This window comes from Ptychodera flava, unplaced genomic scaffold (assembly GCF_041260155.1).
Source record: "Ptychodera flava strain L36383 unplaced genomic scaffold, AS_Pfla_20210202 Scaffold_110__1_contigs__length_247015_pilon, whole genome shotgun sequence".
In the NCBI taxonomy this organism is placed as follows: Eukaryota; Metazoa; Hemichordata; class Enteropneusta; family Ptychoderidae; genus Ptychodera; species Ptychodera flava.
Window position 1 is genome coordinate 143 of NW_027248292.1, and position 72089 is coordinate 72231.

Genomic DNA, 72089 nt, shown 5'->3' on the forward strand with positions numbered 1-72089 from the left:
CCGCAGAATACACCTCGTTTAAATATCCAGAGTACAAAAAACTTCCACTGTCTCACTTGGGGTTCTCTTATAACAATTGTTAAAACAGAGAACATAGCAAAATTTAACCAAGTATGGCGCATTTTGACGCCCAATGTTTGGCGAAATTACATTTATTAAGTTGCTAATTTTGTAATCAGGTTTGATATACGATGATGCTATGGCCTTAATTCCCATTGACTTCTTATGCCTCACATTCATTTCTGAAAGTTCTTACTTTTGTAATAAGATTTGATTTACGATGGCGATATTGAATTCTCATGTGGTACTTAGGACACAATCATGATCAGGTAAAGTCCTTTACATGTTTACGGGTCACGGTTGGCAAATACATAATCAAGATGTGAATTATTTTGTTAATAGGCGAAAAAGACATTCAAATCACACAATATGAAACGAGTACAGAAGCCCCTCAAGAAACTAAGGGTAAGTAATTGAAAAGTACTGGAATGAGTACGGTGCGGGCTTACTGGATGACTTGATAGCCCCTAGCTAAAGCTAGATAGCCAATAGCTACGATAGCAATAATAATAGCATATATTTAGCTGTTTGTAGCTATTTAAGCAATGAATAATTCAAAAAGGACCCATAGCTGGTAATAAATGTAGTGGGTAGCTATAAAGCTACATATATATGAATCTTGTACAACTGTTATTTCTGACTGGAATATTACGTCTGCAAAGGGAATTTTCTCGCCTTCAAAATCTTTACGTGTAATACATCTTGCTGAATATGGCTAATAGCTGCGAATATAGGCTATAAGCTTGAATAGTGAATAGCTGACGAGTTACAAGTGTTTAATTTCGTCAGTTGCTGAATAGACGTTTAAAATTTCAAAATTAGCCATATAGTTATTGCGGCCATCCAGCAATTCTGCACCGTTATGACAGGAAGAATACGTCTGCAAAGGGAATGTTGTTTCGCCTTACAAATCTGCAAGAATATGCAGCAGATTATGTAAGTTTCCGCACGTGTTCGGATAATAATTTATTTTAATTCGTATCGATTATCAACAGGCATACAAACAAGCAATAACTTCTCTTGTGATTAGTGCTTGTACGTAGATCACGGATATTTGCTGATTATATCTTAATCGATCATGTGTTCTTTGCCGCTATGTTGGTTTGAGAAAATATCGAATCTATCAAAAAATCCCTTCCAACGTAATAATGAAACCATTTTAGATGACGTTTTTGCTAATGGCAGATATACGTCGATACCTGCAAGATTGTGAGAGTCATTTCAATCACCTTGATCATTTGAGCTGGCGTCGTTTTGCCTATTATTGATAAAGTTACCACTTTCAAGTTTGCAAAAGCCATTAAATCGGTCAAAGGTTTTATTGCCATATTTTAATTTACAGAAAAACTACGACAAACCGAATATAATATAAAAATATTGTCTTTATCACAACCGATAGACTCTTTAAGCTCAGATGGACAAGTATGGGACATAAAATAATTGGTCTACGTTTACAAGAGACCTAAGCTTTAATCCTTTCATAAATCTTAGCCACACTAAGAACATATTATTGTGGTAATTGACCTGTATGGCACCAATATTTTTCTCCGAATTTACGATGGCCTTAAATGACTTAAGATACACTTTCTTTATCTCAAGAACTTCACACGCTAGGCGTTTGGTGTCGTAGTATATAATCTTAAATTCCTTTCAATTGGGATGACACTTAAGATCATTTATGACCTACTTTTACATATTTCAGCTAGTGGTTAGACAAGAGCTTTGATTATTGGATAATGATTAATATGGGGCAATTTTGCTGCAAAATGTGTTATGGCCACAGATGACTCTATTCTTAAGTTCAAGTATTTCGACAACAATGAGGGCTGGTGTTCGTTTTGATGGATGAATAACAGCACAACACAATAATGTTTGGAAATCTAAATGAATACATTGGCCGACCTTTCACTCTCTTTCAAGTATTTCAGCAAGTCTACAGACGAAAGTATTGATATTTTGTATATTTTATGAATTTTGGAATTAGTCGTATAACTCCAATATAACTGCACCAGGTGTGATGCAATCTGCTGCAGATACAGATCTAAGTGATATCTGGTGTGAAGCATGTAGTAGTGTGAAGTTAATTAAGGGTTTATTTGCATATTTAATAACTTTGTAATTAAGTATATAACTCTGAAATTACGGCACCCAAGTCAGTGAAATCAGGTATAGATATTGATCTGATAAATATCTAATTGTACTGAGAAGCATTTGGCCGTGTCAAGTTAACAAATAGCTCATTTGCATATTTTATGAAGTTTTGTAATTAGTCATATAACTCCAAAATAACTGCACCAAATGTGATGAAATCTGCTGCAGATACTGATACGACAAATATCTAATTGTGGTGTAAAGCATTTAGTTGTGTGGAGTAAATTAAGGGTTCATTTGCATATTTAATTAACTTTATAATTAGTGATATTACTCCAAAATTACAGCATTAAATTTAATGAAACTTGCTAAAGATGTTGATCTGATAAATATCCAATTGTACTGAGAAGCATTGAGTAGTGTCAAGTTAATAAATAGCTCATTTGCATATTTCATTAAGTTTTATAATTAGTCATATAACTCCGAAATAACTGCATCAAATGTGATGAAAACTGCTGCATATACTGATCCGACAGATATCTAACTGTTGTGTTAAGCATTTAGTTGCGTGAAGTTAATTAATTCTCTTTGCATATTTAATGAACTTTGTAATTAGTGATATTACTCCAAAATTACAGCATTAAATTTGATGAAACTTGCTACAGATGTTGATCTGATAAATATCCAATTGTACTGAGAAGCATTGAGCAGTGCCAAGTTAATAAACAGCTCACTTGTATATTTCATGAAGTTTTATAATTAGTCATATATTTCTGAAGTAACTGCATCAAATGTGTTGAAAACTATTGCATATACTGAGCCGACAGATATCTAACATTGTTGTAAAGCATTTAGTAGTATGAAGTTAATAACTCTGAAATTACGGCACCAAATTTTGTGAAACGTGCTACAAATATTGATCTGATAAAATTTAATTGTGCCTTGAAACATTGAACAGTGTCAAGTTAATTTAGGGCTCAAATGCATATTTAATGAATTTGATGAGATACGCTACAAATGTTTATCACATCCAGATATATCAGCTGTGAAAGATATTAAGGGATGATATAAAACATAATGGATAATTTGCATATTTAATGAACTTTCCTTATTAGGGATATATATCTGATTTGACTTGATCAAAATTGACAAAACTTGGTATGTATATTGAAGATACTGTGATTTAACATTATTGAAAGTCATTAAGCATTTTTACTTCATCAAACTCTTAATTTGCATATTTAATGAACTTTTGAAATTAGGAATATTTATTTGAATTGACTTGACCAAAATTGATGAAACTTGCTATGTACATTAAAGATACTATGATATAACATTTTTGAAAGTCATTGAGCATTTTTATTTCAGCCAAATACTTATTTGCATATTTAATAAACTTTCATAATTAGATATATATATCTGAATTGACTTGACCAAAGTTGATGAAACTTGCTGTGTACATTGAAGATACTATGATATAACATTATTGAAAATCATTAAGCAATTTCACTTCAGCCAATTCCTTATTTACATACTAAATGAACTTCACTAATTAGGGATATATATCTGAATTGACTCGACTGAAGTTGATGAATCTTGCAACATATATTGAAGATACTATAAAACAACATTATTGAAAGTCATTAAACTTTTTTGCTTCAGCCAATTCCTAATTTGCATATTTATTGAACTTTCCTAATTAGGGATATTTATCCGTCTTGACTCGACCAAAGTTGACGAATTGCTTTTTACATTAAAAATACTATGATACGACATTATTGAAAGTCATTTAACATTTTTACTTCAGCCATTTCACTCAATTCCTAATTTGCATATTTTAATAAACCTTCCTGATTGAGCATATATACTTGGATTTAGAATTATTCTGTGCTGAATATTATTCATTATGTTGATCGTAACACTTTCAATGAAGTTGCAAACATGTGGCAAAGGTTCAAATTTACACATAACTGCAATATAATGAAACACGTGAGCATTTTCAGTTCATATCTGGTTACTTAATGTTGGCATTTTCATTTTGTAACTTTTTCACATATTCATCGACTGGACGCAAGCTGCTAATTACTAAGAATTGCATTTTTGATGCGCGATTTGAATCCAACATCTCGAATTTCGTGAGTTTTATTATTCCAACTTGAGTTTTTACCGTCATAGAAACTAACGTGGTTCGGATGATAACAATTCAACTAATTCAAATTTTTCGATGTTTTTCCACAAAGGTTGGATCAGCCCAATGTTTTTAGACACCTTATAAATACAAGACAAGCAGTTAGACTTCTACACAATTTGTTTGAGAGCCATAGCAAGCTGCTGACTGCTTTGAATTCCTCTGTTCTGCGCAAAATTTTTACAACAATGTACTGACTTCATGTCGTTGGCTCCGTTTTTCTGCGCAGTGGTGGCACCCATGGTTGCTTGGTCGTCCAGATGAGTGTCTTGGAAATCTCTATGAAGCAATCATTTTTCGAGTGGTTTCTTGTGTCTTTTTAAATGCGCATTTCAGGGAGAAAATATTGACAATGCTAGTAAAAAGGTGTATAAAAAAAGCGAAGTTCGGATTTCACACTGCACCATCGCTCTCAGTTCAAGTAGCTTTTAGTGACATGCTGTTCAGCTCGTGGCTTGTATAGTGGTGTAATTTTCTAGGCAAACGAAAGTCCGGTTCTTAATACTTAAAAATGATGTCAAGCTTATTTATAAAATGATAAAATGTTGACAGCTAAAATGTATTGGAGTTACCTATCTTACGTAAGAACAGAACTTTGACTTTTCTGGTGTCATTGCAGGGGGCAGTTCACATGTCCGTCCCAATGGTTTTGACGGGGTACGGGTGTCTTTGTCTCTGCACGTCTTGTTGATATTGTTTTATTTTATGACGTTTGACTATGATATGTATTGCCGATAAAGATTTATACTACCAACCTTTTGGTCTTATGTTAGCATTGTTTGCACTTGTTTTGCAAAGATTTCTTTTTCTCGTTCGCTGTGTCATATATTTTTCTTTTGACAATGCTATGCAGAGTTATATCACTGTTTAGCCTCTATTATCTGATGCGTTTTTTACCGAATGCGCTAAAGCAAGCAAGTGTAAGTTACTAATGTATCGATGCTGTCACCAGATTATCACAGGATAAACTTTGACAACTTCAACAACGAACGCACAAGCAAGGGCATACCAGTGGTTATACCCTTGGCTGTGCGTTCGTTTGACAAACATGAGAAATGCCCCTATGGTGTCATTAGTGTGATAGCAGAGAAATAAAGTAAACTTATGAATATCAATAGACATGGTCAATTGTGACTCTGGGCTCTGATAACATCTGGCGATCTGTGTGAAGAAAAACTGTCATATCAAACCTCGCATATTTCTTGATATTTTCGTCCAACATTATTGTTTTCCCCTAGGATTTTGGAACGACTATGACCGAAACCTTGACGTTATTGAATCTGAAGCCGACCCAAATATTCAGCATACATCACCTTACATTACTGTAATCTTTGGGTCTGTTTTATCAATAATACTTTGTATGATGCTCATCGTTCTTTTACTGGTATATAAAAAGGGCATCCCAAATAGGAAGGTACATGGCAAGTAAGTACTTAATAGTCAGTTATGATATCGAGAGTTTATATTTTCGCATATAATCACAAATCTCTAATATCTCAAAACGAAATTAGCCTTATGTTTGAATGTCAGTAATATGAATTGATAAGTACGAAAATTAAGGGTATAGCTAATCTATTGATGATTGTTTGCACTTCCAGTCTGTGAATAAGTCATGACATATGTGTCAGTCTCAAGACGCCTCAGAAATATGGTTGCAATATATGAAAAATTAGTCACACGTATAGATGTCTTGTCTTCATGTTACTGAAGTATGATGATAATTCCAAATAATCTTGCCGAAGTTGACATCTATTTGGAAAGAAATGTTAATAAAAGAACAGATATTACTTAATTTTGATTCTAAACGTTTGTTTACGTATAGTTCTTACATGCACTTCGATGTTTGTTTTGTTTCTCTCCTCAATCAAAGGACTACTGCCCTACATGATTCAGAATCTGTCGATGAGATGGTAATCAGCAGCCGAGGAACTATACAGCGAGAGCTGACAGCAAGTACTGACAATAGCTACGAAGACAGAGTTCAAACTGGTTCTGAAACGGGTGTTGGCGCTCATACCAAAAATAATAATGTACAAAATAATTGTAGAAATAGTTCTTTAACTGTCATAACTAATCCAGAACATACTACCCTTGCACAAAGCATTCAAGAAAAGGATGAGATGTCATCAACATCTTTAACTTCAAAAGACAGCCTCATCAACGAACAGCAACATCGCATTGTACAAGATGGTATTAAAGCTATCAATGTCAATATTTGTGGCGATAAGACAACGGCAAATGGTGCACGCGCTTTCCTTGATACAGGAACGTTTGAAAAAAAGCCTGATGATAATTTTGATTTTAAAATGGCTGCAGAGATTGATTCCAATGCATGTAACATATCCCATGCTAAAACAGGTGTATCACTTCTTGTCCAAGAAGATGCAGTAGAAGTTGGGACTAAGCAACTTATTGAAATTCAAGTATCCCGAAAGTATTCCCCTTTTAATCTTCAATTTGATGATCCAAATAGCGGCTTTCCCCTAACTCCAGTAGTTAACTGCCTTGCTCCTGGCAGGAAAAAGTTCGCAAATCCTGTTATATTGAAAATTCCTCACAGGGGAGTTCTGGACAGAGACTCCGAATGGAAGGTTTTGTATAGTCACTCCCCTGTTGGATGCAAAATGTCGTGGAAATGCTTGGAAAAGCCTAAGGACAAAGAACACAACAACGTCGTCAGTGATTTCTATTTTACACTGGATGAGGGATACGTCTACATTGTCACCAGTCATTTTACCACCTACACCTGCATCCAATGCAACAAGAAGATATCTCTAAATCTACAGTTAATAATCTACGGGCGATACGAACAGCGACCAGAAGACAAACAGGAAGTCTACTTCTCAACCTACTTCTGTGATACCATCAAAGATAACAAAAGAGCTATCGACGAAAGTGAAGGAAGATATGCAAGTCACTCACAGTTCTACTCTTTGAGACCAAAATCATCGACAAAGTCATGGATTGTAAGGATCGTAGAACGTCCGGGGTGGAACTGGGAGCTGGATAAAATGTTTACTTATGAACAGGTAAATAACAATAGAAATGCATATTTTCCCTGGCTAAATTGCAATTCACAAAATATACCACACATTATTTTACATCTACCATCGAGAATAATAGAATTTCGCGCGCCTTACGAAAGCCATAGGGAACGCCCGTTCCTTAACACGTACGGCTTCGAGACGTCCAATCCCCTGCGCGTGCGTTCTGTGCGTACGCGTTTAGTGCACACACACACCACACACACACACACACACACAACACACACACACACACACATACACACACTATTCACGTACACTTGCAGAAGCGCGTCCGAGATAGCATTCCACATTTGCGCTATAAATCGGAAGAAAAATTGTAGACAGCACGAAAACGATCACTACTCTGACAATTTCACGGATGTAAGATGTATAATAATAAGGTTATCACGAAAATACCGGAAAGGATAAACTCGGACATTGGCGCTGCGCATCGCCCGACATGTCCTCATGCATCCTTTGCAGTTTGTTTTAATAACCTCATACAGGTCTTTCAGGTTTTAACATAACATTTTTCAAGTGATATGGGTTGGCAAAATTTACAGTAATGTATTGAAGGTGGAATCATACAGGTCTATCAGATTGACCGTTTATACTTGTATGTTCATCACACACATTTTCTTCTAAAGTACGCACAAAATGTGTTGATAAGCCAGACATTAAAGTTGCCGACTCATTAATCACTAGTTAGGCCGCATTCAAAAAAAGTGGTGAGGGGGGGGGGGGCTGGAGGAATTCAGGGGGGGATTCGAAATTTTTTGGGGTAGTCGAGGGGGGGGACTTGAAAGTTTTGCTCTGCCTATAGGGGGGGGGGACCTGAAAATATTTTGACTCCCAACATTTTGATGTCGTCCAATGGTTCTAATGTTAGTAATAATTAAACAAAATCTAGAACCGTTTTGTCATATTTTATGTCTTTAAATCTCAAAAAAGTCTAAAAATGTATGAATGCCATTAAATTTTCGTAGAACAAGTTGGCCTTGTAATGGGGCAGGAGCTACAACTGTTGATAATTTTTCAATATTTCTATGCAATGTATCAAACACAGTTTCTTGGTGTCTCTCTACAGCATGCTGCTGAAAAACACAATATTCAGTTTGTCAACAAAGCCCGTTTGTCTAAATATTGGTGATAATTGAATGATGCAAATGCTCGGTACACGTAGGCTGTGTTGGCAAGCTGAATACTGGATAGCTCAACATTCTGTAGGGAGTAGAACAAGAACGCAATTGTATAAACTGAACAAAATATTGTCAAAATAAAAAGTTAGTACAACTACTGCCCTGCTACTACATACTGGCAGTGACAGTGATACATGTAGCTCTGACTCTGATGTAGTTTAAGAAGAGTTTCGGTCATAGGACACTCAATTGACAGTGAAACATACATCTACTTGTACACAAGATCCAGCCAGAGAGCACCGCATAGAAGACTAGGGGACTAACAGTTACCATGGATATTTGAATTCTGGCATATGAGAAGAATCAAATATTAGAGAGAAAAGATGGGGTCACCGTACTTGATCTTATACAAATGTACGATGAAAAGTCAGTTTTTCTAAAATCACTTAAAATCAATATATAAAACCATTCATTTCAAGTTCATGCAGTGAATGAAATTTTCACATCTCATTGTACCAATAACACAAAAGTAAAACTTTGAACAGTAAAGACTCTAATTTAAATGGAAAAATGTGTGACTAAATGGAATCTTTTATTTTTTATCAAATTTGCCATTATTACAACCCAAAATTTCTGAGATTAAAACATTAATTTCATGGAATATTTTAACCTTCCAGTATTGTCAATTTTGTAAAACATTTTATAAGTGGCATCTAAGTTGTACATATGTCTTGTACTTTTGAAAAAAAAATTCTCGGTAGGTCACTGTGCTCATTTTTTCACAATTTGGTTAAACGTAGCTAGGAATACACAAATTTCATACTCTCTCATGATTGTCATTTTGTGTGCTTTTCAGCTGGTGCCATTGAACTGGCCACAGTTGGATAAACTCAAGTCGGCTTAGACTGAGAAATCCAAAAAGTTCACTGATGCATTTAAAAATGAATCAATTTAAGAACTTGCCCTAGGTATATGGCTCTACAACCTGCTGATAAGAGGTAGTGTTGAACATTTGCGTGCAGAACGACACATTACATGTTTTTTTTTACTCTGCGTGCATTCCTAATTAATATGCGGCTATATGGTAATTTGGGGGGGGACTTGAAAATTTTTGAGGGTATCGAGGGGGGGACTTGAAAAATTTTGAGGGTATTGAGGGGGGGGATCTGAAAAAAAATAAGATTTCAATCGCGATTCCTCCAGCCCCCCTCACCATTTTTTTTGAACGCGGCCTTAGAAAACATGAAAGTGTCTTGGGTCTACAAAAGAGGTATCTTTAAGTTGCAAAACATACCAGGGTTATATGGACTTGGCAGAGACGGAACACATATTGCCAGAACACAGGGTGCCAGTTTATGACCTCTTTCACGTAACCAGAAATGCCATTGACTGCGCTCGCGCGCGCGCGCACACACACACACACACACCACACACACCACACACACACACACACACACAACACCACACAAACTCACAAACACTAAATAAAGGAGTCGGCAACGTTAATGTCGGGCTTATCAACAAATTCTGTGTATACTTTAGAGGAATCATGTGATGAACATGCATGTCAGAAAGGTCAACCTGAAAGACCTGTATGATTCCACTGTCGATACGTTACTGTAAATTTTGTAAACCCCTTTCAGTAGACAGATTGTTATGTTATGATAAATATTGCTCTATCAAGAACAGTATGCATTACTTTGCAAGGTGTTACACAAAAAAAAATGGTTGTACGCGACACAGAAAAGTAAAAATGTTGCAAAAATAATTTGCATATATGCACATGCACGCGTATGCATATATGCACTGACAAATTTAGAACAATGTATCAGGTTCATTAAATTGCATCTTTTTAATTCTAGGACGTGACAGTTGTTGAAAAATGCTTTAAATTTGTCATGCCAGCTTTTGCACACAAATTTTTACGTGGTGGCTATCCGGGTCAGGTGCCGAGAACTTGATAACCACCACGTCTATGAATATTCAGCGTGGACAAGGGCGATAAAACTTCAAAGAATGTGTCGGCAAAGAAAAGAAAGAAGATTTTTAAAGATTAAATTTGGATTTTCGCAAAATCCAATATGGTGGAAAAACCACGTGACCGATCCAAATGCCTTTTGCAAACTTTAAAGTGCTAACTCTAAGAATGACAAGGGTAAAATTTCAGTCCAATTGGTTCGTCTGGAGAAGAATTTCAAATATTAAATAATAATTTTTAGCAAAATTCAATATGGCAGCCAAATCACGTAACCGATCCAAATTCCTTTGCAAACTTGAAAGAAATCACACTAAGAATGACATGAGTAAAATTTCAGCTCAATCGGTGTGTAAGTTCTGGAGAAGACGGTCGAACGCAAACTTCTCAAACTTGCAGTGCTAATAGCTGTTGATTAATACTCGTGTACCTGACCCTTCAAATTTTGATCTGCCACGTGACCGGGCGGCCATAATGGATTTTCCAAAATCCTAAAAATGGCTTTTCCTGATGACCAAGGGTCTAAGTCAATTTGGCCTAAGGTCTTACGAATTTGCAAATAAAATCGCATGCGGTTACGTGACTTTAGCCGACATTTTGGATTTCGAAAAATAGCATTTTTATCTTTAAAAATCTTCTCCTCAATAACCAATGCACCGATTTGACTGAAATTTTACATGTTTTATCTTAAGTGTGATCTCTTTCAAGTTTGCAAAAGGCATTTGGATCGGTCATGTGATTTTGCCGCCATATTGAATTTTGCAAAAATCCTAATTTTATTTTTTTAAAAAATCCTTCTCCAGAACGAACACACCGATTGAGCTGAAATTTTACTCATGTCATAGTTAGAGTGATTTCTTTCAAGTTTGCAAAGAAATTTGGATCGGTTACGTGATTTGGCTGCCATATTGAATTTTGCTAAAAATTATTATTTAATATTTGAAATTCTTCTCCAGACGAACCAATTGGACTGAAATTTTACCCTTGTCATTCTTAGAGTTAGCACTTTAAAGTTTGCAAAAGGCATTTGGATCGGTTACGTGGTTTGTCCGCCATATTTGATTTTGCGAAACTTCCAAATTTAATCTTTAAAAGTTTTCTTCTCCAGAACCAAGACACTGATTGAACTGACATTTTACTCATGTCATTATTAAAGTGACCCCTTTCCAGTTTGCGAAAAGCCGTTGGATAGGTCACGTGGTTTGGCGGCCATATAGGTTTTGCAAAAAAACTACGATTATCGGCGAAACCTACAATACCATGAAAAGATGTTCATATTTGTTTTTTACAAGAACCGAAAGGTCATTTGAAACTCAAATTTTGCTTATACATCCATCATTGCAAGCACCTGAAACCAGGGCAACTGCTTGGGCACCGCCAACGCTGCTTGCAGCTTTAATTTTCATTGTCTTCCGTCAAACACCGCTATATTAGTAGATTTAAAAACATAAACTATTCACGTCGAACGTCGATGGGCGCGTTTGAATACGTACATTTTGGTATGAAGTGTTTCACCGTACGTTGTGAAAAAAAAATTCACAGGCTGCAACAGTGTGTCGCTTGGCGCCGGATGCGTACCACGAGGCAGACAGTGTGCGCGACCATCAAAATTACCACTACAGGTCAATATACTGGTATGCAAAAAAAAACACAATCTGCATCGCTCCAATGTCTCAAATTCTTAGAAGTATATGTTTTTATTAAATTTCGAAACATCGATTTCGAAATAAGATGAAACGAATATGTTATATAAGCTTGAGCCACAGTCACCTGTGGTCTATGCCGCTTTGCATCTATTCGCCCCATAGGCATGTGTACATATGCCTGAGAAGAACTACTTCTTAGGCATATGTACACACATCTATAGGATGCATGGACGCAAAGCGGAATAGACCACAGGTGACTTTGCTTGAACTGTGATCCCGACGTACTCACCAGCCAACGTTACCTTTACGAGTATTTGAGAGCGACCGAAGAAAAATGTACAGTTCTCTTCTGCGTCAGTATTGGCTAGCAACATAACTTAGACACTGACATCTTAATAAGAAAGCACCATGAATATAAGCAGTAATACAAGCGACATCACCAATAACAGATTCTCTAAAAGAACAAAGCAGTACAACATCTATCACACACGCCAAACTGTTCTTGCAGGAAATCATGATGGACACAGTTTATCGTCACTGTAAGGACGATTCACATACTCCACCGTTTGCGAAGTTTAAGGTTGTCCCTAAGTCACAAAAAATGTCAGAATACATTGAAGCCTTCTTTGAAATTGTCCAAATGAAGAGTTCCGGTAAAGTGTATGAGAAGACGAAGATGACCGCATCTTTGGATTTTCGCTTTGACAAGGTAAACGTTTTCAAATAGATTTCTTCATCTTCAGAATCTTTCATTCTACTCAAACTTTTGTGTCGGTAATTTTGTTAATTCCTTAATTAGTCTAAAGACAATATTAAGTCTGTATCTAGAAAGAAAGAGTACTTTTTTTGCACGCTGTAAAAGAATATAAAGACCAAAAGTCACATCTAGTTGAACTTGAGAGGCGTTTTCATTTGTAAGTCATGCATTTACACCACAGGATTGGCAACGGTAATGCGTAGATGAACAACTAGGTCAAATAAATCATGTCATAATGAAAAAAGCCAGAAGCAGAATTTCAATCATAGTAAATAGAAAAGAATAAATATATTTTTTACGATGTTATTTACATTGCATACTTTTGATTGCGCACTATGAACCTACTACGATTGTAAGTGTCTGATAACGTAGCTTCAAGGCGGTTATAATTGACAATTAAATTCGGTTTCGCTTTTTCTCATCAGGGGAATCATGTCGAGTCAAACGAGAAAAATGTAGACGAGGATACATTTGATGACCCAAATGGTAAATATGAGTAAAGCGTCTGTTTTGTATGCGTAATATATATATATATATATATATATATATATATATATATATATATATATATATTATATATATATATATATATATATATATTAATTTAGCGTCTGTTGCCAGAACTGGCACAGGGCACCAGAACACCTCTTTTTTAGTCCCATGGACGTAGTCTGGGGAAACTAGTAGTTTTGGTCTTGTCCGTCCGCCTGCCGTATGTCCGTGCGTGTGTCCAAGCATTTCTCAGACATGTGAGATTGATTTCTTTCTAAGTTGGTAAGAGAACATTGACCCATGTCATACATATGCACATCGATTTGTTTCACGATACATTCAATATGGTCGCATGGTGGCCATGTTGTAATGATATTTCATATTTTGAGCCATAAGTGAGACATGTGAACTTGTCCAAACAAACACGTTTGTATCGAAACATTCAAATGAGGTAAAAAATGCCAACTCTGTCAAAATGCTACAACTCAGACTCCAAGCAAGATTGCATTGATATAGGGTACACAGGTACCTTGCACAAACTATATGCAAATTTATCGTCCCACAAATGCATGGCTACTTTTTGTTTACCTCTGCTGTAAGCGATGCAGAGCTTAAATGTAGCAATGTTTTCTGTATATATTAACAGCAAGTTATTGAATGCTCCTTGTACTCTGGTCGTAATTTTAAAAACAACTTTCATACATGATTGTATGTGGCACGTTGAACTATCTAATTCCACTGAGGTTTTTAATTTGTATTGCTGTCACCACCATCGCTATTGCTATTGGCCATCAATACGCTATTCTGATATCACTTGTTCAATTCAAAAGTTGAACCATGACTGTACTACATACTCATTTTTGGCCGTTCAGTATCGCCATTCTGTGTCGCAATTTATTAACAGGGCTCTCTCCTCTTCGAGGCATTGTAGTCAAAGTAACAATTATCAAGTTGGTACTGTGTCATCGATGATGACTTCTAAGCTAAGCTTAAAATTTAATATTAAGCCCTTCACATTTTTAGCTAAACTTTGACATATTTAGCATCTGTTGCCCGAACTGGTTCAACATATTAATTTACAGAATATATTTTACTGTTCAATATTTATTTGATGAATAGATGCAAGATACCAAGGAGGCATGGGAGACTTGCAAGGCCACGGGAGACGTCGTGCCACGCAGCCCTGTCAAAAAGATTAGACACGTCACTTGCACTTGCACTTGCACACCACTTCTTGGTCTTCTGGCCAGAGGTCCATATGTCTTTCTTTCATGAATATGACTTTGTTTGTGTACCGTCTATTTACTGTCTGTCTTGTGCTGTTTTGTGTCTATGTTTAAAACTATTGTCTTACGAATTCTGACAATTTATTTGGAGTATGGATTGGTATGATTGCGATTATTTTGCAAGCTTGTCTGGGTGTAGGGCTTTGCCAAGAAGCACACAGGATGGGAGCTACGAGGCCTTTTGGTCGTGCTGCAGCTTCTCTTGTTAAAGAGCATACCGTGCACTGTTAGTAGGTGACAAAAGGCCCAGCCAAGATCCTTGGGACAAATGATGGGACTTCCTGCAAGAAGGCCCTCAGAAAAAAAAACAATTGCTATATCTACTGGCTGCCAGCTAGTGATGGAACCAAGATGTGCTTTGAGCTTGGCTAGAGCAAGGCATTCCTCAGCAAAGAAGGAAAAGATATCCCCTAAAAACCCTCTGTGTCCTAGAAACCCCTAGAACTGTGAGACCGTGCACATGGCTGAGAAGTGTTTCAAGCCGGGCCAAGCTAAACCTCCTAGCTATAATTCTAGTCGAGAAAGGGTACTATTCCTTTTTACCAATAGAAGGACACGCAAATATCGTTACTAAAACCACAAATAGTTAGGACAACCCAAAATTCGACAACCTTGCATAGGGACATTACGTTGTGACACAGAAACCACTCGCATATAACCTCCTATGACCATTTAGACCCTGGAGCGCGATTCTTCTCTCGCATCCCAGTCCTAAGGTCTCATTAATCTTGTGGTCATACTTGAGGCACCTGCTTGGTTTCTTTTAAATTAATAAGACGTACGGCATTAGGCATTGTCACCAACATCAGCAGTATCGTCATCAACAGAAAGATCAGCACCGTCATCATCAGTAGCTTTCGATGTGACTTGTCTTGATCGTATGTGATGTCAGAGAGAGAGAGAGAGAGAGAGAGAGAGAGAGAGAGAGAGAGAGAGAGAGAGAGAGAGAGAGAGAGAGAGAGAGAGAGAATCATCCCTAGCTGCTGTATTAGTGGCTCGTCTTGATCGTATTTGTTGTCAGAGAGAGAAAAAATCAATGGTGTCTCTATGTCGGTGCCTATGTGTGGAGGCAGAAAACCTTAAATTTGTTAGCTCAACCGTGATGTTTTCCTTTTCAGAGACTTGTCACATGGCCATATGCTATATAACAGTTGCTTGAACCGGGAGGGTGGGGGCACTGAGTTGCAATAGTTTATGAGCAGGGTCCAGCATAGACTGTGAAACCTTATAGACATTTGAAGGTGCTGGCATGAAACCTTATAGACATTTGTAGGGTGCTTGCATGAACATAAGAAAAATAAACGTCATACGTTTTTTTCCCTCAGGTAACTCACAACCCTCAAAACAAAACGGCTTGTGAACCTCTACTGAGATGCCTTCAGGGAAAAGGATATCCTGGTATATTATACCTTTGGCAGGCTTCTAATGCATCACTGGCCTAAAGCCATACCAAAAATGTTGTCTTGATAAACCAGGTTTAAGGCCTTCCCATGGTTCTTTTTTATAGTTTGCTCTCTCAACGCCCTTGACATCTTTGATGTCTGAGAGAGCCATATTGTGTGGATCCACAGAAGGTGTCTTCAGTGTCTATCTATATGTAGACATAAAATATGTGATTTCTTCATCCCACAAAAATTGTGGGGACGTATTTGATGTCCAGTAAGACGATTCACTTGAAACTAAGTGTGCTGATATCGACCCCTGTTGTGCCCCATTTCAGGCCTTTAAACTGAACTTGCCCAGTCTCACTACAAAATAGCTCAACAAGAAAATCCTCATTCACAAATCTAATGGCAACACTAACCTGGAGTTTATTCATTGCTTTGAGCAAAGCGTACACCAGTAATTGATCAAACTCGGTTTCGGTGTCAGCTTGATGCAATCAATAAGAAGTGTCCCAATAGTGATGAACGACAATTTGTCAGTCATTTCTTTCTTAGCAATCAGCAGGTCGAGGTTGTTGAACCTGCTGGTTTCAGATCCCTCTGCATCATAGAACAGATTGGCTTTGCCATTAGCACTGTAACTAGAACACCAGTCGCCGCTGTTGAGAATGGGCCTTAGCTCAATGTTCGGATTCATAATTGTATTGTCTTCAACCAGTTTCAGGTGAAGGTGTATTTAGGTGAGAAGGAGGCAAACATCTGGTCTAGATTTTTGTAGGTATGTTTGAAGTTCCTGCTTATCACAGCTTAAATATATCGAGATGTTAGGGATAATTTGCGGTTGTGTTGGCGCCTCACATCATCCACGGGGGTACCAAGAATGTCCAGCAGAGTGGTTGTGACATTTTAAAGCACAAACTTTTGACGTATGCTGTCGAAGCTGAAGGCAAAAGAGGTTGAGTCTCCAGTCATCTGCCTAGTTCTGACTGAGTCAGCGACATCTGACAGGTCTGTCAAAGCGGTGTGATGTCTTTGCTGCTGGACAGCGACAAGAGTGAGGACGAATGTCTAGCTGGAATGCCTGTATTGCAAGACGAAACCTCCATTGTTGTTTTTTCTGCGTTCTCAGTGGCCTTCCCATGCTGACATCTCTTATGTCCTCAAGCTCGATGATCAAGGGCGACACCACTGGCTAGCGAAAGACTGGTTAGCAGCTTGGCATTGGTGACAGCAATGACATTGGACCTTGTATGCATGAAGGTTTACACCCGGAAAAATGGAGGGTAATGCAACATGCTGACCATTATTGATGTGCTCAGCAGGATTGTATAGGCTGTGCCTATCAATACAAAGACAGGCAAGGTCACTCTTTTGGCATAATAAGGCAGAGCGGCCAGGAGCCCAGAAAGCTGCAGACAGAAAAAGGGTGTGAATTCACAAGCAGAAAGATGCCAGACAGGCTGGCAGCAGAAGATATCCACTGGTTTCACTTGCACAACGATGAGAAAGCAAATGTTGTCGTTGGCTTCAACAAGACCTTGAAAGGCCTAATATGGAATTCCTTCATCCACAAAAACATGCACACCTGAAAGTGACAGCCTTGAACAACTACATAGCCTTCCAAGCCCAGTATGGGTAAGAGTTCACTGCTAGATCGGCAATCAAAGCTCATCTTCCCTTGGGGAAAGTGCGTCTTTCGAAGTATGGGGGGAATATTCGCCAAAATGTACCTGGACAGAAGAGATATTCACCGTCTACAGAGTCCTTCTTGCCTTGAGCCCTCCCCTCTGTACAAAATCGCCGACCTGCAGGGTAAAGATTGCTTGGCATATTTTATGTGGATGAGCTGCAAAAGTGACAGTTGGCAACGACAACGTTTTTATGATCAAAAGGTGCTCAAGACAAAGAAAGTGAAGGGCAAACAGGTCTTTTTCATCAAGTGGAAGGGCTATCAGAACAGCTTTAACTCATTGGAGCAAAAACAAAATGGTCATTTCACTGGATTGAAAAACCAGCATGCAGCACTCACAAGAACGGGTCCTCAGCCCTGTGTGATCTTGTAAGGGTACCTAAGTCTGAAGACTGGCTGCTGTGTTCCTGCTCATATAGCTTGTCAAGCTGCCACTTCATTTCTTTCTTGTCCAGCTCCATCCTGTTTTTATGATGCTCTCATTTTCTTTTTGCTCTGAGTGAAGAAAGCACGAGCATTCCAATATTTTCTCTAAACTGGTTGCTGATGCTGGTGTATTGGGTCAGGACCAACACACTGAGGCAGTTGTGCCGGGCACTGAATCTCAACTTGACTAGCTCGTAATTCTGCTTCTTTACATCTTTTTATACAGCAAAGTCATCTCATGGAGCATAGCCAACAATCTCACTCAATCACACCTTTGCAGGGGATAGGGAGGATGATGACATCATCATCTGTGAAGAGGAACCTCTTGTCGCAGGTTTTGTTGTTCAGGTAAGTAGGGCACAAGAAAATGATGTACCCAAACTTCTAACCTCAGGGCCCATCAACAGGCTCATCCAGCACTCTGTCTTGCCACAGCAGGTAGACTCTGTACATGTTGAACGGTATCTCTACCCACAAACTGTCGTCCATCTCTCTTCCGTCCTCTGCAAGCTGTGGGCACCTATATTTAAAAGAGGAGACCGCTAACACAATTTTGTTCCAATGAAACCTTCATGTCGGCTTGCACATAGAATTGCTCCAGCAGCCTGTTGTCGCGATCTGCTGTGGCAGTGTTTTTTTCGCAGTATTTCAAGCTGTAGCCTGTCATTTGTGTCCCTCATTCTCAGGTCTTTGATATGGAACATTCATGCTTGAAGCTACTCAAGTGTTTCTCTAAGAAATTGATCTCACGAAGAAGAGGTCCTGTTGTTTGACGCCCATCTGCGAAGTATCAGAGGGCCTCTGCTCTTTGTGCTGGGGGTTATTTCCTAGGCATAGACTTTGTTCAAAATCCCGTGGATGGCCACACTAACACTTTCAAGGCATGGATTCCTGACACTAGTACAGAAATTTGTGAGAAATTTGCGAGAAATGGACATTTTCTCGCTTTTTGCGAGAAGTTAGCGAGAATACATACTTTCTCGCAATAACTTAGCTTGAATTTAATTTTCTCGTAATCAGCTGGCTAGAACTGTTTTTTCTCGCTCAGTATCTGCGAGAAACTTAATTCTCGCAATCAATCAGCGAGAAATTTGTTTTCTTGCTCTGCATCTGTGAGAAATTGTATTCTTCTGTGTAAGTATTTCACAAAAAAATTCACAATTTCTCGCAGATGCAAAGCCAGAAAATATGGTTCTCGCTGATTGATTGCAAGAATTCGCAGATGCATGCGAGAAAGCACATTTCTCGCAGCTTGATTGCGAGAAAGTATGTACTCTAGCTTACTTCTCGCAATACAGCGAGAAAGTGTCCATTTCTCGCAAATTTCTCGCAAATTTCTGTACTGGTGTGAAAAGCTTGCTGTCTAGCCAGGCTTGCACCTGTGACTTTGTTGACAGAATGAGCAGCCCTTTCATACTTCTGCGAGGGATGTTGACATTCTCATTGATGAGGTGTTACTTTCTCAGAAGGAGATCATGCGAAAATGATGCATATGATCGTACAAGAAGCCCTTGCTGCTGTTATAGTAGCCAGCAATGTCTCGGGCTAAGCCCTTGTTTTTGATTGTTTTGTACTCCATCTGGATGTTCTCACTGAGTAAACCAATCAGTAGGGTCCTCAGAGTCAATCAGTTGAGCGGCCAGCGCCATGGTGATTTCCCTCTCAATGTGGCTGCCAAGCACACTGAGGTAAATGGTGCCATGGTCGCTCATGACTGGGTGCAAGAACTTGATAGCATACTTCTTCTGACAATTATCATACAGGCAATTATCATCATTTTCTTGGACGTTGACATCACCAGCACTGATTCTCAGCTTTCTCGGGTTCAGTGTATGCATACCATAAAGGGTCATATTCTTTCACGCTTTTTCATATGTGTAAAGATCTCTGTCTGTCTTGATCATGTGGTATTGTACCAAATGGAGCAAGATCTTACCTTCTAGTCTTAGGACCAGAGGGCTGACTATGGTTTGGTCATATTCTGCACCATGCCAAGGTTTGAGTGGGCTTTTATTTCCTGGCCATGGTCAAACACTAGGTCAAAAGAATCGGGCATGAACTTTGACACCAGATTCCAATTCTGGGCAATGGATGTACAATGTCTCACCTGGCTATGGTTAGCTGGAATTGTGAGTGACCATATGGTGAGTCCTTGCTGCTTTTGTTTCTTGCGGAATCATGTGGCTATACACATAGTTAAGCTTTTGCCCATACACATTTTGACATAGTAGCTATCTGGTTCAGGCTCCAAGAACCGGATAACCACCACCACTATGAATATTAAGCGTGAACGACGGCGATAAAACATCAAAGAATGCGTCGGATCAGGCTGGCAGGAACGCAAACAAATTATCTCCACTTAATCCCAAATTCTACACTTGGCTCTTCTAAGTATTTCTCTGCACTCCCACCTGGTCAGTCCACAACAACTGGATTTTGATAGTTTGAGAACGGTGACACCTAACGATGTGTCCATTGTCCATTGAGTTGAAACAACTACTAGCAAACTATTAAAAGTGCAGGTTATGTTGTAAAATACCCAAGTCACCATTTTTGGTAGATAATGAAAAGAAATGAATTCCAACACACGGTAATTTTGAGTATTTATGCTCCACAGCCCTCAAACCACCGCCATACATGAACGTACTCGCATATGTCCGTAGGCTCTAAGCTGACGTTGTATGCACTGTGGTATGCATTATACGTCAGCTACAAGTGTTAAGCTTGTGATCGTGTCAATCGGTACGACGGTACGACATGTATCAATGGTCCAGTCCAAGTTACTTGAATGACTACAAAACTGACGTTTTTTTTCTGTAGTTATGGACAACAGTCTGACATTCACAGGAACAGAACATTCCAGTCAATGGGACATAACACTGAAACAAAAATTGACTGACTTCACCTGTTTGCAAGCGCTGGTGTTCCTTGGGTCAAGGATCCGCTTTGCCAGTACCCTGACCACCGGCTAAAAAGTGCTTTCTGGTTGGAAATGTGCTTCATAAAAAACCATACACTCAGGCATACTTTCGGACCACAGTGACAAGCAGCTGCTCACAGAAATATGGCAGAGAGTAGCGCGCCCAGCCAGCAGGCGGCCGGAAGACCCTGATTCGGCTCTTATCAAGAAATCTTTGCATAGGCACCCAAGGTCCAGATGGGAAAGAGGTTTGCCCCACCTCTGGAGAGGTAACGTGTATACAGAGGAAGAGTAGCCAACAGTCAACCTGCAAAAATACACTAAAAGATGTATAGGCAGGATAGCTGGTTACCCTGACAGTTTCAAGCTCAACTAGAATCTGTACCCAGTGATCCCAGCAATAGACTAGATAAGGGAGCCACCTGTGGGTGATCTCAAGCCAATGCTGACCGGCTCAAAATCTACTTGACCTGGACAGAAAGTTCGTCACCCACCCAAGAGACATATTCCAGAACAATATCCTTGCCCAAAGGAACTCAAAGGAGGCAAAGGTCAGCCCTCACATCCAGTACAAGCCCAGTAGTTAAACTTTACTGTTTGGTGCCCCCGCTCAGTTGTGGCTTAACTTTCCAAGACAACTAGTTTTGCATCCACAGTGTTCCATCAGTTCAAATCTTTCTCCGTTTTCATGTGCAGTTCACCACCAGACGCATTTTTCATGAGGTGGGCGTTGCACTGCCTTATGATGGTGCTTGCAAGGTTCGGAACAACCCTATGACAAGGTAAGTTACGAAACCCGCTGCTGGGAGTTCAGCATCAGTGAAAATATACACGTATGTCACCCACAGAGGCCCCTTGCAGAGCAAAGGCATAAAGTTCAATTGCCAAGATTTTTCGTCCGTCCTGACAGCAATTATATCTACACCAAGGACATCTTTAGTAGGAAACACAAACATACGAGGCTGGAAAGCAAGAGAGCCCACTACTATTTCTTCATAAATGATATGGTAGAAGGACAGCACAATTTGTTTGTCCTGGTGGATGGTGGCGGGATGCAGGTAGCAGATTGACGCACGCAGGCACAGCCAGATTAAAAGAAACATCGAGGCCTGTATTTACTGTTTTCTAGGGGCCCAAGCAAGCATCATGAGCACTATTGTTGGCAGAACTGGAGGCGTAGAACAGGTGCAGGAAGAGTTGAATGTTTTCCTTCGAGATGAGATCGCCAACCCGAACAAAATCGCCAGCTTCCGAAGGTGGGAAGAAACGATTGACACCACCAAAGTGAAGCCTGACGTGATAGTTTTGCTGACTCTGCTGCTGGTGGCAAGCAAGATGCTGATAATCACAGGAAGTGTCACAAGGTACAACAATGAGCTTCAGTTCGCCACTACCGAAATGACCTTTTGGCTACAATGACAGCGTCAATGCCGAAGCAAAGAAAACATGACCTAAACGATGGAAGGGTCTACTGCCAAGACAGATAGGCTCGTAGGAAATGAGCTTCCAGCAAGGGGAAGCCCCTCTGTCACACCAACCCTTTGTGCCATCGCCCATTGCAAAATTCAAGACATAAAACATGTGTGAACTCTTGTTTCTGAACTCGTTTATCAAACTATTTATATGACTTATTTTCTCAATATATCATATGACACAATCGAAATTCTTCCTCTCATTTATTGCACGTTTCACTGCCAAATTTACTACTTAGTATTTTACTCTTTAAAGAATATTTTACAATCATGGTTGACACTGCTATTTTCCTGCTGGGGAGAATTTAGGTAATATATTACCATTATTAATAGTACAGCGTCTTACTGAGGCGGCGCTGGAAGTTATCCCCAAAATGCACCGCACCATAATCTGTGCATGACTGTTTATTTTGTCACTTTACGGTCAGACACTGTGGCAAGCACATCACTCGGCGTCAAATTCAAAGGCGTGATTTGAGACACTAGAAATGAATGCATCCACATCTTAATCGTGTACAAATGGATTTCTTACAGACACCTGGGTTACTTCCTCCCTTAAATAAAAGGATGACTAACAGTGGGTGATTAACGCATTGACACGATGGTTCATATCCACATGTGGTCCTGTTCCTTTTTTTCAACATTTCATTTGATTTTCAATATTGTACACGCTGCAGTTTTGAAAAAAACAGTCCATTTAGTCTAAGTTAAAGGACGAAGTCTGAAATTTATTTTGTTGTTTTTCCTTTTCTTGACCAGAGTTGAAGTTTTCAGTTTCATTCGCGAAGTCAACCTCATATGTTACACAGCCACCGCCGTAGTTGTGGTTTTAGTGTAACTGCAACCATGGAGGTAGTCTTTCTTTCTACCTCCATGACCCAACTATGGCGGTGCCTGCAATATGTTCGTATTATCCTTGGAATGGCGGGGACATTCGACCAACGTTTTCCACCATGTTGACCTACCAGTACTTGTTTACAAGATTCTGGAGATGAGGACTATTTTCTCCTCCATTAACAATTTGCTTTTTCTACTCTGAGGATCTTATTCCCTTATGCGTATTTCAGCAGTGGTATCATAACGGACAGAAATCCGTTACGCTATCAAACATTGTTCTCATTGAGCTACTGCAGTAGTGCAATGTCATCAGTTTTCAAATAAAAATAGCTCGCTGATGTATGGAAACTTATGTAGAAGCGATTATTCTCGTTTGCTTATAGAACGTGTATACACGTTGATAATTTAAAATATTATTTGTAAATATTATTTGTAAAGTCATTTTCGACAGATTGCATCTTACCATGATCTTACTCACGTCTTTGCAGTTGCCAGAAATACACATCCTCGTGTTCCAAAGTCTGGCGTGCGACTAAGAAGGGTGTTGGTAAATATGTTTGCCTGGATCACAGCACGGACTGTGGTCAGAGAAAAAAGGAGGTCTCTAAGACCCCATTGCGTACAAAAACTAAGAAATTGCTTGCTTCTGTTCGTAAAGAAATCGTCTTAGATACATTCTATAGTGTCTGACCGCACTGATCTGATCAGTCCCTTTTCAGCAATATGCTACATAATTCTCTACATATACGATTCGGTAAGAGGACGTCTGCCGAGGAAACCCAAAACTTGGCCATAACATCGTGTTTTGTTTTTCTTTTTTTCTGGATATTCATGATTAAAAATATTGCTCGCTAATATATGTTTTTGCATTATCTCAAAGTATCTCATGCTGTATGAACATTTTGATCATGCCAGTGTTTGTTCGAAGTGTAATTTACTAGTATTTTGGACCAGGTTTCCCCACTTACGAACTCCAGATTTTCTCAACGCGTAACATCTTTACGAATATTTTTTTGTCTTGACAGACAGAACTCAGTACATAATATTATTGCCTTATATTATGAATTGAAGGTTGAAACTCGTAAACGCAACCACCAATTCCAGCACTAGGTCACCAACAAATATGTATGACAGCCAAGAGTCGGTAAAAATCAAACAGACACAAACGCAATAAATTAAGATTTTGAATGGTCAGATCCACTCAGAATTGACATTGCAAGGATACATTGTGATCAGTGAACGTTACTCTGGCAGTCCAGTTCCAATCAGTTAATAACTTGTTTTGAACGCTTTCATTGTCAGCATGGAAAATCTTCGACAATCTGAGCGTGCAAAGAATTATTTCACTTGATGTTTCTTGAATTCACTTACCATTATAACTGGACTTATTGCTGTTGCTGTTGCCTTTGTTTTTGCTGAACACATAAACATTCTTACTTCATAGGGCATTTTCGGTACCACCATGATAGAACCGAGTATGAATAGGACATACTTTTAAATTACATGTGTTTACTGGATTGGAAGGAAGTACTGCCAATATCAGCACCAGTGCAGACAACTTTTTTGTCGGCACTGAAATTTGAAGCAAATATGAAGGGTAGTTGGAGCCTTTCTGGATCTGTAGCTCCGGAAAAAATGCCTAAAGTACAGTTGGCTCTGCCTAATGATGACATTTGTAAAATTTAATTAACAAAACCCAGATTTCAAGCTTCTACATATGTGCCTAGATATTTTGTTTTTGCTTTAGCAACAAAACGTGGAAGTGGCTGAAAGATGACCCATCAAATAGATACTGTGTTCCATCTCCTTCATTGTAAATATTTTTTGTGTAGTTTTGATCATTTCTGCTACAGAGTTTGAAAGAAAAGTGGTATTCCTTTTTCAAAAATTTCAAGCTATACATTTCACAATAAATTTAAAATATTTATTTCATTAGGGTATTAAGTACAACAATAAATGTCATACAATATATTACAATTACTCGTGTCCTTCTTCATCATGTGTAACATCTTCACTGTCACCAAGTGACACTCTGAAAGGTCCGAACAGCAAAAATACCATCAGGTAAATGAGTAAATGAGTCTTTTATCGTTATTGGGCCCCTTACCAAAAATATTAAAAAGGACACCATTATCTTCTTTGATCAAAGTTTTCTAGAGCTTAAGAAAAAAAAAAGTAGAAATCATGATTGTCAAAAAATAGCATGAAAATCAAAATTGCACGAGGAAGGTTGGTAGTTCGCAGAAGGTGTTACAACAATCTTACATGCTGGTGTTATGGAAAAGGTGATTTACAGCTAATCAGTGTTTTGGATCCCTTCAAAAACGTTGCTGAAAAAAAAATCTACAAATGACTGTTTCCTCATATATTAAATCTACTTATGAGAAGCATGCAGAATGAAACCTTTTTCCTTCAGCCTACGAACGTGCTGACATGAAAAACACATTTAGTATATTACAGGTAATGATTAATCATAATGATTAAAATTAATGCTAAATGTGTCAACAGACTGCTTGTTGATTGTGTGTCTGGCTACATTTATCTAAGCTCTCGGGTTTCAATGGTGATGTTCTCCTATTCTCTCATGCTCTGATGGGGGCAACTCCACTGCTGTTCGATGAAATCGTGCCCTAAGTTACACAAAGATGGTTCCAAACAGTATACCTGTAAAATACAGAATAACAAAAAAAATAACATTTACCACTCTTAAATGGCCAAGTTTTTTCCTGCCAACCAACCTCTTCACATGACTAGCACGATCGTAGAAGAGCCAAAACCCCATGACGCAGCTATGTACTCACTCGCACATGATCGCTACACACAGCCAGACCTGTGTAAACATAACGTCCCGCATTTGATTGCACAAGGCTGTCTTGAAGCAAAATAATGAACGAAAATACAGCCCTGAAGTTCGTGAACGCTTGGGGTCGATTGCAAGTTTTGATAAAATCTGATACTTAATTTTCCAATATGACCATTGCTGTCTTTAGAAGCCCAAAGACTTAAGAGGTAAACGGCCGGTAAAAAATACATACAACTTGACCGTCGGCTCGTTCATGCAACCAACCAAATTTAAAACAAGAAATACACATCCGTTTTGAATGAAAACTGTCCAGAAACATAACCCTGCTATGCTGGTGAACAAAAATCACAACTGATGTGAAAATTGGGTCATGTAACAGGGAATGTACTACTTACGGACACCTTGAAAAACTCCGAAAAACTTATGTGTTCCAGCGTGTTTACTCTTGCAGTGCTGTCATTTTGCCGCAGTGCGTTATGGGATAACTTCGGCCACCGCCTGTGTCTGACTATTGATATTCAGATAGCATTCCTTAAGAGATTTTGGCTTTGAAGCATCGCTTCCTATCACTTTACTTTACCAACCAGAGGTAGGATCCGTTAGGACAATATACCTAATCCATCATGTACCTTTGTCTTGAATTACAGACACATTTTTCGCCAAAAGTGCTTTTAATATATCCACGGGAAACCTCGCCTTTCCAAACCAGAGAAATTTCTACCCTCAACAGAGACTCTTCACATCATTTGAAACTATGCCTCTAACCCAAGTGTTATGCTGGCAGTATGTATCCACTGTCTATTATAGGTATAGTATAAATTAGTCATCTATAGTATTAGATGACTTCGTCTCCAATCTGCTTTCTTAGACCTTGTCATATTCCAAACAGGGTTGAGCTCAGGGCCCTCCACCTTAGTGATCAGGGCCTCGAAGTCAGCATAGATCACAAAAGAGGCAGGGAGCTGCTTGTGGTGGTTCTTGAAGGCGAGCTTGTTTTGCCCTCTTCTGGCATCTCGACCCTCACAGCCGTCTTCTCATCCCCTGGCACTCAGGCTCATGGGCCTCCAGCAGGTCCTGCCTGTTGTAGCCGTTGAGGCAGCGCATGCAGTTGTGTTTGTGCTCCTTGTGCTCTGTCAGTTCGTAAAGCAGCCAGGGGAGGTCTTTAATCCAGTTGTAGAAGAATTTCCAATCGACTCAATCAACAGCACATTGATCCGGGGCATTCCAGCAGGCTGCTTGCTGAGGTGAAGGACAACGACGTCTTCGTGTTGGCCAAATACATTTATGGCCAGGCCTCCTGTTACTCTACCTGACGGAATCAAAGGCCTCATCCAGGTTATCCTTGTGGGGCACGTGGAGGTTCTGTCCATGTGATGCTTTGCAGGAAACAAAGCCAAGCGAAGCATCTAGCAGACACAGTTGTTATCATTATTTTCCATGTTAATGATTGCGATGCCTTATTGTTTCTGAGTGCTGCTGGTAGCGGAATGTAGGTGCTACCTCTAAGGTGCTGGTATTGAGCGATGTCAAGCCATAAGATGGTAACTCTATCAACCACCCAGCCTGAGCACCTCTGTGTCTGCTTTTCCATTGTCTCCAGGAGAGTGTGGAAGATCTCGTCTAGCACCTAATCAATCTCACTGGACTGTAGGAGTACCTCTTGTCTATTGTTGAACACGGGCTCTGAGCGATCTTTGGCACCTTCTGGTTTGTATAGCCTTAAGTTGACCCTCAGTGCCAACTGTAACTTGAAGCCCTCCAGGTCCCGAAGTTCTCTGGTTGATCTGGGGTCATACACGATCCAAGAAGGCTCGGGGCTTAACTCCAAGATGATGCATTTCGGCAATATCCATCTGCCAGCTCCACAGGTAGTTCTTAACCGTATGAAATGTGCCGTGGAAGTTGAGATCCCGACCCTCAGGCACTTGATTTTCCATAAATATATGTATACACCACATCCTTAACTTTAAACCTTCACCACCAAACTCTTAATTGAGGTGAAATGTCTGTCACGTGGATAAACGTCGTTTTTATACCCTCTCCTGCAAACTCCCTCTCCTCTCGTCATTGATATCTATGCACCAACTTCTTAACTTTACGATTTATCCTCCAACTTTTTAATGAAGATTAAATGTCCGTCAAACGAGTAAATGTGCTTTTTATACCCCTGTCTCTATTTCCTCGCAAAGTCCCTCTGCTCTCGGTGCAGCAGCACTATAAACACATTTATTTCCTCCACGTGCACCTCCCACAAAAGGACAACTTATTTGTCACCCCTTCCAACAGACATAGCATAGCTTAGTGCACAGCCCCCTCTTAACCTTGAAGTTGTGAATGCTGCTGTATTCTCCATGCACTTGTGACCACAGAACTTAGCTTCAGCTACTGGCATGTGTTCTTGGTATTTTCATGTTTGCCTTACATCATTATACATAATGTCTAAAATGATTCTTCCAGAAGGGCTAACGCACCGCAAGGGCTTTTGGAGTAGAGGGGCTTAATATTTAAATTTAAGCTAAACAGAGGTGTCTTTGTGACCTGTGCCAGTTCTGGCAACAGACGCTAGATATATTAAATTTTAGCTAAAATACAATTTAAAATTTTAGCTAAAATGTGGTGTTCTTGCAATGTATGCCAGAACCCCTGCGATGGCGCTGGGGGAAAGGAAGGGAATGTTATATTTAAAATCAAAGCTTAGAAAGGCCAAAGTGGTTTAAAACCCCCACTTTGTATACTACTTAGAAGCAGGAATTTCAGGAATATAAACATACATAATACGTCTCTTCGATGGATACCTTAAAGACCGAGCTACTTTCATTTGCTTCAAAAAATATCCTGTATCATGCCAAGGCACACCGTCTAAACATAGTAGAGGCAATTACATGCGTTTTTGAAGTACCTGCATTCTTCTACGCTTATACCCATCCAAATACATTTGTTTCTTAAGCAAAGCCAGGGCCACATAAAGCACGCTTCCTCTTCCTGATCATAAAAGCAACTGTGAAGTCGGCGACATCATATTTAATACATAAAGTCTAAACAAAGGTAGGAACTGGTTGATCTTCCCTTTTTGGAAGATGAGAAAGTGGACTGCAAGGATATAATGCAATAGAGTGCGATAGCGCGATGCTACATAAGCCAAGCTGTCACTTCAAGCACATGCTTATTTCATCACAAAATGTCACAAACTTTAAAGGCATAATAGTTTTGTAATCAGTACCTGTTCAATGTAATTTATGACAATCTCGCTGTTATTCTTATTACAACACGACTTCCACCTCACTAGCGGTTGGTACACTTAAATCGAGTTCAACACAATACATGATGTCATCGCTCTTCCGCAAAAGTGAAATAAATGGCTATATATTTTAGTAAATGTAGGTTTCTTTCTCTCCAAAACTTTAAAGAATATCATTTTAACTAAATAGTTAACATTCCATTCGATAGTGATGAAACGTAAGGCCGTACTTGGCTGAAATCGCTTTGGCCCTTTACCTGAATATCGGTCTGCATAACCCGTATCAGGAACGTAAAAATAAGTGATAATATGTGTCCGGGTATGCAACAACACAATTTGATTAATATCCGATGTAAACGTGGTGATGGGTCAGTCATTTTCGCTATCGTATTATGGTCTTTATATTTTTTGCGATGCTCCCAGGACAGCAGAAAAACACTATAATACGATGGCGTTAGAGACTGACCAATTCCTGCATTGGATTTTAATTAGATTCTAAACGTATTTAACTCATTTAATGCTATGTGGAGCAGAAGAGTTTTGCTATCTGATGACTAGAGAGCAACATATCAGTTTTTTTATTGTATTGTATTTCTTTTTACTCTTAGTTGTTGATAAAGATACGATAGCTGAAGTCGCTGGCAAGCTCGACGGCGAATGGAAAAGAGTAGTCAGAAGCCTCTTCAAGCCTGATGACGGTGATTTAATCATCAACAAGGTAAAAGATGAACAAACAAAATTTTATGAGAAGAAATACCATTCCCTACTTGGTTGGAGACAGTTTAAGGGTAGTGCCGCCACTTACATGGTGTTGCGAAAAGCTCTCAACGAAAACGGATTCTCTAGCATTGCCGAAATCATTGACAAAAAGGTCAAACAGTCTGAATTTGAAACAAAAGTCTGAGTAATAAAGTAGAGCGCGACACTATAGTTAAAAAGCATTTATAGTCTGACAAGATTCTGTAAATGTGTTATGTAATATGAAATAGTCTTTAGCGTGTTTTGAATTTTGAGTACTTATTATGTCAATTTTTATAATAATAAACTGTGGAAATTTTGTTGTGACAATGGTTTCAATGTAGAGAAAACAAACTTATTAACTAAACTGTTAATGTGTTAACAAAAATATAATAAATGTTGATATTTTAGAGATATACACAGGAACCATTATTTTCCTTTGAAATATTTGTTAGTTCATCGCTCACCATGAGGGAAAATGCCAAGAGGATTTGACCGGTTAAGAAGGGCTTGACTACGCAGTTTCTGCGTAGTGAAGCGTCATTACGTATTCATGGTGACCCCTGGCCAGCTGTCAATATCTTTGGGGGCTTTTGTCTTTTGGCTTGCTTTGCATATGCGTCGTTGGACACGACCTGCCAATCACCCAGGTAGTCAATTAAACTATTAATTGACTGTTTACCGACCCAATTAACATTATCAAGCAGTATCAGTCATATTTTAATCACGTGGCCCGGGTGGGCACAACGTAGGAACGCGTGTATTTCTATGTGTACGTTTCACTTGTGGTGTTGTTTGTACCATCGTGCGTTTGAAGTCCTTGTTTCACCTACAGCATTACCTTCAAGGTGACAGGCTTACTATTAATGTTCAGTATCATTGCACGGAGTTCTGCCCACGGTGAAAACCACCTGTTTTGCCTAATAATTACTGCCCGTCCTGAATGTAGCCTATATATAGCTACAGTAATCAGTCAATATATAATACCCCGCGCCTTATACTTTTTATAGAAACTTGTAAAATCATAGTCCGAGCCGTAAAATTTTGTGAACCCATGTAAAAACCTAAATCATTTATCAGTTTTGAAATATACTCCTAAAATGTAAGTTTGATTGTAAAATCGAGACCACAGTCAAGGCTATGCAGACCGTCCATGTACGCACACACAGTGACAAGAAGGCGGCAAACACCTACTCACCAAGCACATCGAATCGGCGAAAAGAAGCATAAAAAAGCTAGGCTTATCGCCAAAACAAACGCGCCAAGCGCTAACAAAAACCCATACCAAGCGGCCCTTTTCAGGGCCACCAAATACTCCAAAAAGAGCACTACCAAAAAACCCATAAATTACATAGAACACACAAACAAAAATCGTACAAATAACAAATAACTGTTACACAACATAAATACAAAATAAACAATCACCGTAACGTAACAGAAAAAAAGGCAGTGGAAATAAATCAGCTATTTCCAAAGAAAAGCCGACAGCAACATGAAATTCAACAACAACCTATCATCGCTCAAACTATGAAACTCCGTAAAATAGTACGAGGCAAAAGCCTTAAAATTAATTCGGACACCAACAAAACCAAACAGAATAAAACCACCTCAGGATTTCAACAAATAAAGTCGTAAAATATGACTACACTACGTCGAGAGACACAAACAATCGCAACAACACCAAAAGTCAAATTGGGCTCCACGAACAACAAATTACAAAACCTTGAAAGCTATCTGAAGCTGCTAAACTCGCACTTCTAGAGATACCCTTTCAAACAAGGAAACAAAACATGTCGCACGCTAAAAGAATCGCGATAACCAGCTTGCAAACAATAGACAAATTTCGGAAAAAAAAAACCCTTCGACAAGGGTCGGGTTTTCGTCATTGTCAACACAAACGATTACGTACTCGAATGCGAAAGGCAATTACGCAACACTCAGTATTATACACAACAAGCCAGAACAAACAGTAAACAAAGTAAACGAACTATTTATCAAAATGTACGAGAACAAGCACATCAACCAGGATACTTGTAAGTATCTTGATCAAATAAACATAAAATCCGTACCCGCAGTGGTACTTATTGCCTAAAAATTCACAAACCTCCGCAAAAATCTAAAAGACACACCAGTCAAAACAAAATTTACCGAAGTAAAGAAACATAGAACAAACAAACCGAACCACCAAACGGACTCACAACGTGACCAAAAATTAATATACTTGCCTCGCTTATCGAAAACCAAGACCACTAAAATGCATTAAAATAAATTTTCACATACACAAACTAAGGAATGAATCAACACTGCGACTGATGAGAAACCACACTCGGGTTTCGAAACGCGAGCGTCAAAGGGCGACTTTATCAACTTTTGTAACAACATAGGTCCGGCTGCGTCTCGCCATAAGCTTTCCCCACACAAACAAAACATTACCGTACACACTAATCCAAACTTCTCTACAAATATCCAAAGCGAAACAAACATTTTTATTAACACACACAATCGGATAAGAATGTAGGAACACATTTTCGAAACGAATCAAACACAAACTCGACACAAAAACATTTAGGATAGTTACGTGGAGAGCCTCTTTCACATTTTTTACATCTCGCTATACTGTCTATGATTCTAAAAATAAAGTCATTTGCCACTTTTTCTGTATACGCGGTTTGGCAAAACTCATCTCTTCGATCGAAAGTTGGGTGATTCCATGGTTCTTTGGGGCACTTAAGTGTACGTCAAGCTTAGGGAATGTGGTTACATTCGCGATGTTTTATTCGAAATTATTTATTTCTTCTAGGGCAAATGCACGTAATTCATGCTGTTGGAAATACTGGCCGCTCATAAACAAGACAATAAACTCAATATCTGTGCATCTTTACTTTTATTGTCAAAGTACCACCGACACCCACAAAAACCAAATGGTTCAGTCCAGGTATTTGCAACTCTGCCATCCGACTTGTCAACAGGAAATCAACCATAGGTGTCTTTTGGCATGCGTATACGCCAGTCACCTAGGCGACGGTAATCTGCACCACTTATCACCACCGGGAAGGTACTCCTCCCCCTATACCACTGGCGATCCCACCCTCAAGGGACTGCGTCATTCGACCAAGCATTGTTAATGTAATTTCCTGCATAAAATTAACAGCGAGGTCAACCGGTCAAACTCTCGTGGGATTTCCTGGCATGACAGCGAAAAGAGAAATTTTATAAGGTTTAAACGTTCCATAATTTGCGGTTAAGAAATAATTTAGATTGTGAGTAGATATCTGATTCGTGTTCATAATTATTTTCCTACTACCGTCCCGGATTACTACTTATATCAATAACACCGATAAATATTTGTTATCGTTGGCAAGTTTCACTTTTATCAAATATTATTGGTTAGAATTTACTCATTTCTCTCATTATTTAACATCTACGTGACAGGTATTTTTGTATATCTCTAAAAAAACATACTTGTACCGTTTTTTTATCATTTCTCCTTTATTTATTTCAGTATCTCCTGAAACCAATCTTTAGTCTACTAGTTGTTTTACTCTTTAGATTTAGCAATCAGTGTTTATTTTACAAAGAAAATTATCGAAAGTGTACCTTTGAGACGACGAGCACGATAATATGGGTTTAAAGAAGTTGGAAAAATTATCGTAGACTGAGAATGTCTCATCATGTTCATTACTAACTGTTATCTTTATATTTTAATAATTGAACTGTATTCACCATTGTTCATATATTGCATTTTTACTTCTGTTTTGTCACTTACGTTTGATTTTTTATGTCGTAGAAGATGTCTTTAATATGCAATCAATTTAGAAGTACGATTCGAAGGTAAATTTTCGTTTTCAAAAGTCAGTTCAGTGCCCTCTGCAAACACGATATTATTTCATTCCAACTGCTGACTAATTGTATGAGCAAGTGTAATGTCAATGGATATTGGATATTCAATGGATATCAAGTTAATGACGAATACGGCAACGTGCCTAGAATTTTGAGACAACCTACATTCTTATTACTGTAATGGTATTCTAGCAACCGAAGGGATAAATTTGGCTTTGTCTTCTTCAGTTGACATTTTTGTCAAACTCAACAAAATAGAAAATCAATTGCTATCACCCTGTCAGCATATAACTATTTGAGTTACCAGCATATTAAATATGGCTGCCTACGTACCATATTCTACTACATGGAAAGGATTCAAATAAGCTGTTTATTTTGTAATTTCGCTTTTTTACCACGACTTTGCCTAAGACATCGACAATACAAAAAATATATGTTACCATTTAATATTTTTGTGGCATGCCTAATTTGCATAATTTCAATGTAGTGAATGACTGTATACTTTTTTATTAGTGAATAATTAAACATTAGCTTTTATTTTTCGCCCAAAGGTTTTCTTAAATACAATTTGGAATGTACACTAAACAATTGCAGGTTTGTATTACAGGATCATTTTCATAATTGCAAGATGGTGGTCAGCTGTATACCATTCATTATAATGTACAACTCAACATTGAAAACACCGAATTTAATATGTTTTATTTTGGGCAGCTATTTCAATACCGTATATTTCTCATTGTCGTTTAAAGTCAAAGTTGTAGTGCATCGCACTTTTTTCTTCTCAAATCACGCACTGAATTTATTTATAAACATACCTGTAAACACATTAATCATTTTAGTTTCCTTCAGTAAATTATCTGTCTTGTCTGATGGATCTATTCTCAAGAAAGCCACTATAATATGATGTAATTCCTTCTAATCGATCTGTACTTATATACTGTGAAAAACGTTTATCTTATCAGGCAGGAATTATCCATATACAGATCCGAAAAACATTATGGCTGACAATCAATTTTGATTCCCAATTTACTGATTTTAAGGTAATGTTTCTTTTGTTTTCCTATATTGCAATTTTTGTAACCTGAATTGATCCGATATCATATTCTAAGCAATCTGAACTTCGTCTTATTGGCATTGACTTGTGACTCGGCAGTCTTAGATTGGTCACAGAAAAAGAAAAAGTAAATAGTGCACAGCGCACGTGCTGATAAAACTAAAAAAAACGATATTGATTAATCTTAGAGCTTACATGATAAAACAATTTAAACATTTACGTGCAGCATCTATACGTAGCATATTTCTTTTACAACAAATGAGCAGACACTGGGTAAAATGCTGATATACGTTCAGTATATTTACGTATATTTACGTATATGGAACAAAACACATTTAAAATCCATCTTTGCCCTTGTCTTTTGATGGCCTATTTACAATACACTAACAAATTCAAAGCCGTATTAAATATTGAAATTTAAGTTTCTTAGCCCTATTTAAACTTTGAGTCTGAGCTGCCTCAGTTTTCCGCATTTAACGTACCAATGCAAGCTGCTTAAATTATGTAATTCTTGTTTATTGTATATCCAGAATGAAAATGGCCACAATATAGTTGTAAGTAATCACAGATGAGATATGCTTATATAATCTATGTTTGCATCCCGAATTACTTTGCGATGTCAAGCTTCAGTAGGAAGAAACAAGCAAATGAACTGAACAAACGTTATAAAAGCAAAATTTTACTACATTTACAGCCACGATAATACCTTTCTGATCAAGCTATTGTAAGGACACATTGTACTCTAAATATACCCCGACCCCCCCCCCCCCGCCCAAAAACACTCATGGCACATCTGACGCAGCCTAACCTTTGAGCCCGAAGAGCCCCCTGAAAACAAGTATATATTTTAGAAAGTAAATTTCAATGGTTTTTTTTCTTTCACCTAAGTGCGTCATCTTTTTTGTCAAGCCTTCTCTGGCTGATATTTTTGTCATTGACATCTGCAGGGAATCATTTATTTTCGAAAATCTTCCAGACACCCATGATATCTAAATTTCCACCCCCGAAATTGATATAGTTTGTGAATGATGTGTGAGTATGTAGTTAACAAACCACTATTTTAAGGTAGGGGAATAAGTCGAGCGGTTATATAAGGTTCAAAGACAAGAAATTGACCTTTTTAAACCAACAATTTCCTAGTGGTAATAAGCTCAGAATCCCCGTAAATTATATACTTTCGGAAAGCCTAGATATAGGGAAAAACATATTGGTTACCATAGTGTGACCATTGTTTACATAACTATCACGTGACAGTTAATTTGCATAACCTTTCAAATATCGGTTTTCCCTATGTTCTGTTTAAATGCTATGAGATATTTGGCTGAAATTTGTGTGAGTGCAAGCTGTTCCAAGAATTTCCAAAGTGTGTCTCAGAATTTTGTTAAACCTTCTTAATATAATGTTTATGCCAGAAAAAATTCCGGAGCGGTGAATTTAATCCTAGTTGATTTCTTTAAAATTGTGCTCAAATAAAAACTAAGCAAGATATAAAAAATCTGAGACACGCTTTTGAAGAGCATTGTGACAGCTTGCATTGCAGCAAATTTGAGTCAGATATTTTGAAAAATTGAGACAAAACATAGGGAAAACTGATTTTTTAAGGTTATGCAAATTACCTGTCACGTGATAGTTATGTAAACAATGGTGACACTGTGATTACCAAAATCTTTCCCTATATCTAGGCTTTTAGAAAATGTATAATGTACGGGGGTTCTGAGCTTATTAACCACCAGAGAATTGTTAGAATAAAGAGGTCAATCTCTTGTCTTGGAACCTTAACTGTGTAGTCCTCCCTAGATAACTCTGCGCTCTTACGTCGTTAGTTATAGTCGAGAATTCATTTCAAAATCTCATATGAATGACAATTTTACAACCTTTTAAGTAAAGGGCTGTTTGACCAGAACTACACTTTCACTGAAACTACGATAGTGATGCTGTACAGCAAATTTTACGGTATTTTGAACAAAGCGCCCAGTGCGTGGCGTAAAGCACGTACATGTCGTCGTGGTGTGACAAAGAAGAACAGCTTAAGATGTAAACAGGAAACTAAATAGTGGACATTTGGCCCCTCAGTGACCTGCCACCACAGGCTAGCAGTATAATTATGTTTATAATTAGTAAAGTGACACACCTCCCTAGAGGCTAGTAGTAGTCCTTTAATCACAATTACCTGTTTTCCCTGTTTTATATCTAAAAACACTATTGACGTCAACCCCCACATAACAGATAATGTTAGAAATATATCGAAGTATTATCAAAGACTGTTCGCCTCATGTAGCAAATTTGCGTTCGGCGAGTTAATATTCGCAGTGGGGGAATACAGTGGATTCGAATTCAAAGAAAATACTTGTGTAGGTGTGTGTGTGTGTGTGTGTGAGAGAGAGAGAGAGAGAGAGAGAGAGAGAGAGAGAGAGAGAGAGAGAGAGAGAGAGAGAGAGAGAGAGAGGGGAGAGGATAGGTGTTCAAATAATTGTCAGAGACTTCTCATAATGGTTGTTGTTGTGGCACAAACATAGTTTGAAGCAAGTAAACAATGGTGAGCCATAATTAGATGTGACGGAATGAAATAAATCAACAAGATATACCGATGTCGTAGAAAGCGGATTTGTCAAAGATATGAGCGTAGGAGTTACAGAAATCAAACAAGCACTGGATTTGTGTGTAGCCTATTTTGTGAAACGAGTGATAAAGTGCGTTGACCGACAACAAGGCGCAATTTGATATCATGCGCTTTACAGGGACCATTGTTCTCTGGGACTGGCTGGGGAAACGAGAATCAGCCTGAGGTATGACCGCTTAACCTCCGCCAAAGGTGGCGCTGTATGGACAACGTTTGCAGTCACTTACTTTTTATCACTAACGTCTTAGTCTACTAACATATTTGGGTTGATACTTCGTCATTCTTGGTTTCCACGTATTAGCAACTACCCTTTACAGCTCACTACAGGAAATAAATTACCATATCATCACGCTTCTCATCTTCAAACAGTCGAATCAGGAACACTTACATTACTTTTTTAAACTTCTGAAAATGGAAACACCATGACAGACGATGCCGAAATATTTTCTCCGGTAAGAAATTAACACCATGATGCTAGGTGGCTATTGTTTTCTGTTTGTTTGTTTGTTTGTTTGTTTGTTTGTTTGTTTGTTTGTTTTTGGTTTGTTTTTGTTTTTTTTATGCAAGACATTTGGTTGTTGGATATCCTTATAAGGGCGTCCTTTTTGTTTCTTGAAATACTTACATGAATGCACACTAATACACCTTTCACGGGACAGATTCTGCATAAACGGCCGACTCGGAACAGAGTCTGGCAGCCACTTTGTGCATGTGTCGATTCTTTTTAGTATTGTATATACATTCTCTATATGTGAATGTTCGTATAAGTGAGCTTAATACCCTCTGGTCAAAACGAAACATCCAGGACAAGACGAGAAAATCTGGAAAAATGTTTTGCGAGATGTCGCCCTCTACCGCTGTGTTGCCATTATTGTATAACTTATTAAATGTGCTGTAGTCATAAAAAAAAACAACAATCACTTTCCATGATTTTATCATTTGAACCTTCTTTCGTTTCAGAAAATATTTGTGATGTAATTTTCTAAAAGAATCTTCACGGACTCTGTTTGGAAGAAAAATTCGTTCTTCTTCATTTCACTCTTATCTCCTCTTTATAAGCATTACTGCCAAATTATAGGCCACAAGGTGAAGCCACACACATTACTCTCGCCAGAGCCGAATGAAAACTGTTAAATGACCGTAATGCCAACGTACCAAACAAAATATCCATTGTTCGAAAGAGTTTTGTGAGCAGAGACCGTCGATATGAAATGTACACAACAACGTTGGATGTCGTTACGCTTGCAGTGCACTGTGGATGCGATGTTATGAGGTCATACTTGAGGTAATATGCGCCTCTATAGTGAATAGACTTTCTCAATGACACTTTCAGCCATTCTCTTACCAAATTAAGAATAAAAATCGGAGGTGACTATGCAAAGTTTGGTAGAGGAGAAAAAAGTTACCTGAAATTCAATGATATTTAAAATTCAAAATGACAGCAATCTCTGCGTTAGCTCCAGAAGAAAAACAAGTGTTTCGATTTAAAAAAAATAAAACGGTGGATATTTTCTCACTCGAAGAGCTTTAAAATGAGCCCCGTTTACCACAAACGGTGAATCAGGAAGAAATGTAAATATTTGAGAGTCCGAATGTCTGTCTCCGAGGTGCATTCTACTACTTTTAATTGTATTCGCAGGCGTTCCTTTTCTACACAGTTAAGTAGCCGAATAAAAAACCCAGACATTTTCAAATCGACCACTTCTCTAAAAATTGAACAAAACAATTTTGCTTCATGATTTCTCTTGTATTTTAGGAGATATTTATGAATGTGTTTCGTGGTCATATAAAACTGCACACATTTACGGGTCTACCCACAAAGTCCAATATACAAAGTCAATCTATCGAATGTTAATAATCAGCCACGAGACATATTTGACTAGTAGAAGTGTGGCAAATGGTAGAGTAACGTCATTTGATATTGTCGTAGCAAACAAATCGCTACTTAACCCATTTGATAAACGTCTACGGCTATATGTTCGATGTAACACTATCTCTTCTTGCTAACAGAAGTTACATTTTTCTGCCTCCGGTCGGTCTTGGTTTAGCTGTTCGTTTTTCGGCGTGTTTCTGATTCGAAATTGTGTAAATATTTATTTTTTATGACATCACTGATCAGGGGTTCCCATTACATTTCATCCAGGGTCAGAATATAAATTGAACCCCATCCTAATCGAGCCAACGGAGGAACGTTACGAGGACTGTGTCAAGTATCGGACTGCAGAACCACTGAGATACATCTCGTGCGCTGCACGCTCAAACAAGAACCCACGATTATGAAATATTTAAGGTAGAATGCGCCTCAGGGACAGATATTCGGACTCTCAAACATTTACAATTCTTTTCTGATATACCACATGTGGGGGTCTATTTTGAATCTCTTGGTGTATGAAAACTGTTCACCCCGGCGGTTTTTCGAAATTCGAAAATTTATTTTTTTCCATAGAGTTAACACAGGGATGGCGACTATTTTGAATTTGGATAAATCTTTGATTATTTGTCTAGTACCAGAATTTGCACGGTGACCCCCGATTTGTATTCTTGATTTCGAAAGAGAATGGTTAAAAGATTCCTTAACGAAAGTTTGTGCAAAAGTTTAAGTCTTTCACTTTCGGGGCGCACACTACCTTAAGCAATAAGCACAACCAGCGACGGTAGACCATGATATTTTGACTAGTTAAGGACATGTACACACGAGCGATAGCTGGTGCATATATGAAGTGACCTGGTCAAACTTAGTGGTATACCGTCGCTGGTTGTGATTTATTGCTATTATGGCATAACAGTATTTTGAAATTCTTGCACGAAACGTCAAAAAAGAATTTTTGTTCTTGCTGAGAGCTCGCGCGTGTGCCAGCCACGGTATATCGTGAGTATACCATGGGTCAACAGTTATTTTTGCTTTTCTACCAATCAGATCGCTGTATTTGGGCCATCAATATACTGATATGATATAATATGAAATACGAAATATTATAAATAAAATGGCGATTTATTGCAATATGGTTGAGCTTGCTTTCTGCTCAGCGTCATTTCGAATTATACTAAATATACTTCTTATAGTAGTCTATGTCACTTCCAATATAGTATAAGCATACAATAGGAAGACGGCCACCTTTCGCAGGCAGTCTTCTCTATAAGCCTGTGAAAAAATTATGTTGTACTCGTCATAATGAAATGGTTTTAAAGTTTTAATTATATGTGTACTTTCAATATTAACGTTTCAGTGAAAGCCTTGATCTCTCTCTCTCTCTCTCTCTCTCTCTCTCTCTCTCTCTCTCTCTCTCTCTCTCTCTCTCTCTCTCTCTCTCTCTCTCTCTCTCTCTCTCTCTCTCTCTCTCTCTCTCTTGTAGAAGAGTCACAATGGCATCACAGAAACACAGTTTGCAATATTCTACGTCTGTTAGGACATCAAGCAATTCCCTGACCAGAACATGTCCGGTGATAAAAGTGCAGTAAAATACAGGGTTAAAAACAAGAGTCTGAAATACCTTCCTTATCATGGTCGCTTTGTACGTTATATGAAGACTTTTGACGACACACTAGTTGCTACGATTTAATTCGTCAGGTTAGGTTAGGGACTCGGGAAACAGTTAATAAATGGGAGGGCTCTTTCTCCCAAAGTATACCTACTCTATAATGAAATGCTGATGAAGGCGTGCATATTTTTGAATTTATAATTGTCGGTGCTATTTATTTTCTTTCAGTTGGATATAAAATATATGATAAGGCTCTAAACAGAATTATTGGGGCTAGTGTTTTGTTTTTTTACAAATTAAATCTACCTTAAAATCAAGGGACAAAGTTGAAATCATATCGATGTTTTGAAGTCATACTGATCGCCGACTACGTGTCGGCTGTATAGATACATTTTAATGGCGAAAAATTAGTTTAGATAAGTGTCTGTGAACATGGCTCGACCCTTGATAATGCACAAGTTAGATACTAAAAAGTGGTCGAACAATTAAAACCCGAGTTGTTTTTTAACCGTTGTCCGCAATTGTGGAATGCAAGACCAGCGATGGCATTCTGCAAGCCCTAGATGCCCACTTACATATTATCTATAATAATTAAAGCGATAACATCGATAACAGGCGATTTAACAAACAGGCTCTAATTTGTGACGCACCCATGTATGATTTATCGTATTTTTCGCCGCCTCTTTATCTTTTATCTTAGATTAATAGATGTCGTATGACTCATTGGAATTTCTTTCGCTCCCTCTATTTTGACTTAGAATTATGTTGCCATAACAGGTGGATTTGACCTATCGTGCAGTAGCGGAATGAATGATGAAGTAAAGAAACTTTTAACACTCGATATTGAAATACAATGATAGCTTTCAGGACTTGGAGATGGTCAGGATGCACTGTGGAGTATCAGTGGAAATAAAGCGCATAAGTTTATGGGAGTTCTATTGTTCATTTTCGCTTTTCACTTTCCCCCTTATAATTTATTTTATTCATTTCCCCTCATAATTTATTTTATTCAATGAGTTTTATCTGTAATATCTTCATGTCATTAACGCCTAATCATTTAATTGTTTTTAGCTGTGATGACATATTGTGCAACTTCTGCAGAAACATCACAGACGCTATGTACAGCGCCTCCAAAGGCGTCACTTTACTTTATTTCGTTTCTTTTTAATGCCAGAACTTTCGTTGAATCGTTCAGTTCTCTTTTATTACGTCAGTTCGTACACAGCTTTAGAATGTATGATAAATCATAAGAAATCCAGGGTTACTGACAACCTGAAACATTCAAAGGAACAGTGAGAGATACATCATGATGATCATCTTTTACCATGCAAGTTCTCCAGTTTGGGAAAATGAGAACGTTGCCATTTTGTTAAGTAAAACTTGGCCCGTTAAATCATAGAGAAAGATAGATAGAGTGGCAACGGATATTGTTTAAGGCGTGTAGCGGTTACGTAACCCATCCATGTTCGCCTCGCCTCAGGTTGCTCTCGCCGCTCTTTTCCGAAGAGTGCCGACCATGAATCCTTCGGTAATTTTCGGATTTTCGCCAATTGTTAAGCGAAAGTATGTTCGGCAAAATTGTGTTGTTGTTGTCGTGTGGTGCTGAGCAGAATTGACGTGCTGGCGAAAACGGGAGTGTTTTGAGCTTCATGAAAATGAGTTTTACCGTTTTAAAAATTCCTCTCATATTTTTATGAATATATAATGAATGTATTTGAACCAAATTTGAAAGTCTTTTATCGATACTGTCTGGTTTTACTCAATGGTTTACGGTCAGTCATACCGTCTTTTACACGTGCGTCAAGGAAGGACATGTTTATGAAACTGCTGGCGTGTTATGTTTTGATTGGCGTGAAGCAGTGTTTTCTGGTCTGAGAGCTCACAAAGTAACTATGGTTGCTACGCGACTGGCAGTACTATGCCATCTCGTCGTATTTTTCGCATAATCTCGTGTAATTATCAACCACAAACAAAGCCTCCAAAAAGTTTAACACCTTTGAAGCTCATTTTAATATGAAAAGCCAATAGTCTACGAGACGACCATGGAACAAAAGGCATGCAAGTGTTGCCACTCTGTCTATATGTTTCTCTGTGGTTAAATGAATGACCTTGTTGAGACGAAATTTCCGAAGCTGTCATCAAAATAAGATTGTATGCATCCATACTGACCATGTCAAGCTTAAAAAACACCGCAAATGTATTACGTAGGTGTCAAAAAACCTTCAAATTTTGAACCAATGTGAAATGTTAATCGAAATTTGGATTATACTTTTTGCATAGAATATAATAGAATACTATGGCCTTCTTCTACGCGAAGACAAACTTTAGGCATCTCAAATAAATAGATAAAAATACATACATAAAGCTATGCCAATGCTCAGACTTATACGAAACTTTGCAACACCGACAATTTAATTCCGTTTGTAAATTAAAAAAAAACTTTTCCATGATAACTATCTTGTTGCATTCCACCTTTCTTACCACAAGCTGCGTCAGTGTAAGTAACAAAATTGATGTCCCGTCTTAATTTTCCAAGAAATGCCCTATCAGTTTTTTTGGCAATTCATTATTTAATGCATTTTCTATCGGAACTGAAGGTTAATTGCAATAGGAATTTTGCATCACAAAGTGTTTTAGTATTTTCATTTTGCTGCAAAATGTTCCAAACTTCTTGATTGCATGTCGAACACATACCAACAGCTGAAAAGAATTAAAAGGACGCATCAAAATGACACGAGTAATACTTATGAAACTCACTATTCGATGAAATACAATGTATAAAGTTACAGCACAGATTGTTCACATTATGTTAAAATGTATACGGTAATCGTAGAACAAGTACAGAAAACAGTGACAACATTTTGGATTTCCGCCGTCTGACTTCAACAATTTTATACAGCGAATTTGGCGAGTTTTTGACTGCATTTGCCCCACAACCTGACTTTCTCGATAAGGCTGTACGTGATGCAGAAGTTGCGTAATTCGTTTTACTGTGTACAATGCAGATTCCCAAGCAAAACGACAAATAATAAAGTTGAACAATTGTGATTCATTTATTTACTAATAAACGTAACTGATAAATGATTGCTGGTTGACCACAGAGCTGTTATAATAGTGCTTGATTGAGTACTAAACTTGTAATTTACTTTTGCAGGTGTAACTAAATCGCTTGCAGCCGTAGTCGAAATATTCATGTAAAGGCAGAGCCAGATAAATCATTGCTTATTCAATGTGCACAACGAATGTGTCATCATCATCATGGCAGGCTATTCTTCTGAAACTGACTGGACATACATTGACTGGGATTGGGAACATCTTTTGTGACTGGTTATTGTGCGGACAATGCTGAAGATAGCATTGCAACGGTCATCGATGCATTGGTCCTGATCATGAAGTGCGCCCGCGTTAAAGCAACGCCGCAAATTTGCAGAGTTATGATAATGATGAGATTTTTGCCTGCTTAAAACTAGTCGACCAGTCTTAAGTGCTGTCAAGTCACAGTCCCTCAACTCACGGAGGGACTGTGCACTTGTCAACGTACGCCCTAGATAAGATAAGATAAGATAGGATAAGGGATGACTATGTTTTGAAGAGATGTAATTTGATGTGACTAACCAGTGAGTACCTCAAATTGAGAGAAATTTTCCTAGCAAGACTTTAACATATTTAGTATATAGTTTCAGTTCCTTTTGTGCAATATAATCATAGGTTTCAAACTAGTTTAAATATGTTAGTCTTTAGACTTTAACATATTATTAGTTTCAGTTCATTCTGTGCAAGAGAATCATAGGTTTCAAACAATATATGTTGGTCTCAAATGTACGTCTCAGTCTATCCCTGTACTCCAACTTTACTTACTTTCCGTTTGGCATAGATGTACTTCCGTTACACTGGCAAGGCGTAGTTCTAGGCTAAATCGTGACAGTTTGGTGTATTTATTGGCATTTACATAATTATGTCAGTTTCACTATCATGCCTGTGAACTCCTGATGCTAAGCTATCTTCAAACCCAAGGAAACTTTCTCCATTGCATATTAGGCTAAGAAGCTGCGGGCACTTTTTTGTATGGGTTTTCCATCAGCAGAGAGTTACTTTATCTAAAGAGTTCTGGTAACCAATTATCTAGACATTTCTTTTTTTATAAAACGGTACTGATAACTAAAATGCATAATTAATCAGAGATTTGCTTGGTTGTACACTGTCCAATATCGAAAGTGAGTAACACGGTGCAAGCGATAAAAACGAGACAAAAAGTAGAATATATTATAGTGAAAAATGTCTAACACACTCCAACACTCTTGACATCCTTGATATTATAGATCAGAAACTTATTCTTTAGACGTTTTTACGTAGATCCCATTTTATTGGGAGTGATCTATTTTCGTCTAAATAAAAAATGCAAAAGCATGTGTCTGACATTGGCCTCGTTGGTTACACACATGACAATTATTGTATCGAGGTGCTCTCTTTATTTTCGGGTTTCTTTCCGCACACAATCCGATATGGATGCTACATTCCTATCGAGGTGTAAAAAACAAACGCATTGGAATCAGGCTATCAGAAAAACAATTTCCAACTATCTACAGCACACGTTTGTCGTTTCGAACTCTACGTATGGCACCGTTCTTTTAAACTGGCAGAATGTTCCCAGGGGACATCGTCCAGCTATAAAGGCCTTTATTCTTACAAAGAATTTATCTTCTGATCTACAGCCCGTTTTGACCCATTTGGAGAGCAAATATATCGACGAGACGACGTCAAATGTTTTCATCTGATTTTCTGAAACGCAACGCTGTTGTTTTTGTGAATCAGAGATAGTGGTCTATAATTGCCAATAAAAAGTTTCTTTAGGCCTTTTCTTGTCTTTTCTGGACGAAATCCTCTAACATTCTCCAGTCTCTCATTTTTTTGCTTTTTGTTATTCTTTTTTTGAAAAAAAACAAGACATTTCAAAGAAATACATTTGAGCCAAGGAACAAACTCTGTGGCAATCCTAATAGCGCAATCTACAGGGCGCATACATATTTAACTTTCACATTGGGGTGGACTATGACATGAAAGGTTTTTTTTTAAATTTTATTTGCTCATCAACAGCGCCATCAGGCAGCCACTTACAGACAAGAAAATAATAAAAAAGGATAAAATACACTAAAATTTATACAAACAAAAAAGCACTCTAACATTCAAACAATGACAAAAACAAATTAAAAGTTGAATGAGATTCTTCAAAAACATCGACATCGCAAACCTTATCAATCAGATCATTAAAAAGTCGTGACGTACGTCCAATCAGGCCATTTTTTGTAACAACAACTCTAAATAAGGGATGTGTAACAGAGGTCTATGTCTAGCAGAGTATCTAGGTACGCATAGACCATAAAAAGCTGTACAATCTGTAGAGTCATAAGAAGATAAAAGGCATTTACGCACAAACATACAATCAAATAGTTTCCTACTTAAGAACAAAGGTTGAATTTTAAAAAGATTACAGAGCAAGTTGTAGTCACAATTGTACCAAGATAAAAAGTCACTGTGACATCTCGTTTAGGATGTAAATATCTAAGAAAACGTTTCTGAATTGACTCAATACGGTTTGACTGACTCTCAGGTATCATGTATCGTATATCACAGTTATACTTCACGTTGTCTTGTTATCATATGATATACATCTCTAATTACTATATACATATGAAGTATTTGACGATGCGACAAAATCCATGGCCGACTTTCTGTAGTAACACCAACAAATACATTTACATCAGAAAATAAACAACAGGGAAACCTCTGTTTTACCCTACTTGCAAATGCTATTTAGTGTTTACATCATTGAGGCCAAGTTGTCAGGTTAACTGCACATCGTGTCACACAGTCGAAATATCTGCAGCGATCAAGGCACAAACCACATTCGTTGTCAGAGAATTCAGTGAACATCTTGATAGATTCAAAGAAAGTCGTTTGGTTCGTACCATTAAATCCCATCCCTACAGCTGCCGAGCAATGTGTAAAACAATACTAAAGCCTTAAGGTAGAATGCACCTCGGGTACAGAAATTTGGGCCTTCAAATTTTATGAATTTTCTTCTGACCTACCACTTGTGGGGGCTCATTTGAAGCTCTTGGCGAAAGAAAACTTTTCACCGTCTTAATTTTCGAAAATCGAAAATTGTATTTTTCCCACAGAGTTAACACAGGGATGGCGGCCATTTTGAATATTAAATATCGAGAAATTGCAAGTTATTTGTCTCCCTAGTACCACATTTTGCACGGTGACCCCTGATTTTTATTTTTGCTTTGGTAAGAGAATGGTTGAAAGATTCCTTAGGAAAGTTTGAGCAAAAGTTTAAGTCTTTCACTTTCGAGGTGCATATTACCTTAATACAATAAGGTGACGATTATTAATATTGTCCCTGTCATCAAAATGCTTTTTATTTCACACCATTTCGGTAATATGTTAGTTTTTTATTAACAAACAAACGCAGTACCATTGACATCTTGTATAACAAAGCAAATACGTATTGATTCAAAAATGTTTATTGCTATATGGCAAAAAAGGAAGTGGGTGACAAACCGTTTCATATGGGGCAACATCATTAAAGACCAAAACTAATTTTGCATTTGTAATTTAAAAAAAAAACAAATAAAACTCAAATTTGCTTACACTAAGCTAAATTGGATTAAGCTAAACAAAGCAAAGCTACGCTAAACTAACCTAAACAAGGATAAAATAAAATACACGTACATGTTGTATTGAAGTTACCTGAACAAAGCTTCATTTTACTGAACAAAACGAAGCGAAAGAAAACGAAGCAAAAAAAAAAGCAAATGAAAAAAAATCTAAACTTAACTAAACCAATGCAAAAAAGAAAAGAAAAGAAAACGTCCAAAGTGTTTTGCATAAAACTCTGTACAACGGTATGGTATAAACTTCTTTCAATAAACAGATGCAAATTTGTAACCTTGTTAGAATTGAACTGCCTATAACTGCAAATTACATTTGAAAAGTAATAATCATTAGAGAACTATGAGAGGTTATATTCATGATAATACGATTGGATTCGGGATAATTGGATATCATTTTTTTTCAATTTTTAAAACCTGTATGGTGCCTTATGGCTGAATATTGCGATATTACAAATTACTCATAAAAACAAGTCTGTATCTTAAAAGGAAAAGCAGATGAGATCACATTTGCAGATCAAACAGACAACACTTCAGCATCCAATTATCCAAAATTAGTTCCAATCGTGTTTCATACATTCGTCCATAATAAATCACGTGCACCAATCTTCACATTCTTCTTGTCCTGTAAATAGACTGATTCTGCTCTACTCGGACACCAACTTTAGAAATCATCTGTAAAAGAGTTGACATTAAATTGCCTTGTCACTATTCTATCGCACATTTTCTTGAATACTATGGCACTCCAATATCCAGGTCATCAAGCAGTACATCCCTTATAAAAATTGTCAACTTATGAAGAAATGAGTTTACTTGATTATGAAGAAGTCGCGTAGTAGTATGTGAGCCGTACAAATAAATCAACTAAAACCAGTCTGTCTATCAAGGGTACTTAATTTGGTCTCAAATATCAGTCTTATCTACTCAGCTTTAAAACATCATGAGTGTAAAGCCGCTGGTAATAAAAAACTGTTTGTAACCTTGGGAAACACTCTATGGACTTGCTGTATGAGCAAAAGAAAGTTTTTAAAATGATTACAATTCGTTCTTTATCACCTACCTGATCCATTAAATATCAGAAAGATAGCCAAAAAGACTGAACTTACTTATGGAGAAAGTCGAAGATTTAAATATATCTAATGGGGAGATAAACTATCTCCATCGATAATCACTGAAAGCAACAAGTCCTATGCAATATTAAAACCTGGCTAAAAAAAATGTTGTTTGTGTGAGTTGCTGGCAATATCTTCATCACTTTGTTTCTGATTTCGTCAGGTATACCGAAGTTCAAGTTACATCAAGTACATGTGGATTATCATATGTGTAAAGTACGTGGTGATACTTTGTTTTCATACTGAGTATTTTGGTTATCATGTATGGACTACAATTCAGACAATATGGCAAAACTGTACAGAAGAAGAAAAGTACATATACTTGTAACAGTTATCAAGGAGGAGAGTTATTTGCCACATACGGTATAATTTTTTTTACAAAGAAACCGGGAAATACGGTGGGAATTTGTGTACATAGGATATGAAAAGTACATAAGTTGGTGATCATCACATGACAAGGGCAGGGACACTTTTCTTACAGGTATTATAGCATTTAGTGATTCACTAAGTAAACACATAAGATTGCATTTACTATTGTTTGCATTGAGCATCAATTGCTACGCAATTCCATGCCCGTCGGGAAGTGATCTCTGCCGTTGTCAAAGCACTCTTTCCCATCAACAGCCCCAATTTCTAGTTTCATCTTTTTTTAGCACGTTGGCTTTGTATGAAAAAGTGGGTAGCTCCTCTTGAATAACCATGAGAACTGGTGCAAGCACAAAGGACAAAATTAAGTTTTGCTGAATGCTCCATATTAATGCAATATTAAACAATAGGGGGTGAAATATCTTACACATACAGATTTCTGATTTTCCAACGTGTTAAAGAATGGTATTGCTTTTCACAGAGAAAACTGAGAACTTTCACTTTCATTATACAGCCATGTGCCCTGTTAGCCATCTGAATCAAAGGGCAACAAACACCGTGAACACACAGTAGACACAAGGACATTGCCAATACAAAATGAGAATGTGTAAAGAAAAATTAAAAAATTCCGAAATTGAATCAAATCTTGTACAACTTACTTTCAACCAGATATGAACTGTAAATGCTCACGTGTTTCATTATATATTGCAGTTATGTATAAATTTGAACATTTGCTACATGTTTGCAACTTCATTGAAAGTATTATGATCAACATAATAAACAATATTCACCACAGATTAACTCTATAGGTCATTAAGTATTAAAATATGTAATTAACTGAAATAAAAATAATTAATCTCTTTGACTGCTATAATTGTATCACCACTTATGTAGCAAGTGTTATCGCCTTTGGTCAAGTCCTTCAAACTATATATTCCAAACTTTGAAAGCTCATTACATATGCAAACTATTAATCAGCTGACATGAAAACTTAAGTGCGAAATGACTTCCAATATTGGTATAACCTGGTGTAATCATCAATGTCATAGCATGTTATGCCAACTTTGATCAAATAAATCCAAAAATATATCCCTAATTAGGAACGTTAATTAAATACACACATAAGGAATGGGCTGAAGCAAAAATGTTTAATGCCTTTCAATAACGTTAGCTTACATAATAGTATCTTTAATGTACATAGCAAGTTTCATCAATTTTGGTCATGTAAATTCAAATATATATCCCTTTTTTCAAAAATTCATTAAATACGCAAATTAGGAGCTGGATGAAGTAAAATGCTTAATGACTTTCAATAATGTCGTATCGTAGCTACTTTAATGTACATAGCAAGTTTTGTCAACTTTTGTTCAGTCAATACAGATAAATATCCCTGATTATGAAAGTTCATTAAATATGCAAATAAGAAATTGGCTAAAGTTAAAATGCTTAATGATTTTCAATAATGTTCTATCATAGTATCTTTAATGTACATAGCCAGTTTCATCAACTTTGGTCTCGTTAATTCAAATAAATACCCCTAATTAGGAAAGTTCATAAAATATGCAAATAAGGAATTGGCTGATGTAAAAATGCTGAATGACATTTAATAATGTTCTATCATAATATCCTTAATGTACATGGCAAGTTTCATCAATTTTGGTTTTGTAACTTCAAATAGATATCCTTAATTTCAAAAGGTCATTAATATGCAAATTAGGATTTGGATGAAGTAAATGCTTAATGACTTTCAATAATGTTAAATCATAGTATCTTCAATATGCATACCAAGTTTCGTCAATTTTGATCGAGTATACTCAGATATATACTCCTAATTAGAAAATTTCATTAAACATTCAAATTAGTAATTATCTTTCACGTCACCCCTTAATATCTTTCAAAGCTGATATATCTTGGTGTGATCAACATTTGTAGCGAATCTCATCAAATTGTGTGCTGTCGTTGTCAATATATATCAGTTTTTTCTAAAATCATTAATTATGCAAATGAGCAAAAAGTAAGCAAGCCACACCCACCAAAAACTAATCAGTTCTTGCCATTTGCAAACTGAATCTATGTATCAGATTTGATTCTGATCTGATGAGCTGTTTTTGAGATATTGAGTACACAGACAGACAGACAGACAGACAGACAGACACACAGACAGACAGACATCGCTGCGACATATGCCCACGTGTGTCAACACGTGAGCAAAAAGGGCACAAGGACAATGATGGAGAATGTTGTGATGCACAGCTTGTTGAGTTTAATTGTCATTCACTGAATGATGTCAGATTTTGTTATTGCACATTTTGACTGTGTAAATTATTTTTTAATTTTTTACCACTTTTGTCGTATAGAGAATATTTGTCTTTGGAGAGGAAAAAAGTCTATGGAAAAGACGCGGCAGCATGGAATTGGACCTTAGAATGTGTAAGACAGGTGCCACAACAAAGAAATGGGTTTGATTGTGGTGTCTTCGTGTGCCTCTTTGCCAGACTGATTGCCAGTGATGTTGCTGTGAACTTTACACAAGTAAGTGTTACAGTAGTGGAAGTGCAATGTACAACATAACACAGAAGAGACACATGCTCAGTAATATTGTTTGTTAGGTTTTATACTCTCAGTTTACACGAGATAAATCTCATACCTACAACACGATTGGAACTAATTTGGGATAATTGTATGGCAAAGTAATGTCGATTCCATCTACAAATGTAACCTCATCTGCTTTTCTATTCACTTTAAACACTTGTTTTTACAAGTGATTTGGAATATTTCAACACAAAGCTATAGGGCTCTAAACATATTTGAGAAATTTGAAAAACATGAAAATCCAATTATCCCAAATTAGTTCCAATCGTGTTCTACACAGATAGTTAAGAAAACTTACTATGGCTCAAGTTGGTAGATTTCAAAAACTTCAGAGTTAGTTGAACAATGGCAATCGAAATGAATTAAAGATATCTTGATTTCTGCTGTGCTCGCTGTCAAGATTCTATGTAGTGGACAAGTTATTGGTCATGTTTTATAGCAGAAAAATGTAAATGACACAAGTTTCCAGTAGCCAATAGAAATTTACACTCTGCAGGTAAGCCATGCAGTGTCACCAAGTTAATCGATGACTCAATCAGATAAGTGTTATGCTAATTATCTTCTAACAGTTTTACATTAATTTTCTATTGCAGGAAGAGGTGGGAAGATTCCGTAATCAAATTGTGTATGAAATATTACATAAAAGGATTCTGGACTGGTAGGGAATTGAATGTGGATTCAGGAGAGAAGACTTGCATGCAAACGCGGAACTCTGTGTCTTAACTTGAAACCAGTTTTCACTACTTTCGATGGACAATGTGGCTTTAAAAGAGAGTTCCGTCTGTTATAGGCCTCTTAAGTATAATACAAGTATTCTTGCAAATGACTACTGCCAGAGGGTTCTAAGTGAACATGTGCCTTCTCATTGCAAAGTACAAATAGACTGTATTGTTTGACCAGGCATTGACAACAAAGTGATTTTCACCAGGAATTTGCTCCTCTTAAGATTTTGGTGCGCAAAGGATAAAAAATAAAAATACCAATGTTAATTCCCATGTTAGGTTACCATGGCACAATGTAAAAGTGCAGAAAAATGTGAAGAGAACACTAGACTAATATTTTAGAAAAACGTCAACTTTTGCTAACATCTTCATCAAGGACACTTGTAACCAATCTCTTGCAAAATCAAGAGTACAACTCAGGGACACCATGCAAATTTCAGCACGGAAGAAAAAGTAATAAACATTTACTAAAACATTATGAAAAGCAATGTGGCTGCCTTCTCTGTGTTTACTGTATGGGGACAATTACGCTTTAACTTTTAAAAAAATACAGTACTTAAAGAGTTATTTCCAACACAAGCTTCAAAACACGTGCAGTGCAAACTCAAATAATTGCCTTCCACCTCAACCCCCTTCCTCCACCATGCGAAAGTTTGAAAGTGCAAAAAATAATTATCAGCAAAAAAACGATCAGGATTTATGCCATTGAAACAAATTGAACGTCCAACAGACGTGTAAATGGCTGGATTGTTGGCCACGTAATTAAAAAAGCAGAAAGGTGTTTAACTACACCACACAGTCAGGCAAAAGGGCATTCTGTCTGGTATAATTATATATCTGTGTATAGCACCGACTTGGTACAAGCTAAACTGTAGTGTCAAAACAGCGTGATGTACATGCCATAATCAAAATATGGGTACATCCCCTCCCACCCTAATGCAATTAATAACGTTTGCCATGCATGTGTTTTAATTATCCACATTCCTTAATTATGTCCTGTGGAAATGTGTTCTTGAAGTTGAAAAATCACATGATATATTTGCAGTTTGCCTAGGAGAGTGTTATAATTTGTGATTAAATTGCCAAGAAACACTTTGATGTAATTTGGCTTATTGTTTCAAAGCACGTATGAAGATTTTCTATTGACACATCACAGCCTAACTTCAATGTAACAAAGGATCATATTAGCACCACAAATTGACTAGAGTGCTAGTAAATAGATTCTGCAACTGTTAAGTGTCTGTAGTTAATGCACTCACAAATTATAGGTATTTCTTGGTGTAGGTTGGTGTGTGATGACAAATTACGTCATTGACTTTTACAGCGGTTCAACTTTAGAGAAAAAATTGTTGACCATCAACTGTAAGATAGGCTAAACTAAGATATAACCTGAAGCAAAAGACTGTACTGTTTTAATGGATATGTTGTGATCTTCAAGTGATTAAAACAAGTACATTCATTTTAATCTGGAAATGCATTCGTTACTTTCTTTTTAAACAGGATTCATACACCCAGTTGTGGAGAGTCCTAGTAAAATGGACTAATTATACTGTTGCAGTATTGGGAATGGAATCTGTACACAACTATGAAATGGATATTTAGATATCCAATACTCTTCGACTGTATGACAAATTAACTGCTATTGAATTTTGATCATGTAAGCCCTATACAATACAACACGTTCCAGTAAGAGTACTTTTCCTCCAGGAGCACATTGTATCTTCATTTCAATTCATATAATGTATTCTGTCTGTTGGTGTATGGTGTGAACCTGGTACGAAATGAAAGGGTATCACAAAATTTCTTGTAGGGGAATGTAACTTAAACAAATTTGAAGGAAAAATATCTACTCTCTCTCTTCATTGTTACCGCATGCCTGGAAATTAAGAAAATACAAAAATAGTACTAGTATGCCACATTGTGGGAATACAAATATTATTGATTATTGTCAATATTGTTGTTTTGTGTCAATTGTGCAATTTTGATTCTTCTCCCCACAGTCCATTCAAACTCATCGTTCAGCTTGCATAAATTTAGCTTGTGCCAAGATAGTTGAGTGTTATCGGTCGCAAGCTGATTTAACCCTTTCACCCCCAGTTCCCTGTATACAGGTCCAAGATCACCATTGATAACAATGGGTTTGGGGGGAACCATGTATAACTCAAGCTTCAAAAATATAAAGGTTCTTAATTTTATTTGGGATTACAGGTTGCTTCAACATGCTAAAAGGTGTGTACAATCACCTATAATTTACATTTGACCTTGTATGAGGGTGGGATTCAGTCTTCTAAATGACTGTGTGGTGACATCCTTTATTTTGTGTGACCACTCTGTGAAAATCTTCGATTTGCTTGATCTCCACTTTCCATAGTGCCATAGTGACCAAGGCTAAATTCGCATAGGTGTTAAATTTGTTGGAGAAGAAATTGTAATTTATACCAAATACTGCAGTTATTAAATCTTAATAAATTCTTAGAAGCTTATACTACTCTATGTTTTAAACATAATATCATGGAACGTGCAACCACACTTTAAGAATATCAAGGTAAGTAAATAGAAATGTACACAGGCTTAAACCCAACAGCTTTTAAATGTGCTGATTTACTATCTACCCAAATGGCCAACAACATGGCCAAGGTCATTATATAGAATTTATATTTTCTGCATAAATTTTCTTAGCCCTGATTGTGGATATTGGCTCAATGATAACTTTCACAAGAATAGTTCAATCTATTGATTTTAGCACAAGTATTGCACAGTATTTTACTCCCTGCTTGTATAATAAAAAAATCATTTCATCAAAATGTCAATTTACAAAATTAACCTCATGATCAGTGCTTTGTGACTAAACTTACCCCAAACGTCCAGGTAGAATTGAGTTTTCGAACAATGAAATATAAGTAACTTTAAAAGGACTTTTGGCAGTCTCTGAGTAATATTTTCATATAATTTCTTACCAAAATATGAATGAAAATAATATTACATGTAGGTGAACCGATAAAAAGTCTGTAACAAGCAATACCTTTGCTAGGGGGACTGTTCAATGAACATCGACAACGTATATCGACATATTTGTGACGATAGAGGGCGCTTTTTAGAAAACTTGTGGAGAAAAGATCTGAATAACGGTGATAGGATTTATCCAGATGATCTTAATACTGATATCAAAAAAGTCACTCTGGATAACCTAAACGCCGAAGTGGATGTACGCCGTATCATCGCATTCTTAAACATGTATGGTGAAGTGGAAGGTGAAAAAACCATTTCCTATAAAATATCAAAGGATGGAAGAATGGTGATAAAAATGAAGATTAACAAAGATATCCCCAAGTATGTATGTTTGAAAAACATGGAGGTACAGCCATCGAGATAAGCTACCAAGATCAACCAGCTAAAGTAAGTTCACCGGTAATTTGCTACATATGTCACATGTTCGGTCATATTGGACAAACCTGTCCAAAAGCGAAGACATGCTTAGCATGCGGGAAAAAGGACATCTTCGTAAAGACTGTAGACAATGGTCCATTAATCAGTCACGATTACGTCAACAGCAAACAACCACCTTGGTCGATTCTACAAAACAACAGCAGAAAAATGGTGGACAGTACAGTCTCAACAAACAAGAAGTGCCCAAAGTAAACGGAAATTCTGCAAGCAAAACCAAGCCGATAAATGGAAACAAAAAGATGGAAGAAGTAGGTGCCAGATCTGAAAATAAAGTCCCTGAATCTGGAAGCAGAAATGAAAAGAATGAAAAGAATGCGGCAAAGTCAACAAACACAAGCACTGTTGACTCGGCCGCTGCTCCAAATACACTCCAGATGGAAAGAGCCGATAACATGCAGGCAACCGTGCGGGAAGATAATACAACCAAGATAAAAAGATCCCATGAACAAGCAGAAATGACACCATTCAGACCACCAGGTCAAAGAAGAAGATTCAGGCGTAGAAATAGAAGACAAATGGAGAAGAATTTAAGGTACATACAGCTAACAAATATGATCTGCTGTCATCAGGAGATGAGGAGGACGATGATGACGGTAAAGATGAAGATGAAGGTGATGGTGATGATGAACAGGGAGATGGTGACTTGCAAGGAGAAGAGGACACCATGGATTGTGTGGATAGTGTGGATACAGAAAATGAAAATGGTGGAATAAAGCAAAACAACATAACAACTACTACTAAGATAAATGAAGAACAGGCTGATAACACTTAACACAAATGGGTTAAGAAACCCAACAAAAAGGAAGCAATGCTTTGAATACATAAAAAGACAAAGAGCAGACATCATATTTCTACAAGAAACACACTGCGCATCACAGATTGAAGCTGACGCATGGACAAAAGAATGGGGTGGTGAGGGAATATGGAACAACTATAAAAACAATAGCAGAGGAACAGCCATACTCTGGAAGAAAGATTGCGAACTTGACATTAAGGTAATTAAAATGGCTCACGAAGGACGAACTATTATTGCTATGTTAAAATATGACAATGTTAATATTTTACTTCTGAACATCTATGCTCCAAACTCTGTTAAAGAACGAAAAAACTATTTCAATTTACTCAGTGAGGAAATAGAAAATCCCCACGAGATCATGAATCAGATTCCATAATATGTGGCGGTGATTTCAACTGCGTTGTAGATACATCCAAAGATAAGATATCCTCAGCTAGGTTGTGTAATGATAGTAGTGTACGGGAGATTAAAGCTATGATGAATCAGTTCAATCTGACTGATGATTTGAGAAGATTACACCCACATCTTCTCCAATACACGTGGCACAGACTTTGCAAAGACAAAAAGAACTATCAGACAAAAGTCAGACTGGACCGGTGGCTCTTCACGAGTGACTTGTTTACTGAGGTTAAAAAGTGTGAAATTTTATCTTGTGTTATTTCAGATCATCAACCAGTTGTAGTTGATATGGAATCTTTAGAAGGTGTAAAACGTGGGAAAGGGACATGGAAATTCAATAACAGTCACCTGTCATGTACTCATTTCAAAAACCAAGTAGAAAACCTCTGGAAATTTTGGCAAAGTCTAAAGCCTCTTTTGATGACATTTCAGTTTGGTTGGACAAAGGCAAGGATAAACTTCGAGAATTGGCCATTAAGTATAGTTTACAGAAAAACAGAAGTAATAAGAAACACCGTAATCTGTTGGAAAAAAGACTGCACAATATGATGACATCAGATCAATCTGCAAGTGATATTGAAGAGGTTAAAAACCAGTTAAAATCATACGAATTAAATCAAATACAAGGACAGCAAATTCGATCAAGGGCCCAATGGGTTGAACAAGGAGACAAGTCTTCAAAATATTTCCTCAATCTAGAAAAACAGAGAGGTAAAGAGAAACTATTCAAGGAGGTTAGAGACAAGAGTGGCAAAATAGTCACTGATATTGATTCTATATTAGACATACAAGCAGAATTTTATGAAGATCTTTACAAACAAGAAAATGTTGACACCCTACTACAGAGGGAATTAATAGATAAAACCAACATTGTTTTAAGTAATCAAGATAAACAGAGTTGTGAAGGTCAAATTACACAGGAAGAAGCTCTTAACGCTTTAAAGTCAATGGCCAACAATAAGTCACCAGGTTCTGATGGCCTTTCAGTGGAATTCTATAAATGCTTCTGGCATATTTTAGGGTCTGACCTAATTGAAACATTTAACGCTTGCTTTAATTCAGGGGAATTAACGAACAGCCAGAAACTAGGTTTAGTTTCTTTGCTCTATAAAAAGGGAGATAAGGCAGACTTAAACAATTGGAGACCGATAAGTCTCCTCAATGTAGACTATAAGATTCTTGCAAAAGTAATTGCTAATAGGGTGCGGAAGGTAATTGGCAAAATATGTAGCCCAGATCAATGTGGATACATCCCGGGCGGGAGATAGGTGATAATATTGTCTTTACTAGAAATATTATTGAATACACTAATTTTACTGATAAACCTCTTATTGTCATAAGTCTTGACCAAACAAAAGCTTTTGACAGGTTAAACAGAGACTTCCTTTTTCAAGTCCTTGACAAATTCAACTTTGGCACTGACTTTATCAAGTGGATAAAAATTCTTTATGATAATACTACATGCAAAATTAAGTGTAATGGCTTTCTTTCTCGCTGTATTCAACTTCAGGAGGGTGTGAGACAAGGGTGCCCCTTATCACCGTTACTGTATATCATGGCAGCAGAAGTGCTAGCCGAAAATATTAGTAAAGATGACAGCATATCAGGATTCATACTACCAGACAAACAAGAGGAAAAATTAAGAGTTTTGCAGATGATACGACTCTTTACTTGAGAAATTTGAAAAGTATTACTCAGTCATTGAAAATGTTCAACAAATATATAAAAGCAACAGGTGCAAAGCTGAACAAAAAGAAATCCAAAGGTTTATGGGCTGGGAGTTTTAAAAACCGCACTGATTCAGTGGAGGGGATCGATTTTTCAAACAAGGTTTTACAAATCTGGGAGTTGGGTTTGGAAACAGTAACACATCTAGACAACACTGGAAAACAGTGATGGAAAAATTTACGAATTGCCTTAAGATCTGGAATACTAGAAATCTGTCGTTTAAAGGCAGAGCAATAGTAGCTAATATGCTGGCTGCATCAAAATTATGGTACCTGGCATCATTTGATCACGTACCTAAGGAAATTATTAATGAAGCAAATAGTAAATTATGGAAATTTATTTGGAGAGGTAAACGAGAAGTTATAAAAAGGGGTATTTTCATTCAAGATATGATGACTGTGGCAAAAAAGTTGTCGACATTGAAGAAAAATTAATGCACTCCAATTAAAGTGGCTTATGAAACTATTTGAGAAAATCCAGATAAGGGGACCCCTAAATGGGCCAGCTTATCAAATATTTCATAGCGAGTTATGACAATAAACTTAATAGTGATTATCACTACCTCCATCTCAATTTCAAAGTCAACAACAAACGAACCCCAATGGTGTATGGGGATATGTTAAATACCTGGAAGTCACTTAGACTTACAAGAGTGAATCTGCCAACATCAAAACAGAATCTTCTTAGAGAAGTTCTGTGGTATAACGACAATATTAAGAATGAAGGAAGTGTCCTCTTTTATGACAAATGGTCAAAGAGTGGAATTTTAAGGCTTAGGGACATCTGGAATGATGACAGAAACGACTGGCTTCAACAATGGGAAATATTGCAAAAATTAGAGGAGGTACAAATAGACATGTGCAAGAGGAAATCAAAACAGAGTATGAAACACTCCTCAATGCTATTCCAGATTCCTGGAAACAAATCATTTCTTCAAACATCAAAAATGAAGAAAACTATGATATCTTAGACTTAGAGAATTATGGTCTGACAAAAAGTGGGGTCAAAACCAAGTCACTTTATTGGAAATTAGTTGATAAGAAATGGCATGCAGTCAGAGGTCAGATTGGTCAAAAATGGGCTGAGAATCTAAGTCTTACTGACAGTTACAAAGCTACTCTATTCAGCCGTCTTAATTCAACAGAAATTGTCAGCAATTCAGTAAATGATTTAAATTGGAAGATTTTCCATCGAGGCCTAGTCACAGGAAGCTTGGCCAAAACTTTCAATTTAAGTGATGGAAAATGCCATATTTGTGGCCAAGAAGAAACACTGGAACACATCTTATTTGAGTGTAAATATGTTAAAGAAATCTGGCAGAAATGTATTTCTTTCTTTGTCAGAAACCACAACTTTGATAATAATATCAATATCAAAAGATTAGCAATTGCAGGAATCGAAAATGATAATAATGCAACATCTGACATTATTTACTGTATTACTTCCTTTGTAAAATATACAGTTTGGAATATTCGAAATTCGGTTACTCTTGATGGGATTAAAGTTTCCCTTCAATCCTCTCTCCTCATGGATGAATACATTGTATTTCATTTATAAGATGATGAACAAAACTGAGGATTTTATCACAAAGTTTTCAAGCCTTGTAAGACAGGAAGGAGAAGAATGCATCCTGAATGCATTCATATGATGATCTTTGTAATCAAACAGCTAATTATTTGTTTTTTCACACAAGACGCATTGTAATTTTAGCGCATTCACAGTTATGTTGATTTGTTTTATTTGTGACTATGTTGAAATAAATTTATCTTTTAAAAAAAAAAAAAAAAAAAAAAAAAAAGATCTGAATATTTCTATGGGCACAAAAGTTTTTTTTTTTCTGTGGATATATGCATTGAAAATTAAAGTACAATTTTCTGGGGGTGTCGTGTTATATAGGAGACGCATGTACGAGCCAGTCAACCATATCATTCGGGATAAAAACCAAATAGAAGGCCATTGCAGTACTGTATGATGTCTGCAAGGGAATGTTAGTTTTCAGGGGAAATTTTTTCACAGGGCAGAGGAAATCGACAATATTTTTTATCTCAGGCTAAGGTAGCTTCATGTCTGCTGGGGAAATGGAATGACAAAATTTTGAGGGGAATTTTTTTGCAGGGCAGGAAAATCGGCAAGTTTTTTGCCTTAGGGCAGGAGAGCTTCAAAAATTGAGAGTGGGGAGGGGAAACAGGCAAAAATAAGTGGGGAGTGGGTAAAAATTGAAGTTGGAGTGGGGAGGGTAAGTCAAAAAATTTTCAGTGGGAGGGCTAATTATGAACAGCTAATCAATTACCCTAATGACTTAAAATTAGTCAATTCACATTACTTGTCATGCACAATATATAATATCATAGTAAGGACCCCTTTGAAAGTGCATTGTTCGTTGGCTGCACCTGGTAAATGCCCGCTCCCGCTGCTGAGCATGTGTCAGTGGTGAAAATCTGCTGGGGTAACGGAGTTTCCTCTATGAAGAAAGCCATACCATCAAAAGATTTGCTGAGATTCGCCCACCAGCTGATGTCCGCTCTCGCTTGCCCTGTTAAGGCGTATGTGATGTGAATGTCGTGAGACCGAATTTGTCACATCGATGAGTCGCCGCAAAATGTACGCCCGCCGCGAATAACTCTTGCCGCCCAGTTGAGTTTGCCGATTAATTACTGAAGCTCGCGTTTCGTCGCTCGCCGCTTTGGAAGCCAATATTCCAGGAGGTCGCTTACTTCTTGTAGCTAGGGACAAAGTTCGTGTGTGCGCGTTTATCTCGATCCCCAGGAATGTTAAGCGTTGCGTAGGCTCGACAACCTTATCCCAGTTTATGGAAAAGCCAAGTTGCTGAAGTAGTTGTAGCAAGGCCTTGAAGGCTTGTTCACACGCTAGTTTAGAGTCCGCGATGATTAGGAAATCGTCGAGATACACGATTACGACATCATACCCTTTCCTGCACATCATTCGGTAATACTTTGCGTGATGCGAGTGAAAATGTCCGGGCTCTTCGCTGCACCAAATGGAAGGCGTGTGTCCAAGTTTTGTGCTGCGTGAATTTGTAACGTAGGCCCGTAGCACGTTGTGAGTCAACACTTATGGGTACAGAGCGATAAGCGGATTTCAGGTCGACTTTGGCCAGGTACGATCCTGGCTTGCACATAGCGACGGCGTGATCGAGAGTTTTATATTTGAACGAGTTTGTAGATGCATATGAGTTCAAGGTTTTGCCGGCAGGTTGGCTGCAATCGTGAATTGTTTGATTGTTTGATTGTTTCTTGGGTATAGCACCGAGGCTGCTTATAATGTGCGGTTTACTGTTCGTGATCTTGTAATTTCCTGCTGATATTTCGTGCAAAATTTGTTGTTCGACCGCCTCGCAGTAAGCTGGATCGGTGCATGATGCATAGTTCGTTCGTTCCACTTTTTGAAGGGGTGCCAGGGTCGATGATGTCGAAACCGTATTTTATGCCGTTTAGAATGTAGTCGCGATCCATGTCGTATTTGAGTTCGTTTTCCCATTTTTCCAGGCAATCAGTCAGAGGGCTAGCTACCTTAGGGACTGGTCAATTTCTTCAGCCTGGGGGGGTGGGGGCGGTGGATTCATGGGGGGGGTTTCACCCTGTTTTTGACTTTGTTGATAGGGGGGGTCAAGGTGTTTTTGAAATGCCCAGTAGGGGGGGGTCAGTGTGTTTTTGAATTTAGAAACAGGCTCATCATTGCCTAAAATGCTAGTTTCAGCCACAAATTTCATCATTCAGTTGTATTTATCGGCGCGCCCTTCGGGCGCGTAACTTGAATAATAATCAGTCATATTTTTCAGCACGCCCAACCTTAACATATCAAGCATACATACATCAGAGATATCTGTATGTTCAATATTTTTCAGCGTGCGCTTCAAGCTCATTACTTTAATATATCAGACATTTTTCAGCATGCCCTTCAGCTGCATGACGTTAATATACAAGGCATATATATCAGAGATATCAGGATGTTTCATATTTTTCGGCGCGCCCTTCGGGCGCCATACTTTAATAAATCAGAGATATCTTGATGTTTGCTAAGTGAAAGTGTACCATTATGAAATCTGAGTTTCATATGAAAAGCATGACAAATTCCTGATACTTTTCTGTTCTCTCTATGAGAATTCAGTATAAGAAAGCAACATGCACAAATATTTCACAATATATATTTGATACAGTGACTTATTTTAGAGATAGAAAAGTGACAAGATATCTTTCCTTCTCATTGATGCAATTATTTTCCTTTGTGTCACAGATTTTCTGTAGAAAAATGCTTTTTTATGAAAAAAATAACAGTTAAAAAAGGCAGTTTTTGTCATTATTAGCTGTGCTTTTATGGTTTCAATGTTACAACAGAAGGTCCTCTCAGACACTGTACACATCAGATTTGGCTAAAAAAAGCTCTCTATGGCTCCTCAGGAGATTTAATTGGATGAATGGCAAGTCTTAACACCCATCAAAGTTTTTGATTCACTGCTTTTTCCTCTTTGATTTTAATGATTGACATCCATTTCTGTACAACAGTTCAGGACATCTGGTTAAGCATAGAAAGTGTGAAATACATTCACAACTCATTCAAATACAGCTCATTCAAATGTACTGTGTTCAAACTTTAAGATTGACACTTTGAAATTCCTATCTTACAACTGACATGTCAACAATTTCATTAAAACATAGAATGACTATTTAAAATATAAATATATGTAAAATGTAAAATATAATATATAATATATATATACATATATATATATATATATATATATATAAAATGTAAAATATAATATATATATGATATATATATATATATATATATATATATATATATATATATATATATATATATATATATATATATATATATATATATATATATATATATATATATATATATATATATATATATATATATATATATATATATATATATATATATATATATACTCCTGATGATTGCTTAGCGCATGAAACAGCCTGTAGAGTGACAACTACAAGTTCCTAGATTCTCAGTATTACCGCCCTGCAGAAATGCATTGAGCACTATACTTTGCCTGCATTGACAAGCAAACCATTTTCGTATATATATATATATATATATATATATATATATATATATATATATATATATATATATATATATATATATATATATATATATATATATATATATATATATAAAATTTATGTCCACCTTTTGTTTTACCTATGTCGGCGCCGGGGGGGGGGGTCACCCTGTTTTTGAAATTTGGAATAGGGGGTCACCCTGTTTTCAAAATTTGGAATAGGGGGGTCAGCCACTTTTTGACATCGGCAAAAAATAATCCACCGCCCCCCCCCCCCCCAGGCCGAAGAAACTGACCAGTCCCTTATGCTAGGCTTGACCACCCAGTTCTTGGCTGAGCAGCGCATTGTGGCGGTGTTGTGGGTGGTCTTTGCGCAGCTGTCCTCTATGCACATGTGCGCGAAACGGCAGGAAGTGCGGTTGCAGCCGGCTGGTTTTTTAAATCGAAGCAGATTTCAGTTTCTCGTGTTACAAAGTTGCGGTGCACAGTGTCCTTTGAAGTGTTTTTCTTGGGCGTATTTCCGTTTGCCTGTCGTTTATCAAGGTGATACAATGATAAATGAAGGTCCACGGAACCCAATGTGATTTAGTCCGTCGCCCGTTTCTTACAATACTCGTGATCATACGATAAAACTGATGATGTCGTAAAAGATTGTACGTAATCCCCGATATTAATTGTGTGATCGAGGTACGCTAACGTGTCCTTCGTACACAGGCCGCGGTGAATCAGTGTCTTTAAGATTCGGGCGTTGGCTAATATCCACTGGGGAAGGGAAACTTGGTCAGGTTTCGGTCTAGGCTTGGTGGTCCATATAATTAGCTTCATGTCCCCATTCAGCTGCTAGCTCCATCTCATCGGAAGAGTCCAGCGAAGTAGTCTTTGTGGTTACATAGTCCGGGATCAGTAATGGTTTATTCTCATCCTTCGTTAGATTTTGGGATGTAATGCGCTGGTCCGATACAATGTCTTTTAGCACGTCGTTGCTGAAAGCTTCGAGGAGTTTGTTCAGTTCTGCATCTTTGGCAAGGGACTTTGTAGTCACCCCTGATGTTTCTGTCCCGTGTGCAGGTTGGTCTTGAGGTGCCTGTTGTTTTGCCGGTTTTGCGTCTAAGTTGTTCCATGCCCAGCGGAGCAGTCCGCGTTGGCCAATAGGCAGGTTAAGTCCGATGATGTCTTGATTGTTGAGGCGCTTCAGGACATCGGTTGATGGGATGCCTTGTGTAGTTAGCACGTCGTGTGTATCCTCCGTTAGGCCTGCTGCCTCACACCATTCGCGGAAACTTTGTGCTTTGTCTGACATTGTTGCTATTCGTTGGCGGGAACAATAGCTTTGTGGACAAAGTGTATCCACCTGTGAACGCTCTGTGGTCGAAGCCAATACTGATTAATTATTAGGTGGCCTCGTCCGGAGATCGTCCCACTCACAGCCTCGAACCCCGCCCATTTTAACTACAATAAAACAAGTATTATTGTTCACCAAGGACTACCGTAGTACAATTAACCGGCTGGCTGCGATGGAGCTCCATCCCGGCCGGCCTCACTGCAAAGTCATCCCTTGAGCATCCGGCCCAACAGCAAACTAACCTCTTGGTTTGATTCAGTTGTTTACCTATTTTTTGTAATGAATTCATGATACATATATCTTAACTTTACAACAGCACAATTTGCTCAGGACTGTGATTTTGGCTGTAGTATTGAGACGATCGGAGGGAGCTATGGCGTACCGCTAAAGCATGGACGTATTTGGTCCATGCAGTAAGGCAGGCCCACAATTTCCAGGGACAATGCCCGGGACAATTATTCACGACGTAGCTCGATGAGAAAGTCGTTCACATAAATCTTAATAAAGTGATCACTACACAACTTTTAAACATCACTTGTTCTGGAAATTTATGGTCAATGGTTCTGACCTACGGATTTTACGCTGCGGCGTTCTTTTATGCGTTTGGTTGGCTGGTAGGCTGTACAAGTGCAGTGGGGCCGTGGCCGAGATTGGCGTGCGTCTATTGCAGAATCCCCGCGTGTTCGCCTTTCGCGTTTGGGAGAAAATTTACCGCTGTATTCAGAATGCCTTTTTACCGGTATAAATACTAAAAAAATACCGTCAATGACGCTGTACCTTCTCTAATGTGTGGCCAGGTCAGGTAATTGGTTGTTGGCATGGAGTTGTTGGTAAATAGTTGATGATGTAGGGGCATGAGGTGGATATGGACCCAAAGAACCCAAGAGATGATTAAATACATCAATCAAAAAATTCTAAGCTACAGTATAAACTACCTAAAGATAGTTCAATGTGGAAAAAAAAAGTTAAATAAATCAGAAATAAGAATTAACAGTCCAAAATAGTAATGACGCACTTCCCTACTGACCTGAGTGCATGTGAAATAAACAACCTGTCATCTGTAAATTAAATGTATACCAAGTGATCATTTTAAGTTACTTTTAACTGTTTTTAATGGATTTTCCAAAGACTCCTGTGGAAATGATGAAAAACGCTTATCTGGTCTTGTGTTTGTAAAACCTCATGGCTGATAATTGTCATAGTATTGAAAAAAATTGAAAGTGAAGAAATTACTGTTTTTAATAGGCATATTTTCCTTGAAATACATGACCGTGTAAAGAATATATGCTAAAAGTGTTTAAGAGTAAATTTCTTTTCAAAAATAATTTAATCTGTGACCAAAGGATTTTTATTCTTTGAATTTACAAATTCAAACATTGCAATTTGTTCAATCATCTTCAGTGCAAAATTTATAAATGACTGAAAAATAAAAAATTGGCAGAATTACAGTCTTTGTGATGTAAAATTATGGGTTGACATCACGATAATTGTTAATCTGTTCAAAGTACTACTATACTATAATTTAAAAAAGAAAAGTTCATGCAGAAACGGTAACATATATTGTCCGCAATGTATTGTTAATTTTGACTTTACATCAAAATATGCCTTTGCTGGATACCAAATATATAGGGCGAAATATTAAAATCAGCCATGTTCAGCAAAATCCACACAACAGCATTGATCCTTTTCTAATTTGATTTGCTTTGCTTATGATATCCTTGTATGACAGTCAGTACAATATGGAACTTGAACACAACACAGTGAATAAGTATGCTGTAAATGAAATGGTAAGGCTGCATCCACATGCAGCAATAGGAGAGCCTTTGTCTCTCACCCCTCATTTCCAACCTGTCCCATCCCTGAAAAATAGTTTGGTCTTATATTATAATATTAATAATTTCTGTATTTGTTAAAATGTGCGCATCTCAAAAACTTTTGATCATAAACATTTTCATTGTTTTTTATAGCTGACCAGTCAGCTAACCTGTTTATTTTGAATATTTGCGCATTTTTCCTCAGTATTTGACATTTTCAGAATACCTTCTTATTCAATTTGTCATTTTCTAAAAGTTAAAATGCTCCTTTGTGTGGTCAAGCTTTCCACAAGCATCGAATGTGGTACTTCATATAGGAAGGTCTGCCTCTAGAGGGTGGGCATCATGAACGGTGTTTGTTAGTTATTTCCTCCACATAAACTTCTGATTGTACTGTAAACATTGAACATGGCCGACGTCCGATTTTCCTGTCTAAAACTTTCACTCATTTTCGTTCATATGACTCTGAAACTCCAGGAAACGATTGGAAAGAAAGAGTTATCTTGAATATTGAGGTACTCGCCGATATTTTGCAAATTTAATGAGAAAAAAAGCAAGGAAAATGCCGACAGGCTTACACAATGACCGTTTTCAGACTCAGCAGAGGCATATGATCATCTGCAGATTATGCAACAGGCCCATATCACGTGAGGCCATGAGGGGATATCCACGCAACTCAGTACCAAACACTAGCGCACACAGAGTGAGCAAACACAAAGTGAGTACCCCTAACGTCAGCTCAGTAGTCTGTAATAGATCGTAGTCAACTAAGAACCTTGGAGAAAGGCTTAACACTGTGGCTATGCCGCTAAGTCCCTTTTGATTTTTGTCACAGCTCAAAATCGTTCTCCTGCACCTCAACCTGAACCATGAACACCCCCACCAGTTTATGATATGACCCATCACAATGGCATGACGTCAACGGATCTTGACAGACGGAAGTATTGACAGACGGAAGTAGTTGACACCAGCATACTGGTTTTTCAACTCTAATACCTTCTCTGTCTATAAATAGACACGAGAAGGTAAAAACTGATGCATCAGAAGCCAAGAGTCTATCAATATTTTAGCAGTAGCTTCGTTGTTGTTTCTAAATTTTCGCTGAGATATTAGCCGTGCGTATACTGGTCCCGGTCGTTCTGACTCGGGCGTACGCAGCTGTTTAAAGAGCCCTCATTATTTACGGCCTTTGGGTTGGAAGAATTACATTAGAAACTCCGAAATTTTGAGTCACACCCCAGCCAACCATGATGAATTTGAGTAACCCCTTCTCTAACGCAGAAATTTGGCTTACCTGAGACAATGTAACACAATATAGATATAAAAGCTCACCTATTATTATTATTATTATTATTATTATTATTATTATCAGTCCTCTTTGGGAAATTGAATTGCTCGCCACAAAAATAAATAGAAGCAAGTCACCACAAATGGAAACCATTTAGAAACATAGCACTAAAAAACAGACAGAAAGAAAGACAGGTATACATAAAAACATGCAGATATATACATCTCTACATGTTAAAAACTGGTCTCCGACCATATAGTATTGTTTATTTGGATGGGTAGCATGTCATTATGGTACGGTTAAATGTCCGAATGGTTGTTGAACTCAGTCAATTAAAGTACACTTTTCTGTTATAATACAAAGGATGAATTCACAAATGTCCAGTTTTTTCCTAGATCGTGTGCACTTATAATGATATCGGTCAAGGACATTTCTCCATGACCCAGCCGCTCCTTCCAACTCTGATAACGACTGTAGAAAACTACTATGTGACATCATCATAAGTAGTAATATATACTTGTTTTCTGTGACTCGAATTTTGTTTTCCCACCATTTTAGCTACAGGGGAAACCCCCTCCCGGTAGCTAAAAATGACATACGCGTACGTGAGTTCATATACAGGTCACCTCACTTACGCGACAGCTGGCACTGACGTCACTCCCGTTTACAGATGACTCATTGGAATATAATAGACATTTAGGTCAGCACTCAGCGGGGGAATTCCAATAACAACAGCTGAGTTCAGTCATTTGTTTGATAGATTCTGACTGTGATGTAAGTAAAAAATTCTGCTCTTACGAAGGCAACAGGGGAACTGTGCTGATTCTCGTCTTCTGGATGTAAGTATGAATTTTATCAATATCTGCTGGTTGGTCCCTTTCATTATGTTTCTCATTTCTCCTACGGAGTCACATTAACACTTATGTTAGATTTCCCTATGGAACCATTCCGTAGGGCTGTTGCGCAATACCATTCCAGCAGGGGCTTTCCAGTAGGACTTTCCCATTCCGATAGGCTTCGAATGTTGCTTAGCAGCCTGTGATGTCATAACTGAGATGTGACATTCTACAGTTTTCATGAAAATTTTCTGCAGAGTTTTTACTGAACTCGGGAGTCCATTAAAATAGTAAAGACTTTAATCTACTATTTTCAACAGAGACCATTGCATCACTGATAACATAAACATGAGCAAATATATTATCATCGCGAGCGTCGTCGACACCTTTCACTGAAGTATCCATTTTCAGGATTTCAAGTTGTATACCATCTTTTGTGTTCATTACTCTTAGACCATTTCCATGAAATTCAATATCTTTAAAACTACGCAGATCGATAAACAGACAGAATTTATTCTTCAAATAATCGACCTCATCTATACCAATTTCACACCAATCTTTATCTTCAGCAAAATGCCGTCGTGTTTCTGTCCAAAATTGTCTTGGTAGCATCTTCTGAGCGTATATTTTGTTTGCAATACCCTCAATCATTACAGACACAGATTCAATGGATGGATAAAGAAAAATTCACTATTAAGTTCTGACTGATTCTGATTTTTAGTGGAGAGTATAACGATACCTCTCATGCTATGTCGTGGTACATTTATATTTTCATTGATAACCGTGGTTGATTCTTTGAATGGGATTGTTCTAAAATAATGTAAATGTTCGTTAAGGTAACTTTTTCCACTGTTGTAATAACAAGCAGTAGACATCGCGAGGGCGGGATCACTTATTGTCTCATATTCCATTTGAATGTTTTTTAATTTATAATTGTGTGTAACAACATTATTTGTGTCCCCCCTCTGGCAAGGCGAAAAATGAAATTTTGGGGTGGAAATGGTGTTCTCTGGTGGCATCTGAGGTGACATTTAGCTGAAACTGAAACAGTACTTTTGTTGTGTGTCTTAGACGTGGCTCACATACAACAAAACAAACAAACATGATTTTGTTTTGTTTGTATTATTTATGACACACTTATGGTTTAGTTGCATTGAAGATTTAACATCTAATCTTAAATCACCTGCTGTCTGCTCATTTCCCAAAATCAGGATGGAAAATTCAAAATACCGACACTATTCCTAATAACAACACATTCGCTTTTGTAAAAAACATCTGTAAGACAATTAACTGTAACAGTGTTCGCATCTACGGAAAAAAATATGCGTATTTCGAAAACTCATAACAATGAAAAAATGCGTAGAGAGTCGATCCAATGCGTAATAATATTACGCATTTGATTGAGTCTCAACGCATTTTTTCATTGTTATGGGTTATAATACGCAAAGCATAATAGTAAAATGTTTGCGAAAGCACTCTCTGCGATTGAGCTTTGGCGACAACCAGATGAGATGAGTGCCCGCTTGACATTAAATTTGTTGCAACATATCTGTCAATCACTCATTTTGTGTGGAAAGTTTCGGATTCTCTGGGTGTAGTCTGAAAATTGGCATCGTAGCTCAGAGGCACGTTATCATGTCAGCTATGCCTATGAACTTACTACGTTGCTAATTTTCAGGCGAGCGATAGTTTCTGAAACTATTGACACAAAGTGAGTAATTGACAGAAATGTTGCAACAAAATACAGCCAAAACCGAGTCAGCGTGGACTCTCTCTTGAGCGGCGAGACAAAAAAAGGCAGCCACTGACGTTTTTACATACAAACACGCAGACAATGTAGCACATGTCATGAAATCTTTTTGAATAGGCGTGCTTTTGTTACCAGGACTTACTTTTTTGAATGTGTTGATTTCGTCATGGATATGTTAGACAAATATATCCATGTCTTGCAAAAAAAAATGAAAACATCTAAATTTCAATACTATCGATGATTTTATTCAACTCACAAACTATAGCAAGGGTTCTCCGTCTTTTGCTGACGCTAAAAGCAGATAGCGTCAATGGAAAGAAAAACACACTAGCGTGCGAACCCGACCCTAGTACGGATATTCTCTGGGTAGAAGTGTCGGTCAGACAGTCGACGGTGTGCTCGCTGTCGTCGGAATTTCGTCTGGACATTTACAATAGACGGCCGGTGATGAAGGCGGCATCGAAAAATATAGATAAGCTGTATAATACTGGCATTTCGATGGCAGCAATATATATTGAGCTGCTTGATGCGGTGTGTGTTCGGTTGTTACTGTCCCAGTTTCGCTGAAGCTACCACCTCGATTGACCAAGGAAGTTTGTGTACATTCAAACGCAGTAAACGTTATACCGCGCCGTTCAAGCTCTTTCTGTACATAATGTACTTTTTTGATTTTATTCTCATCTCGTCATGAGGAACTTTCGTTTTGTAACAATAAGAATACAAATTGAATCTTTTGTTTGATTTGTGGGATTGATTGAATAGGTGGTCTGCCTTTAATGACGTTTATTTTGGGTATTGTGTTTGAAAAAAACAAACATCTGTGGCTGTGTTTATTTTGTTTTGCCGCACAACAGTGAGTCCACGCTGACTCCGTTTTCGCTGTAAATGCAAACCGTGCGCGATCATCGCGTCTCGCTGTCCCCTAATTTGATCAAAGCACATATGCAGCATGGCGTCGGAAGAACACAACTCTATTTTCTTTCAGAATTGCTCCAAGAG

General features: G+C 37.6%; 1 protein-coding gene across 1 annotated transcript; it reads left to right on the forward strand.

Moving 5' to 3' along the window:
* The first annotated feature begins 407 nt into the window (after positions 1-407).
* LOC139126632 (uncharacterized) lies at positions 408-35247 on the forward strand. The gene is made up of 6 exons (XM_070692692.1): positions 408-465; positions 5578-5764; positions 6210-7368; positions 12634-12834; positions 13308-13368; positions 30040-35247. Exons 2-6 carry the CDS (start codon positions 5700-5702, stop codon positions 30333-30335), a joined length of 1782 nt encoding a protein of 593 aa, XP_070548793.1. The 5' UTR covers positions 408-465; positions 5578-5699; the 3' UTR covers positions 30336-35247.
* Positions 35248-72089: the final 36842 nt, after the last annotated feature.

Excerpts from the sequence above, each read along its gene's own strand:
- LOC139126632 (XM_070692692.1), top strand. The coding sequence starts at position 5,700 with ATGATGCTCATCGTTCTTTTACTGGTATATAAAAAGGGCATCCCAAAT. Across the intron at positions 5,765-6,209 it reads AATAGGAAGGTACATGGCAA|GACTACTGCCCTACATGATT; the intron begins GTAAGTACTTAA and ends CCTCAATCAAAG. Across the intron at positions 7,369-12,633 it reads AAATGTTTACTTATGAACAG|GAAATCATGATGGACACAGT; the intron begins GTAAATAACAAT and ends CTGTTCTTGCAG.